The 72,089-nt window shown below is 36.9% G+C and overlaps 1 protein-coding gene across 1 annotated transcript; it reads left to right on the top strand.

The window, feature by feature from the left end:
* Positions 1 to 45,910: 45,910 nt before the first annotated feature.
* On the top strand, positions 45,911 to 47,464 carry LOC130629323 (uncharacterized). Its single transcript, XM_057442479.1, has 3 exons — positions 45,911 to 46,249; positions 46,423 to 46,612; positions 46,694 to 47,464. Exons 1-3 carry the CDS (start codon positions 45,911 to 45,913, stop codon positions 47,014 to 47,016), a joined length of 852 nt encoding a protein of 283 aa, XP_057298462.1. The 3' UTR covers positions 47,017 to 47,464.
* The last annotated feature ends 24,625 nt before the right edge of the window (positions 47,465 to 72,089 follow it).

The raw sequence follows: 72,089 nt of genomic DNA, 5'->3' as shown, positions 1-72,089 counted from the left end.
GGTTGGGTCACATATTCGTACCAACATGTGTTTAGCGATATTTTTCTGAGATAACTAGGTTGCATCGCTTTTAACAATGAAACGATTGACTGTGGGACTTAATTGAACTAACTTTGGACTGTGCCTTGATAAATGTAATAAATGAGGAAATTGGAATCCAAGAAATAACATTCTTCTTAATTTGACATGATTGCCGGAACTCAGAGATTACACTGGGCGCTGTGGTAGCGCTTCATTTAAAATTTAGATTAATAAGTCATTTTTAACTGTGGGACCAATCCTAGCTGTTATCGCGCGATGAAGATATAGCGACAGTTTCAAAAATTACATTTAGTTGAATTTCTAACGGTGCCAGTCCGTTTGAGTTTCAATGGTTGGGTCACATATTCTTACCAACAGGTGTTTAGCGATATTTTTCTGAGATTACTAGGTTGCATCGCTTTTAACAATGAAACGATTGACTGTGGGACTTAATTGAAGTAACTTTGGACTGTGCCTTGATAAATGTGATAAATGAGGAAATCGGAATTCAAGAAATAACATTCTTCTTAATTTGACATGATTGCCGGAACTCAGAGATTACACTGGGCGCTGTGGTAGCGCTTCATTTAAAATTTAGATTAATAAGTCATTTTTAACTGTGGGACCAATCCTATCCGTTATCGCGCGCTGAAGAAATAGCAATAGTTTCAAAAATTACATTTCATTGACTTTCCAACGGTGTCAGTCCCTTTCAGTTACAACGGTTTGGTCACAAATACGTACCAACATGCATTCAGCGATATTTTTCTGATATTACTAGGTTGCGTCGCTTTCAACTATGAATCGATTGACTGTGGGACTTAATTGAACTAACTTTGGACTGTCTCCTGATAAATGTGATAAAGGAGACAATTGGACACCAAGAAATAACATTCCTGTTAACTTGACATGATTGCCGAAACTCAGCGATTACACTGGGCTCTGTGGTAGCGCTTCATTTAAGAATTAAGATAAAAAAAGTCATTTTTTTATTGTGGGACCAATCCTAACCGTTATCGCGCGCTAAAGAAATAGCGACAGTTTCAAGAACTACATTTCATTGACTTTCTAACCGTGTCAGTCCGTTTGAGTTACAACGGTTGGGTCACATATTCGTACCAACATGTATTTAGCGATATTTTTCTGATATTACTAGGTTGCATCGCTTTTAACTATGAAGCGATTGACTGTGGGACTTAATTGAGCTAACTTTGGACTGTCATCTGTTAAATGTGAAAAATCAGACAATTGGACTCCAAGAAATAAAATTCTTCTAAATTTGACGTGATTGCGGGAACACAGCGATTACACTGGCCGCTGTGGTAGCGCTTCATTTAAAAATTAACCTAAAAAAAGTCATTTTTTTACTGTGGGACCTATCCTAGCCATTAGCGCGCGCTAAAGAAATAGCGACAGTTTCAAAAACTACATTTCATTGACTTTCTAACGGCGTCAGTCCGTTTGAGTTTCAACGGTGATGTCACATACTCGTACCAACATGTATTTAGCGATAATGTTTTGATATTACTAGGTTGCATCGCTTTTAACAATGAAACGATTGACTGTGGGACTTAATTGAACTAACTTTGGACTGTGACCTGATAAATGTGAGAAATGAGACAATTGGACTCCAAGAAATAACATTCTTCTTAATTTGACGTGATTGCCGGAACTTAGCGATTACACTGGCCGCTGTGGTAGCGCTTCATTTATGAGTTTAGATATATAAGTTATTTTTTTACTGTGGGACCAATCCTTGCCGCTAGCGCGCGCTGAAGAAATAGCAATAGTTTCAAAAACTACATTTCATTGACTTTCTAACGGTGTCAGTCACTTTCAGTTACAACGGTTTGGTCACAAATACGTACCAACATGTATTCAGCGATATTTTTCTGATATTACTAGGTTGCGTCGCTTTTAACTATGAAACGATTGACTGTGGCACTTAATTGAACTGATTATGGACTGTGACCTTATAAATGTGAAAGTGAGACAATTGGACTTCAAGAAATAACATTCTTCTTAATATGAAATGATTGCCGAAACTCAGCGATTACACTGGGCGCTGTGGTAGCGCTTCAATTAAAAATTAAGATAAAAAAGTCATTTTTACTGTGAGACCAATCCTAGCTGTTATCGCGCGCTAAAAAAATAGCGACAGTTTCAAAAACTACATTTCATTGAATTTCTAACGGTGCCAGTCCGTTTGAGTTTCAACGGTTGGGTCACATATTCGTAGCAACATGTGTTTAGCGATATTTTTCTGGGATTACTAGGTTGCATCGCCTTTAACAATTAAACGATTGACTGTGGGACTTAATTGGACTAACTTTGGACTGTGCCTTGATAAATGTGATAAATGAGGAAATTGGAATCCAAGAAATAAAATTCTTCTAAATTTGACGTGATTGCCGGAACACAGCGATTACACTGGCCGCTGTGGTAGCGCTTCATTTAAAAATTAAGCTAAAAAAAGTCATTTTTTTACTGTGGGACCTATCCTTGCCATTAGCGCGCGCTGAAGAAATAGCGACAGTTTCAAAAACTACATTTCATTGACTTTCTAACGGTGTCAGTCCGTTTTAGTTTCAACGGTGATGTCACATATTCGTACCAACATGTATTTAGCGATAATTTTTTGATATTACTAGGTTGCATCGCTTTTAACAATGAAACGATTGACTGTGGGACTTAATTGAACTAACTTTGGACTGTGACCTGATAAATGTGACAAATGAGACAATTGGACTCTAAGAAATAACATTCTTCTTAATTTGACTTGATTGCCGGAACTTAGCGATTACACTGGCCGCTGTGGTAGTGCTTCATTAATGAGTTTAGATATATAAGTAATTTTTTTACTGTGGGACCAATCCTAGCCGCTAGCGCGCGCTGAAGAAATAGCAATAGTTTCAAAAACTACATTTCATTGACTTTCTAACGGTGTCAGTCACTTTCAGTTACAACGGTTTGGTCACAAATACGTACCAACATGTATTCAGCGATATTTTTCTGATATTACTAGGTTGCGTCGCTTTTAACTATGAAACGATTGACTGTGGCACTTAATTGAACTGATTAAGGACTGTGACCTTATAAATGTGAAAGTGAGACAATTGGACTTCAAGAAATAACATTCTTCTTAATATGAAATGATTGCCGAAACTCAGCGATTACACTGGGCGCTGTGGTAGCGCTTCAATTAAAAATTAAGATAAAAAAGTCATTTTTACTGTGAGACCAATCCTAGCTGTTATCGCGCGCTAAAAAAATAGCGACAGTTTCAAAAACTACATTTCATTGAATTTCTAACGGTGCCAGTCCGTTTGAGTTTCAACGGTTGGGTCACATATTCGTACCAACATGTGTTTAGCGATATTTTTCTGGGATTACTAGGTTGCATCGCCTTTAACAATGAAACGATTGACTGTGGGACTTAATTGGACTAACTTTGGACTGTGCCTTGATAAGTGTGATAAATGAGGAAATTGGAATCCAAGAAATAAAATTCTTCTAAATTTGACGTGATTGCCGGAACACAGCGATTACACTGGCCGCTGTGGTAGCGCTTCATTTAAAAATTAAGCTAAAAAAAGTCATTTTTTTACTGTGGGACCTATCCTAGCCATTAGTGCGCGCTAAAGAAATAGCGACAGTTTCAAAAACTACATTTCATTGACTTTCTAACGGCGTCAGTCCGTTTGAGTTTCAACGGTGATGTCACATATTCGTACCAACATGTATTTAGCGATAATGTTTTGATATTACTAGGTTGCATCGCTTTTAACAATGAAACGATTGACTGTGGGACTTAATTGAACTAACTTTGGACTGTGACCTGATAAATGTGAGAAATGAGACAATTGGACTCCAAGAAATAACATTCTTCTTAATTTGACGTGATTGCCGGAACTTAGCGATTACACTGGCCGCTGTGGTAGCGCTTCATTTATGAGTTTAGATATATAAGTTATTTTTTTACTGTGGGACCAATCCTTGCCGCTAGCGCGCGCTGAAGAAATAGCAATAGTTTCAAAAACTACATTTCATTGACTTTCTAACGGTGTCAGTCACTTTCAGTTACAACGGTTTGGTCACAAATACGTACCAACATGTATTCAGCGATATTTTTCTGATATTACTAGGTTGCGTCGCTTTTAACTATGAAACGATTGACTGTGGCACTTAATTGAACTGATTATGGACTGTGACCTTATAAATGTGAAAGTGAGACAATTGGACTTCAAGAAATAACATTCTTCTTAATATGAAATGATTGCCGAAACTCAGCGATTACACTGGGCGCTGTGGTAGCGCTTCAATTAAAAATTAAGATAAAAAAGTCATTTTTACTGTGAGACCAATCCTAGCTGTTATCGCGCGCTAAAAAAATAGCGACAGTTTCAAAAACTACATTTCATTGAATTTCTAACGGTGCCAGTCCGTTTGAGTTTCAACGGTTGGGTCACATATTCGTAGCAACATGTGTTTAGCGATATTTTTCTGGGATTACTAGGTTGCATCGCCTTTAACAATTAAACGATTGACTGTGGGACTTAATTGGACTAACTTTGGACTGTGCCTTGATAAATGCGATAAATGAGGAAATTGGAATCCAAGAAATAAAATTCTTCTAAATTTGACGTGATTGCCGGAACACAGCGATTACACTGGCCGCTGTGGTAGCGCTTTATTTAAAAATTAAGCTAAAAAAAGTCATTATTTTACTGTGGGACCTATCCTAGCCATTAGCGCGCGCTGAAGAAATAGCGACAGTTTCAAAAACTACATTTCATTGACTTTCTAACGGTGTCAGTCCGTTTTAGTTTCAACGGTGATGTCACATATTCGTACCAACATGTATTTAGCGATAATTTTTTGATATTACTAGGTTGCATCGCTTTTAACAATGAAACGATTGACTGTGGGACTTAATTGAACTAACTTTGGACTGTGACCTGATAAATGTGACAAATGAGACAATTGGACTCCAAGAAATAACATTCTTCTTAATTTGACGTGATTGCCGGAACTTAGCGATTACACTGGCCGCTGTGGTAGTGCTTCATTAATGAGTTTAGATATATAAGTCATTTTTTTACTGTGGGACCAATCCTAGCCGCTAGCGCGCGCTGAAGAAATAGCAATAGTTTCAAAAACTACATTTCATTGACTTTCTAACGGTGTCAGTCACTTTCAGTTACAACGGTTTGGTCACAAATACGTACCAACATGTATTCAGCGATATTTTTCTGATATTACTAGGTTGCGTCGCTTTTAACTATGAAACGATTGACTGTGGCACTTAATTGAACTGATTATGGACTGTGACCTTATAAATGTGAAAGTGAGACAATTGGACTTCAAGAAATAACATTCTTCTTAATATGAAATGATTGCCGAAACTCAGCGATTACACTGGGCGCTGTGGTAGCGCTTCAATTAAAAATTAAGATAAAAAAGTCATTTTTACTGTGAGACCAATCCTAGCTGTTATCGCGCGCTAAAAAAATAGCGACAGTTTCAAAAACTACATTTCATTGAATTTCTAACGGTGCCAGTCCGTTTGAGTTTCAACGGTTGGGTCACATATTCGTACCAACATGTGTTTAGCGATATTTTTCTGGGATTACTAGGTTGCATCGCCTTTAACAATGAAACGATTGACTGTGGGACTTAATTGGACTAACTTTGGACTGTGCCTTGATAAGTGTGATAAATGAGGAAATTGGAATCCAAGAAATAAAATTCTTCTAAATTTGACGTGATTGCCGGAACACAGCGATTACACTGGCCGCTGTGGTAGCGCTTCATTTAAAAATTAAGCTAAAAAAAGTCATTTTTTTACTGTGGGACCTATCCTAGCCATTAGCGCGCGCTGAAGAAATAGCGACAGTTTCAAAAACTACATTTCATTGACTTTCTAACGGTGTCAGTCCGTTTTAGTTTCAACGGTGATGTCACATATTCGTACCAACATGTATTTAGCGATAATGTTTTGATATTACTAGGTTGCATCGCTTTTAACAATGAAACGATTGACTGTGGGACTTAATTGAACTAACTTTGGACTGTGACCAGATAAATGTGACAAATGAGACAATTGGACTCCAAGAAATAACATTCTTCTTAATTTGACGTGATTGCCGGAACTTAGCGATTACACTGGCCGCTGTGGTAGTGCTTCATTAATGAGTTTAGATATATAAGTCATTTTTTCACTGTGGGACCAATCCTAGCCGCTAGCGCGCGCTGAAGAAATAGCAATAGTTTCAAAAACTACATTTCATTGACTTTCTAACGGTGTCAGTCACTTTCAGTTACAACGGTTTGGTCACAAATACGTACCAACATGTATTCAGCGATATTTTTCTGATATTACTAGGTTGCGTCGCTTTTAACTATGAAACGATTGACTGTGGGACTTAATTGAACTGATTATGGACTGTGACCTTATAAATGTGAAAGTGAGACAATTGGATTCCAAGAAATAACATTCTTCTTAATTTGACATGATTGCCGGAACTCAGAGATTACACTGGGCGCTGTGGTAGCGCTTCATTTAAAAATTTAGATTAATAAGTCATTTTTAACTGTGGGACCAATCCTATCCGTTATCGCGCGCTGAAGAAATAGCAATAGATTCAAAAACTACATTTCATTGACTTTCTAACGGTGTCAGTCCCTTTCAGGTACAACGGTTTGGTCACAAATTCGTACCAACATGTATTCAGCGATATTTTTCTGATATTACTAGGTTGCGTCGCTTTTAACTATGAAACGATTGACTGTGGGATTTAATTGAACTAACTTTGGACGGTCTCCTGATAATTGTGAGAAATGAGAAAATTGGACTCCAAGAAATAACATTCTTCTTAATTTGACGTGATTGCCGGAACTTAGCGATTACACTGGCCGCTGTGGTAGCGCTTCATTTATGAGTTTAGATATATAAGTTATTTTTTTACTGTGGGACCAATCCTTGCCGCTAGCGCGCGCTGAAGAAATAGCAATAGTTTCAAAAACTACATTTCATTGACTTTCTAACGGTGTCAGTCACTTTCAGTTACAACGGTTTGGTCACAAATACGTACCAACATGTATTCAGCGATATTTTTCTGATATTACTAAGTTGCGTCGCTTTTAACTATGAAACGATTGACTGTGGCACTTAATTGAACTGATTATGGACTGTGACCTTATAAATGTGAAAGTGAGACAATTGGACTTCAAGAAATAACATTCTTCTTAATATGAAATGATTGCCGAAACTCAGCGATTACACTGGGCGCTGTGGTAGCGCTTCAATTAAAAATTAAGATAAAAAAGTCATTTTTACTGTGAGACCAATCCTAGCTGTTATCGCGCGCTAAAAAAATAGCGACAGTTTCAAAAACTACATTTCATTGAATTTCTAACGGTGCCAGTCCGTTTGAGTTTCAACGGTTGGGTCACATATTCGTACCAACATGTGTTTAGCGATATTTTTCTGGGATTACTAGGTTGCATCGCCCTTAACAATGAAACGATTGACTGTGGGACTTAGTTGGACTAACTTTGGACTGTGCCTTGATAAATGTGATAAATGAGGAAATTGGAATCCAAGAAATAAAATTCTTCTAAATTTGACGTGATTGCCGGAACACAGCGATTACACTGGCCGCTGTGGTAGCGCTTCATTTAAAAATTAAGCTAAAAAAAGTCATTTTTTTGCTCTGGGTCCTATCCTAGGCATTAGCGCGCGCTGAAGAAATAGCGACAGATTCAAAAACTACATTTCATTGACTTTCTAACGGTGTCAGTCCGTTTTAGTTTCAACGGTGATGTCACATATTCGTACCAACATGTATTTAGCGATAATGTTTTGATATTACTAGGTTGCATCGCTTTTAACAATGAAACGATTGACTGTGGGACTTAATTGAACTAACTTTGGACTGTGACCTGATAAATGTGACAAATGAGACAATTGGACTCCAAGAAATAACATTCTTCTTAATTTGACGTGATTGCCGGAACTTAGCGATTACACTGGCCGCTGTGGTAGTGCTTCATTAATGAGTTTAGATATATAAGTCATTATTTTACTGTGGGACCAATCCTAGCCGCTAGCGGGCGCTGAAGAAATAGCAATAGTTTCAAAAACTACATTTCATTGACTTTCTAACGGTGTCAGTCACTTTCAGTTACAACGGTTTGGTCACAAATACGTACCAACATGTATTCAGCGATATTTTTCTGATATTACTAGGTTGCGTCGCTTTTAACTATGAAACGATTGACTGTGGGACTTAATTGAACTGATTATGGACTGTGACCTTATAAATGTGAAAGTGAGACAATTGGACTCCAAGAAATAACATTCTTCTTAATATGAAATGATTGCCGAAACTCATCGATTACACTGAGCGCTGTGGTAGCGCTTCAATAAAAAATTAAGATAAAAAAGTCATTTTTTACTGTGAGACCAATCCTAGCTGTTATCCCGCGCTAAAGAAATAGCGACAGTTTCAAAAACTACCTTTCATTGACTTTCTAATGGTGTCAGTCCGTTTGAGTTTCAACGGTTGGGTCACATATTCGTACCAACATCTATTTACCGATATTTATCTGATATTACTAGGTTGCATCGCTTTTAACTATGAAACGATTGACTGTGGCACTTAATTGAACTGATTATGGACTGTGACCTTATAAATGTGAACGTGAGACAATTGGACTTCAAGAAATAACATTCTTCTTAATATGAAATGATTGCCGAAACTCAGCGATTACACTGGGCGCTGTGGTAGCGCTTCAATTAAAAATTAAGATAAAAAAGTCATTTTTACTGTGAGACCAATCCTAGCTGTTATCGCGCGCTAAAAAAATAGCGACAGTTTCAAAAACTACATTTCATTGAATTTCTAACGGTGCCAGTCCGTTTGAGTTTCAACGGTTGGGTCACATATTCGTAGCAACATGTGTTTAGCGATATTTTTCTGGGATTACTAGGTTGCATCGCCTTTAACAATGAAACGATTGACTGTGGGACTTAATTGGACTAACTTTGGACTGTGCCTTGATAAATGTGATAAATGAGGAAATTGGAATCCAAGAAATAAAATTCTTCTAAATTTGACGTGATTGCCGGAACACAGCGATTACACTGGCCGCTGTGGTAGCGCTTCATTTAAAAATTAAGCTAAAAAAAGTCATTTTTTTGCTCTGGGTCCTATCCTAGGCATTAGCGCGCGCTGAAGAAATAGCGACAGATTCAAAAACTACATTTCATTGACTTTCTAACGGTGTCAGTCCGTTTTAGTTTCAACGGTGATGTCACATATTCGTACCAACATGTATTTAGCGATAATGTTTTGATATTACTAGGTTGCATCGCTTTTAACAATGAAACGATTGACTGTGGGAATTAATTGAACTAACTTTGGACTGTGACCTGATAAATGTGACAAATGAGACAATTGGACTCCAAGAAATAACATTCTTCTTAATTTGACGTGATTGCCGGAACTTAGCGATTACACTGGCCGCTGTGGTAGTGCTTCATTAATGAGTTTAGATATAAAGTCATTATTTTACTGTGGGACCAATCCTAGCCGCTAGCGGGCGCTGAAGAAATAGCAATAGTTTCAAAAACTACATTTCATTGACTTTCTAACGGTGTCAGTCACTTTCAGTTACAACGGTTTGGTCACAAATACGTACCAACATGTATTCAGCGATATTTTTCTGATATTACTAGGTTGCGTCGCTTTTAACTATGAAACGATTGACTGTGGGACTTAATTGAACTGATTATGGACTGTGACCTTATAAATGTGAAAGTGAGACAATTGGACTCCAAGAAATAACATTCTTCTTAATATGAAATGATTGCCGAAACTCATCGATTACACTGAGCGCTGTGGTAGCGCTTCAATTAAAAATTAAGATAAAAAAGTCATTTTTTACTGTGAGACCAATCCTAGCTGTTATCCCGCGCTAAAGAAATAGCGACAGTTTCAAAAACTACCTTTCATTGACTTTCTAATGGTGTCAGTCCGTTTGAGTTTCAACGGTTGGGTCACATATTCGTACCAACATCTATTTACCGATATTTATCTGATATTACTAGGTTGCATCGCTTTTAACTATGAAACGATTGACTGTGGCACTTAATTGAACTGATTATGGACTGTGACCTTATAAATGTGAAAGTGAGACAATTGGACTTCAAGAAATAACATTCTTCTTAATATGAAATGATTGCCGAAACTCAGCGATTACACTGGGCGCTGTGGTAGCGCTTCAATTAAAAATTAAGATAAAAAAGTCATTTTTACTGTGAGACCAATCCTAGCTGTTATCGCGCGCTAAAAAAATAGCGACAGTTTCAAAAACTACATTTCATTGAATTTCTAACGGTGCCAGTCCGTTTGAGTTTCAACGGTTGGGTCACATATTCGTAGCAACATGTGTTTAGCGATATTTTTCTGGGATTACTAGGTTGCATCGCCTTTAACAATGAAACGATTGACTGTGGGACTTAATTGGACTAACTTTGGACTGTGACCTTATAAATGTGAAAGTGAGACAATTGGACTTCAAGAAATAACATTCTTCTTAATATGAAATGATTGCCGAAACTCAGCGATTACACTGGGCGCTGTGGTAGCGCTTCATTTATGAGTTTAGATATATAAGTTATTTTTTTACTGTGGGACCAATCCTTGCCGCTAGCGCGCGCTGAAGAAATAGCAATAGTTTCAAAAACTACATTTCATTGACTTTCTAACGGTGTCAGTCACTTTCTGTTACAACGGTTTGGTCACAAATACGTACCAACATGTATTCAGCGATATTTTTCTGATATTACTAGGTTGCGTCGCTTTTAACTATGAAACGATTGACTGTGGCACTTAATTGAACTGATTATGGACTGTGACCTTATAAATGTGAAAGTGAGACAATTGGACTTCAAGAAATAACATTCTTCTTAATATGAAATGATTGCCGAAACTCAGCGATTACACTGGGCGCTGTGGTAGCGCTTCAATTAAAAATTTAGATTAATAAGTCATTTTTAACTGTGGGACCAATCCTATCCGTTATCGCGCGCTGAAGAAATAGCAATAGTTTCAAAAACTACATTTCATTGACTTTCTAACGGTGTCAGTCCGTTTTAGTTTCAACGGTGATGTCACATATTCGTACCAACATGTATTTAGCGATAATGTTTTGATATTACTAGGTTGCATCGCTTTTAACAATGAAACGATTGACTGTGGGACTTAATTGAACTAACTTTGGACTGTGACCTGATAAATGTGACAAATGAGACAATTGGACTCCAAGAAATAACATTCTTCTTAATTTGACGTGATTGCCGAAACTTAGCGATTACACTGGCCGCTGTGGTAATGCTTCATTAATGAGTTTAGATATATAAGTCATTTTTTTACTGTGGGACCAATCCTAGCCGCTAGCGGGCGCTGAAGAAATAGCAATAGTTTCAGAAACTACATTTCATTGACTTTCTAACGGTGTCAGTCACTTTCAGTTACAACGGTTTGGTCACAAATACGTACCAACATGTATTCAGCGATATTTTTCTGATATTACTAGGTTGCGTCGCTTTTAACTATGAAACGATTGACTGTGGGACTTAATTGAACTGATTATGGACTGTGACCTTATAAATGTGAAAGTGAGACAATTGGACTCCAAGAAATAACATTCTTTTTAATATGAAATGATTGCCAAAACTCATCGATTACACTGAGCGCTGTGGTAGCGCTTCAATTAAAAATTAAGATAAAAAAGTCATTTTTTACTGTGAGACCAATCCTAGCTGTTATCCCGCGCTAAAGAAATAGCGACAGTTTCAAAAACTACCTTTCATTGACTTTCTAATGGTGTCAGTCCGTTTGAGTTTCAACGGTTGGGTCACATATTCGTACCAACATCTATTTACCGATATTTATCTGATATTACTAGGTTGCATCGCTTTTAACTATGAAACGATTGACTGTGGGATTTAACCGAACTAACTTTGGACTGTGACCTGATAAATGTGATAAATGAGGAAATTGGACTCCAAGAAATAACATTCTTCTTAATTTGACATGATTGCCGGAACTCAGAGATTACACTGGGCTCTGTGGTAGCGCTTCATTTAAAAATTTAGATTAATAAGTCATTTTTAACTGTGGGACCAATCCTATCCGTTATCGCGCGCTGAAGAAATAGCAATAGTTTCAAAAACTACATTTCATTGACTTTCTAACGGTGTCAGTCCCTTTTAGGTACAACGGTTTGGTCACAAATTCGTACCAACATGTATTCAGCGATATTTTTCTGATATTACTAGGTTGCGTCGCTTTTAACTATGAAACGATTGACTGTGGGATTTAATTGAACTAACTTTGGACGGTCTCCTGATAAATGTGATAAAGGAGACAATTGGACTCCAAGAAATAACATTCTTCTTAATTTAACGTGATTGCCGGAACTCAGCGATTACACTGGCCGCTGTGGTAGCGCTTCATTTATGAGTTTAGATAAATAAGTCATTTTTTTACTGTGGTACCAATCCTAGCCGCTAGCGCGCGCTGAAGAAATAGCAATAGTTTCAAAAACTACATTTCATTGACTTTCTAACGGTGTCAGTCACTTTCAGTTACAACGGTTTGGTCACAAATACGTACCAACATGTATTCAGCGATATTTTTCTGATATTACTAGGTTGCATCGCTTTTAACAATGAAACGATTGACTGTGGCACTTAATTGAACTAACTTTGGACTGTGACCTGATAAATGTGAGAAATGAGACAATTGGACTCCAAGAAATAACATTCTTCTTAATTTGACGTGATTGCCGGAACTTAGCGATTACACTGGCCGCTGTGGTAGCGCTTCATTTATGAGTTTAGATATATAAGTTATTTTTTTACTGTGGGACCAATCCTTGCCGCTAGCGCGCGCTGAAGAAATAGCAATAGTTTCAAAAACTACATTTCATTGACTTTCTAACGGTGTCAGTCACTTTCAGTTACAACGGTTTGGTCACAAATACGTACCAACATGTATTCAGCGATATTTTTCTGATATTACTAGGTTGCGTCGCTTTTAACTATGAAACGATTGACTGTGGCACTTAATTGAACTGATTATGGACTGTGACCTTATAAATGTGAAAGTGAGACAATTGGACTTCAAGAAATAACATTCTTCTTAATATGAAATGATTGCCGAAACTCAGCGATTACACTGGGCGCTGTGGTAGCGCTTCAATTAAAAATTAAGATAAAAAAGTCATTTTTACTGTGAGACCAATCCTAGCTGTTATCGCGCGCTAAAAAATTAGCGACAGTTTCAAAAAATACATTTCATTGAATTTCTAACGGTGCCAGTCCGTTTGAGTTTCAACGGTTGGGTCACATATTCGTACCAACATGTGTTTAGCGATATTTTTCTGGGATTACTAGGTTGCATCGCCTTTAACAATGAAACGATTGACTGTGGGACTTAATTGGACTAACTTTGGACTGTGCCTTGATAAATGTGATAAATGAGGAAGTTGGAATCCAAGAAATAAAATTCTTCTAAATTTGACGTGATTGCCGGAACACAGCGATTACACTGGCCGCTGTGGTAGCGCTTCATTTAAAAATTAAGCTAAAAAAAGTCATTTTTTTACTCTGGGTCCTATCCTAGGCATTAGGGCGCGCTGAAGAAATAGCGACAGTTTCAAAAACTACCTTTCATTGACTTTCTAATGGTGTCAGTCCGTTTGAGTTTCAACGGTTGGGTCACATATTCGTACCAACATCTATTTACCGATATTTATCTGATATTACTAGGTTGCATCGCTTTTAACTATGAAACGATTGACTGTGGGATTTAACCGAACTAACTTTGGACTGTGACCTGATAAATGTGATAAATGAGGAAATTGAACTCCAAGAAATAACATTCTTCTTAATTTGACATGATTGCCGGAACTCAGAGATTACACTGGGCTCTGTGGTAGCGCTTCATTTAAAAATTTAGATTAATAAGTCATTTTTAACTGTGGGACCAATCCTATCCGTTATCGCGCGCTGAAGAAATAGCAATAGTTTCAAAAACTACATTTCATTGACTTTCTAACGGTGTCAGTCCCTTTTAGGTACAACGGTTTGGTCACAAATTCGTACCAACATGTATTCAGCGATATTTTTCTGATATTACTAGGTTGCGTCGCTTTTAACTATGAAACGATTGACTGTGGGATTTAATTGAACTAACTTTGGACGGTCTCCTGATAAATGTGATAAAGGAGACAATTGGACTCCAAGAAATAACATTCTTGTTAACTTGACATGATTGCCGAAACTCGGCGATTACACTGGGCTCTGTGGTAGCGCGTCATTTAGGAATTAAGATAAAAAAAGTCATTTTTTTATTGTTGGAGTAATACTAGCCGTTATCGCGCGCTAAAGAAATAGCGACAGTTTCAAGAACTACATTTCATTGACTTTCTAACGGTGTCAGTCCGTTTAAGTTACAACGGTTGGATCACATATTCGTACCAACATGTATTTAGCGATATTTTTCTGATATTACTAGGTTGCATCGCTTTTAACTATGAAGTGATTGACTGTGGGACTTAATTGAGCTAACTTTGGACTGTCATCTGATAAATGTGAAAAATCAGACAATTGGACTCCAAGATATAACATTCTTCTAAATTTGACGTGATTGCCGGAACTCAGCGACTACACTGGCCGCTGTGGTAGCGCTTCATTTAAAAATTAAGCTAAAAAAAGTCATTTTTTTACTGTGGGACCTATCCTAGCCATTAGCGCGCGCTGAGGAAATAGCGACAGTTTCAAAAACTACATTTCATTGACTTTCTAACGGTGTCAGTCTGTTTGAGTTACAACGGTTGGATCACATATTCGTACCAACATGTATTTAGCGATATTTTTCTGATATTACTAGGTTGCATCGCTTTTAACTATGAAACGATTGACTGTGGGACTTAATTAAACTAACTTTGGACTCTGACCTGATAAATGTGATAAATGAGACAATTGGATACCAAGAAATAACATTCTTCTTAATTTGACTTGATTGCCGAAACTCAGCGATTACACTGGGCTCTGTGGTAGCGCTTCATTTAAAAATTAAGTGAAAAAAGTCATTTTTTTATTGTGGGACCAATCCTAGACGTTATCGCGCGCTGAGGAAATAGCGACAGTTTCAAAAACTACATTTCATTGACTTTCTAACGGTGTCAGTCACTTTCAGTTACAACGGTTTGGTCACAAATACGTACCAACATGTATTTAGCGATAATTTTTTGATATTACTAGGTTGCATCGCTTTTAAAAATGAAACGATTGACTGTGGCACTTAATTGAACTAACTTTGGACTGTGACCTGATAAATGTGAGAAATGAGGCAATTGGACTCCAAGAAATAACATTCTTCTTAATTTAACGTGATTGCCGGAACTCAGCGATTACACTGGCCGCTGTGGTAGCGCTTCATTTATGAGTTTAGATAAATAAGTCATTTTTTTACTGTGGTACCAATCCTAGCCGCTAGCGCGCGCTGAAGAAATAGCAATAGTTTCAAAAACTACATTTCATTGACTTTCTAACGGTGTCAGTCACTTTCAGTTACAACGGTTTGGTCACAAATACGTACCAACATGTATTCAGCGATATTTTTCTGATATTACTAGGTTGCATCGCTTTTAACAATGAAACGATTGACTGTGGCACTTAATTGAACTAACTTTGGACTGTGACCTGATAAATGTGAGAAATGAGACAATTGGACTCCAAGAAATAACATTCTTCTTAATTTGACGTGATTGCCGGAACTTAGCGATTACACTGGCCGCTGTGGTAGCGCTTCATTTATGAGTTTAGATATATAAGTTATTTTTTTACTGTGGGACCAATCCTTGCCGCTAGCGCGCGCTGAAGAAATAGCAATAGTTTTAAAAACTACATTTCATTGACTTTCTAACGGTGTCAGTCACTTTCAGTTACAACGGTTTGGTCACAAATACGTACCAACATGTATTCAGCGATATTTTTCTGATATTACTAGGTTGCGTCGCTTTTAACTATGAAACGATTGACTGTGGGACTTAATTGAACTGATTATGGACTGTGACCTTATAAATGTGAAAGTGAGACAATTGGACTTCAAGAAATAACATTCTTCTTAATATGAAATGATTGCCGAAACTCAGCGATTACACTGGGCGCTGTGGTAGCGCTTCAATTAAAAATTAAGATAAAAAAGTCATTTTTTACTGTGAGACCAATCCTAGCTGTTATCGCGCGCTAAAAAAATAGCGACAGTTTCAAAAACTACATTTCAATGAATTTCTAACGGTGCCAGTCCGTTTGAGTTTCAACGGTTGGGTCACATATTCGTGCCAACAGGTGTTTAGCGATATTTTTTTGGGATTACTAGGTTGCATCGCCTTTAACAATGAAACGATTGACTGTGGGACTTAATTGAACTAACTTTGGACTGTGACCTGATAAATGTGAGAAATGAGACAATTGGACTCCAAGAAATAACAATCTTCTTAATTTGACGTGATTGCCGGAACTTAGCGATTACACTGGCCGCTGTGGTAGTGCTTCATTTATGAGTTTAGATATATAAGTCATTTTTTTACTGTGGGACCAATCCTAGCCGCTAGCGCGCACTGAAGAATTAGCAATAGTTTCAAAAACTACATTTCATTGACTTTCTAACGGTGTCAGTCACTTTCAATTACAACGGTTTGGTCACAAATACGTACCAACATGTATTCAGCGATATTTTTCTGATATTACTAGGTTGCGTCGCTTTTAACTATGAAACGATTGACTGTGGGACTTAATTGAACTGATTATGGACTGTGACCTTATAAATGTGAAAGTGAGACAATTGCACTCCAAGAAATAACATTCTTCTTAATATGAAATGATTGCCGAAACTCAGCGATTACACTGAGCGCTGTGGTAGCGCTTCAATTAAAAATTAAGATAAAAAAGTCATTTTTTACTGTGAGACCAATCCTAGCTGTTATCCCGCGCTAAAGAAATAGCGACAGTTTCAAAAACTACATTTCATTGACTTTCTAATGGTGTCAGTCCGTTTGAGTTTCAACGGTTGGGTCACATATTCGTACCAACATGTATTTAGCGATATTTATCTGATATTACTAGGTTGCATCGCTTTTAACAGTGAAACGATTGACTGTGGGATTTAACTGAACTAACTTTGGACTGTGACCTGATAAATGTGATAAATGAGGAAATTGGACTGCAAGAAATAACATTCTTCTTAATTTGACATGATTGCCGGAACTCAGAGATTACACTGGGCGCTGTGGTAGCGCTTCATTTAAAAATTTAGATTAATAAGTCATTTTTAACTGTGGGACCAATCCTATCCGTTATCGCGCGCTGAAGAAATAGCAATAGTTTCAAAAACTACATTTCATTGACTTTCTAACGGTGTCAGTCCCTTTCAGGTACAACGGTTTGGTCACAAATTCGTACCAACATGTATTCAGCGATATTTTTCTGATATTACTAGGTTGCGTCGCTTTTAACTATGAAACGATTGACTGTGGGATTTAATTGAACTAACTTTGGACGGTCTCCTGATAAATGTGATAAAGGAGACAACTGGACTCCAAGAAATAACATTCTTGTTAACTTGACATGATTGCCGAAACTCAGCGATTACACTGGGCTCTGTGGTAGCGCTTCATTTAAGAATTAAGATAAAAAAAGTCATTTTTTTATTGTGGGACCAATCCTAGCCGTTATCGCGCGCTAAAGAAATAGCGTCAGTTTCAAGAACTACATTTCATTGACTTTCTAACGGTGTCAGTCCGTTTGAGTTACAACGGTTTGGTCACATATTCGTACCAACATGTATTTAGCGATATTTTTCTGATATTACTAGGTTGCATCGCTTTTAACTATGAAGTGATTGACTGTGGGACTTAATTGAGCTAACTTTGGACTGTCATCTGATAAATGTGAAAAATCAGACAATTGGACTCCAAGATATAACATTCTTCTAAATTTGACGTGATTGCCGGAACTCAGCGATTACACTGGCCGCTGTGGTAGCGCTTCATTTAAAAATTAAGCTAAAAAAAGTCATTTTTTTACTGTGGGACCTATGCTAGCCATTAGCGCGCGCTGAAGAAATAGCGACAGTTTCAAAAACTACATTTCATTGACTTTCTAACGGTGTCAGTCCGTTTGAGTTTCAAAGGTGATGTCACATATTCGTACCAACATGTATTTAGCGATAATTTTTTGATATTACTAGGTTGCATCGCTTTTAAAAATGAAACGATTGACTGTGGGACTTAATTGAGCTAACTATGGACTGTCACCTGATAAATGTGATAAATGAGACAATTGGACTCCAAGAAATAACATTCTTCTTAATTTGACGTGATTGCCGGAACTCAGCGATTACACTGGCTCTGTGGTAGCCCTTCATTTAAGAATTAAGATAAAAAAGTCAATTCTTTGTTGTGGGACCAATCCTAGCCGTTATCGCGCGCTGAAGAAATAGCGACAGTTTCAAAAACTACATTTCATTAACTTTCTAACGGTGTCAGTCTGTTTGAGTTACAACGGCTGGGTCACATATTCGTACCAACATGTATCTAGCGATATTTTTCTGATATTACTAGTTTGCATCGCTTTTAACAATGAAACGATTGACTGTGGGACTTAAGCGAACTAACTTTGGACTGTGACCTGATAAATGTGATAAATGAGACAATTGGACTCCAAGAAATAACATTCTTCTTAATTTGACGTGATTGCCGGAAATCAGCGATTATACTGGGCGTTGTGGTAGCGCTTCATTTAAAAATTTAGATAAATGAGTCGTTCTTTACTGTGGGACCAAACCTAGCTGTTATCCCGCGCTAAAGAAATAGCGACAGTTTCAAAAACTACTTTTCATTGACTTTCTAATGGTGTCAGTCCGTTTGAGTTTCAACGGTTGGGTCACATATTCGTACCAACATGTATTTAGCGATATTTTTCTGATATTACTAGGTTGCATCGCTTTTAACAGTGAAACGATTGACTGTGGGATTTAACTGAACTAACTTTGGACTGTGACCTGATAAATGTGATAAATGAGGAAATTGGACTCCAAGAAATATCATTCTTCTTAATTTGACATGATTGCCGGAACTCAGAGATTACACTGGGCGCTGTGGTAGCGCTTCATTTAAAAATTTAGATTAATAAGTCATTTTTAACTGTGGGACCAATCCTAGCCGTTATCGCGCGATGAAGAAATAGCGACAGTTTCAAAAACTACATTTCATTGAATTTCTAGCGGTGCCAGTCCGTTTGATTTTCAACGGTTGGGTCACATATTCGTACCAACATGTGTTTAGCGATATTTTTCTGGGATTACTAGGTTGCATCGCCTTTAACAATGAAACGATTGACTGTGGGACTTAATTGGACTAACTTCGGACTGTGCCTTGATAACTGTGATAAATGAGGAAATTGGAATCCAAGAAATAACATTCTTCTTAATTTGACATGGTTGCCGGAATTCAGAGATTACACTGGGCGCTGTGGTAGCGCTTTATTTAAAATTTAGATTAATAAGTCATTTTTAACTGTGGGACCAATCCTATCCGTTATGGCGCGCTGAAGAAATAGCAATAGTTTCAAAAACTACATTTCATTGACTTTCTAACGGTGTCAGTCCCTTTCAGGTACAACGGTTTGGTCACAAATTCGTACCAACATGCATTTAGCGATATTTTTCTGATATTACTAGTTTGCATCGCTTTTAACAATGAAACGATTGACTGTGGGACTTAAGCGAACTAACTTTGGACTGTGACCTGATAAATGTGATAAATGAGACAATTGGACTCCAAGAAATAACATTCTTCTTAATTTGACGTGATTGCCGGAAATCAGCGATTACACTGGGCGTTGTGGTAGCGCTTCATTTAAAAATTTAGATAAATGAGTCGTTCTTTACTGTGGGACCAAACCTATTCGATATCGCACGCTGAAGAAATAGCGACAGTTTCAAAAACTACATTTCATTGACTTTTTAACGGTGTCAGTCCGTTTGAGTTTCAACGGTTGGGTCACATATTCGTACCAACATGTATTTAGCGATATTTATCTGATATTACTAGGTTGCATCACTTTTAACAGTGAAACGATTGGCTGTGGGATTTAACTGAACTAACTTTGGACTGTGACCTGATAAATGTGATAAATGAGGAAATTGGACTCCAAGAAATAACATTCTTCTTAATTTGACATGATTGCCGGAACTCAGAGATTACACTGGGCGCTGTGGTAGCGCTTCATTTAAAAATTTAGATTAATAAGTCATTTTTAACTGTGGGACCAATCCTATCCGTTATCGCGCGCTGAAGAAATAGCAATAGTTTAAAAAACTACATTTCATTGACTTTCTAACGGTGTCAGTCCCTTTCAGGTACAACGGTTTGGTCACAAATTCGTACCAACATGTATTCAGCGATATTTTTCTGATATTACTAGGTTGCATCGCTTTTAACTATGAAACGATTGACTGTGGGATTTAATTGAACTAACTTTGGACTGTCTCCTGATAAATGTGATAAAGGAGACAATTGGACTCCAAGAAATAACATTCTTCTTAATTTGACGTGATTGCCGGAACTCAGCGATTACACTGGCTCTGTGGTAGCCCTTCATTTAAGAATTAAGATAAAAAAGTCATTTCTTTGTTGTGGGACCAATCCTAGCCGTTATCGCGCGCTGAAGAAATAGCGACAGTTTCAAAAACTACATTTCATTAACTTTCTAACGGTGTCAGTCTGTTTGAGTTACAACGGCTGGGTCACATATTCGTACCAACATGTATTTAGCGATATTTTTCTGATATTACTAGTTTGCATCGCTTTTAACAATGAAACGATTGACTGTGGGACTTAAGCGAACTAACTTTGGACTGTGACCTGATAAATGTGATAAATGAGACAATTGGACTCCAAGAAATAACATTCTTCTTAATTTGACGTGATTGCCGGAAATCAGCGATTACACTGGGCGTTGTGGTAGCGCTTCATTTAAAAATTTAGATAAATGAGTCGTTCTTTACTGTGGGACCAAACCTAGCTGTTATCCCGCGCTAAAGAAATAGCGACAGTTTCAAAAACTACTTTTCATTGACTTTCTAATGGTGTCAGTCCGTTTGAGTTTCAACGGTTGGGTCACATATTCGTACCAACATGTATTTAACGATATTTTTCTGATATTACTAGGTTGCATCGCTTTTAACAGTGAAACGATTGACTGTGGGATTTAACTGAACTAACTTTGGACTGTGACCTGATAAATGTGATAAATGAGGAAATTGGACTCCAAGAAATAACATTCTTCTTAATTTGACATGATTGCCGGAACTCAGAGATTACACTGGGCGCTGTGGTAGCGCTTCATTTAAAAATTTAGATTAATAAGTCATTTTTAACTGTGGGACCAATCCTAGCCGTTATCGCGCGATGAAGAAATAGCGACAGTTTCAAAAACTACATTTCATTGAATTTCTAGCGGTGCCAGTCCGTTTGATTTTCAACGGTTGGGTCACATATTCGTACCAACATGTGTTTAGCGATATTTTTCTGGGATTACTAGGTTGCATCGCCTTTAACAATGAAACGATTGACTGTGGGACTTAATTGGACTAACTTCGGACTGTGCCTTGATAAATGTGATAAATGAGGAAATTGGAATCCAAGAAATAACATTCTTCATAATTTGACATGGTTGCCGGAATTCAGAGATTACACTGGGCGCTGTGGTAGCGCTTCATTTAAAATTTAGATTAATAAGTCATTTTTAACTGTGGGACCAATCCTATCCGTTATCGCGCGCTGAAGAAATAGCAATAGTTTCAAAAACTACATTTCATTGACTTTCTAACGGTGTCAGTCCCTTTCAGGTACAACGGTTTGGTCACAAATTCGTACCAACATGCATTTAGCGATATTTTTCTGATATTACTAGTTTGCATCGCTTTTAACAATGAAACGATTGACTGTGGGACTTAAGCGAACTAACTTTGGACTGTGACCTGATAAATGTGATAAATGAGACAATTGGACTCCAAGAAATAACATTCTTCTTAATTTGACGTGATTGCCGGAAATCAGCGATTACACTGGGCGTTGTGGTAGCGCTTCATTTAAAAATTTAGATAAATGAGTCGTTCTTTACTGTGGGACCAAACCTATTCGATATCGCACACTGAAGAAATAGCGACAGTTTCAAAAACTACATTTCATTGACTTTTTAACGGTGTCAGTCCGTTTGAGTTTCAACGGTTGGGTCACATATTCGTACCAACATGTATTTAGCGATAATTTTTTGATATTACTAGGTTGCATCGCTTTTAACAATGAAACGATTGACTGTGGGACTTAACGGAACTAACTTTGGACTGTGACCTGATAAATGTGATAAATGAGACAATTGGACTCCAAAAAATAACATTCTTCTTAATTTGACGTGATTGCCGGAACTCAGCGATTACACTGGCCGCTGTGGTAGCGCATCATTTAAGAGTTTAGATAAATAAGTCATTTTTTTACTGTGGGACCAATCCTAGTCGCTAGCGCGCGCTGAAGAAATAGCAATAGTTTTAAGAACTACATTTCATTGACTTTCTAACGGTGTCAGTCCGTTTGAGTTACAAGGGTTGGGTCACAAATTCGTACCAACATGTATTTAGCGATATTTTTCTGATATTACTAGATTGCATCGCTTTTAACTATGAAACGATTGACTGTGGGACTTAATTGAGCTAACTTTGGACTGTCACCTGATAAATGTGATAAAGGAGACAATTGGACTCCAAGAAATAACATTCTTCTTAATTTGACGTGATTGCCGGAAATCAGCGATTACACTGGGCGTTGTGGTAGCGCTTCATTTAAAAATTTAGATAAATAAGCCGTTCTTTACTGTGGGACCAATCCTACCCGTTATTGCGCGGTGAAAAAATAGCGACAGTTTCAAAAATTACATTTCATTGACTTTCTAACGGTGTCAATCCGTTTGACTTACAACGGTTGGGTCACATATTCGTACCAACATGTATTTAGCGATATTTTTCTGATATTACTAGGTTGTATGGCTTTTAACAGTGAAACCATTGACTGTGGGACTTAATTGAACTGATTATGGACTGTGACCTTATAAATGTGAAAGTGAGACAATTGGACTCCAAGAAATAACATTCTTCTTAATTTGACATGATTGCCGGAACTCAGAGATTACACTGGGCGCTGTGGTAGCGCTTCATTTAAAAATTTAGATTAATAAGTCATTTTTAACTGTGGGACCAATCCTAGCCGTTATCGCGCGATGAAGAAATAGCGACAGTTTCAAAAACTACATTTCATTGAATTTCTAGCGGTGCCAGTCCGTTTGATTTTCAACGGTTGGGTCACATATTCGTACCAACATGTGTTTAGCGATATTTTTCTGGGATTACTAGGTTGCATCGCCTTTAACAATGAAACGATTGACTGTGGGACTTAATTGGACTAACTTCGGACTGTGCCTTGATAAATGTGATAAATGAGGAAATTGGAATCCAAGAAATAACATTCTTCATAATTTGACATGGTTGCCGGAATTCAGAGATTACACTGGGCGCTGTGGTAGCGCTTCATTTAAAATTTAGATTAATAAGTCATTTTTAACTGTGGGACCAATCCTATCCGTTATCGCGCGCTGAAGAAATAGCAATAGTTTCAAAAACTACATTTCATTGACTTTCTAACGGTGTCAGTCCCTTTCAGGTACAACGGTTTGGTCACAAATTCGTACCAACATGCATTTAGCGATATTTTTCTGATATTACTAGTTTGCATCGCTTTTAACAATGAAACGATTGACTGTGGGACTTAAGCGAACTAACTTTGGACTGTGACCTGATAAATGTGATAAATGAGACAATTGGACTCCAAGAAATAACATTCTTCTTAATTTGACGTGATTGCCGGAAATCAGCGATTACACTGGGCGTTGTGGTAGCGCTTCATTTAAAAATTTAGATAAATGAGTCGTTCTTTACTGTGGGACCAAACCTATTCGATATCGCACACTGAAGAAATAGCGACAGTTTCAAAAACTACATTTCATTGACTTTTTAACGGTGTCAGTCCGTTTGAGTTTCAACGGTTGGGTCACATATTCGTACCAACATGTATTTAGCGATAATTTTTTGATATTACTAGGTTGCATCGCTTTTAACAATGAAACGATTGACTGTGGGACTTAACGGAACTAACTTTGGACTGTGACCTGATAAATGTGATAAATGAGACAATTGGACTCCAAAAAATAACATTCTTCTTAATTTGACGTGATTGCCGGAACTCAGCGATTACACTGGCCGCTGTGGTAGCGCATCATTTAAGAGTTTAGATAAATAAGTCATTTTTTTACTGTGGGACCAATCCTAGTCGCTAGCGCGCGCTGAAGAAATAGCAATAGTTTTAAGAACTACATTTCATTGACTTTCTAACGGTGTCAGTCCGTTTGAGTTACAAGGGTTGGGTCACAAATTCGTACCAACATGTATTTAGCGATATTTTTCTGATATTACTAGATTGCATCGCTTTTAACTATGAAACGATTGACTGTGGGACTTAATTGAGCTAACTTTGGACTGTCACCTGATAAATGTGATAAAGGAGACAATTGGACTCCAAGAAATAACATTCTTCTTAATTTGACGTGATTGCCGGAAATCAGCGATTACACTGGGCGTTGTGGTAGCGCTTCATTTAAAAATTTAGATAAATAAGCCGTTCTTTACTGTGGGACCAATCCTACCCGTTATTGCGCGGTGAAAAAATAGCGACAGTTTCAAAAATTACATTTCATTGACTTTCTAACGGTGTCAATCCGTTTGACTTACAACGGTTGGGTCACATATTCGTACCAACATGTATTTAGCGATATTTTTCTGATATTACTAGGTTGTATGGCTTTTAACAGTGAAACCATTGACTGTGGGACTTAATTGAACTGATTATGGACTGTGACCTTATAAATGTGAAAGTGAGACAATTGGACTCCAAGAAATAACATTCTTCTTAATATGAAATGATTGCCGAAACTCAGCGATTACACTGGGCGCTGTGGTAGCGCTTCAATTAAAAATTAGGATAAAAAAGTCATTTTTTACTGTGGGACCAACCCTAGCTGTTATCGCGCGCTTAAGAAATAGCGACAATTTCAAAAACTACATTTCATTGACTTTCTAACGGTGTCAGTGCGTTTGAGTTTCAACGGTTGGGTCACATATTCGTACCAACATGTATTTAGCGATATTTATGTGATATTACTAGGTTGCATCGCTTTTAACAGTGAAACGATGGACTGTGGGACTTAATTGAGCTAACTTTGGACTGTCACCTGATAAATCTGATAAATGAGACAATTGGACTCCAAGAAATAACATTCTTCTTAATTTGACGTGATTGCCGGAACTCAGCGATTACACTGGCCGCTGTGGTAGCGCTTCATTTAAAAAATTAGATAAATAAGCCGTTCTTTACTGCGGCCCCAATCCTACCCGTTATCGTGCGGTGAAAAAATAGCGACAGTTTCAAAAACTACATTTCATTGACTTTCTAACGGTGTCAATCCGTTTGACTTACAACGGTTGGGTCACATTTTCGTACCAACATGTATTTAGCGATATTTTTCTGATATTACTAAGTTGTATGGCTTTTAACAGTGAAACCATTGACTGTGGGACTTAATTGAACTGATTATGGACTGTGACCTTATAAATGGAAAAGTGAGACAATTGGACTCCAAGAAATAACATTCTTCTTAATATGAAATGATTGCCGAAACTCAGAGATTACACTGGGCCCTGTGGTAGCGCTTCATTTAAAATTTAGATTAATAAGTCATTTTTAACTGTGGGACCAATCCTATCCGTTATCGCGCGCTGAAGAAATAGCAATAGTTTCAAAAACTACATTTCATTGACTTTCTAACGGTGTCAGTCCCTTTCAGTTACAATGGTTTGGTCACAAATACGTACCAACATGTATTCAGCGATATTTTTCTGATATTACTAGGTTGCGTCGCTTTCAACTATGAAACGATTGACTGTGGGACTTAATTGAACTAACTTTGGACTGTCTCCTGATAAATGTGATAAAGGAGACAATTGGACACCAAGAAATAACATTCTTGTTAACTTGACATGATTGCCGAAACTCAGCGATTACACTGGCCGCTGTGGTAGCGCTTCATTTAAGAATTAAGATAAAAAAAAGTCATTTTTTTATTGTGGGACCAATCCTAACCGTTATCGTGCGCTAAAGAAATAGCGACAGTTTCAAAAACTACATTTCATTGACTTTCTAACGGTGTCAGTCCGTTTGAGTTACAACGGTTGGGCACATATTCGTACCAACATGTATTTAGCGATATTTTTCTGATATTACTAGGTTGCATCGCTTTTAACTATGAAGCGATTGACTGTGGGACTTAATTGAGCTAACTTTGGACTGTCATCTGATAAATGTGAAAAATCAGACAATTGGACTCCAAGAAATAACATTCTTCTAAATTTGACGTGATTGCCGGAACACAGCAATTACACTGGCCGCTGTGGTAGCGCTTCATTTAAGAATTAAGATAAAAAAAAGTCATTTTTTTACTGTGGGGCCTATCCTAGCCATTAGCGCGCGCTGAAGAACTAGCAATAGTTTCAAAAACTACATTTCATTGACTTTTTAACGGTGTCAGTCCCTTTCAGTTACTACGGTTGGGTCACATATTCGTACCAACATGTATTTAGCGATATTTTTCTGATATTACTAGGTTGCGTCGCTTTTCACTATGAAACAATTGACTGTGGGACTTAATTGAACTAACTTTGGACTGTCTCCTGATAAATGTGATAAAGGACACAATTGGACTCCAAGAAATAACATTCTTCTTAATTTGACGTGATTGCCGGAAATCAGCGATTACACTGGGCGTTGTGGTAGCGCTTCATTTAAAAATTTAGATAAATGAGTCGTTCTTTAGTGTGGGACCAAACCTATTCGTTATCGCACGCTGAAGAAATAGCGACAGTTTCAAAAACTACATTTCATTGACTTTCTAACGGTGTCAGTCCGTTTGAGTTTCAACGGTGATGTCACATATTCGTACCAACATGTATTTAGCGATAATTTTTTGATATTACTAGGTTGCATCGCTTTTAACAATGAAACGATTGACTGTGGGACTTAATTGAACGCACTTTGGACTGTGACCTGATAAATGTGAGAAATGAGGTAATTGGACTCCAAGAAATAACATTCTTCTTAATTTGACGTGATTGCCGGAAATCAGCGATTACACTGGCGTTGTGGTAGCGCTTCATTTAAAAATTTAGATAAATGAGTCGTTCTTTAGTGTGGGACCAAACCTATTCGTTATCGCACGCTGAAGAAATAGCGACAGTTTCAAAAACTACATTTAATTGACTTTTTAGCGGTGTCAGTCCGTTTGAGTTTCAACGGTGATGTCACATATTCGTACCAACATGTATTTAGCGATAATTTTTTGATATTACTAGGTTGCATCGCTTTTAACAAAGAAACGATTGACTGTGGGACTTAATTGAACGAACTTTAGACTGTGACCTGATAAATGTGAGAAATGAGGCAATTGGACTCCAAGAAATAACATTCTTCTTAATTTAACGTGATTGCCGGAACTCAGCGATTACACTGGCCGCTGTGGTAGCGCTTCATTTATGAGTTTAGATAAATAATTCATTTTTTTACTGTGGGACCAATCCTAGCCGCTAGCGCGCGCTGAAGAAATAGCAATAGTTTCAAAAACTACATTTCATTGACTTTCTAACGGTGTCAGTCACTTTCAGTAACAACGGTTGGGTCACAAATTCGTACCAACATGTATTTGGCGATATTTTTCTGATATTACTAGATTGCATCGCTTTTAACTATGAAACGATTGACTGTGGGACTTAATTGAGCTAACTTTGGACTGTCACCTGATAAGTGTGATAAAGGAGACAATTGGACTCCAAGAAATAACATTCTTGTGAATTTGACATGATTGCCGGAACTCAGCGATTACACTGGCTCTGTGGTAGCCCTTCATTTAAGAATTAAGATAAAAAAGTCATTTCTTTATTGTGGGACCAATCCTAGCCGTTATCACGCGCTGAAGAAATAGCGACAGTTTCAAAAACTACATTTCATTGACTTTCTAACGGTGTCAGTCCGTTTTAGTTAAAACGGCTGGGTCACATATTCGTACCAACATGTATTTAGCGATATTTTTCTGATATTACTAGTTTGCATCGCTTTTAACAATGAAACAATTGACTGTGGGACTTAAGCGAACTAACTTTGGACTGTGACCTGATAAATGTGATAAATGGGACAATTGGACTCCAAGAAATAACATTCTTCTTAATTTGACGTGATTGCCGGAAATCAGCGATTACACTGGGCGTTGTGGTAGCGCTTCATTTAAAAATTTAGATAAATGAGTCGTTCTTTAGTGTGGGACCAAACCTATTCGTTATCGCACGCTGAAGAAATAGCGACAGTTTCAAAAACTACATTTCATTGACTTTGTAGCGGTGTCAGTCCGTTTGAGTTTCAACGGTTGGGTCACATATTCGTACCAACATGTATTTAGCGATAATTTTTTGATAATACTACTTTGCATCGCTTTTAACAATGAAACGATTGACTGTGGGACTTAACTGAACTAACTTTGGACTGTGACCTGATAAATGAGATAAATAAGACAATTGGACTCCAAGAAATAACATTCTTCTTAATTTGACGTGATTGCCGGAACTCAGCGATTACACTGGCCGCTGTGGTAGCGCTTCATTTAAGAGTTTAGATAAATAAGTCATTTTTTTACTGTGGGACCAATCCTAGTCGCTAGCGCGCGCTGAAGAAATAGCAATAGTTTCAAAAACTACATTTCATTGACTTTTTAACGGTGTCAGTCCCTTTCAGTTACTACGGTTGGGTCACATATTCGTACCAACATGTATTTAGCGATATTTTTCTGATATTACTAGGTTGCGTCGCTTTTCACTATGAAACAATTGACTGTGGGACTTAATTGAACTAACTTTGGACTGTCTCTTGATAAATGTGATAAAGGACACCATTGGACTCCAAGAAATAACATTCTTCTTAATTTGACGTGATTGCCGGAAATCAGCGATTACACTGAGCGTTGTGGTAGCGCTTCATTTAAAAACTTAGATAAATGAGTCGTTCTTTAGTGTGGGACCAAACCTATTCGTTATCGCACGCTGAAGAAATAGCGACAGTTTCAAAAACTACATTTCATTGACTTTCTAACGGTGTCAGTCCGTTTGAGTTTCAACGGTGATGTCACATATTCGTACCAACATGTATTTAGCGATAATTTTTTGATATTACTAGGTTGCATCGCTTTTAACAATGAAACGATTGACTGTGGGACTTAATTGAACGAACTTTGGACTGTGACCTGATAAATGTGAGAAATGAGGTAATTGGACTCCAAGAAATAACATTCTTCTTAATTTAACGTGATTGCCGGAACTCAGCGATTACACTGGCCGCTGTGGTAGCGCTTCATTTATGAGTTTAGATAAATAAGTCATTTTTTTACTGTGGGACCAATCCTAGCCGCCAGCGCGCTGAAGAAATAGCAATAGTTTCAAAAACTACATTTCATTGACTTTCTAACGGTGTCAGTCACTTTCAGTAACAACGGTTGGGTCACAAATTCGTACCAACATGTATTTGGCGATATTTTTCTGATATTACTAGATTGCATCGCTTTTAACTATGAAACGATTGACTGTGGGACTTAAGCGAACTAACTTTGGACTGTGACCTGATAAATGTAATAAATGAGACAATTGGACTCCAAGAAATAACATTCTTCTTAATTTGACGTGATTGCCGGAAATCAGCGATTACACTGGGCGTTGTGGTAGCGCTTCATTTAAAAATTTAGATAAATGAGTCGTTCTTTAGTGTGGGACCAAACCTATTCGTTATCGCACGCTGAAGAAATAGCGACAGTTTCAAAAACTACATTTCATTGACTTTTTAGCGGTGTCAGTCCGTTTGAGTTTCAACGGTGATGTCACATATTCGTACCAACATGTATTTAGCGATAATTTTTTGATATTACTAGGTTGCATCGCTTTTAACAAAGAAACGATTGACTGTGGGACTTAATTGAACGAACTTTGGACTGTGACCTGATAAATGTGAGAAATGAGGCAATTGGACTCCAAGAAATAACATTTTTCTTAATTTAACGTGATTGCCGGAGCTCAGCGATTACACTGGCCGCTGTGGTAGCGCTTCATTTATGAGTTTAGATAAATAATTCATTTTTTTACTGTGGGACCAATCCTAGCCGCTAGCGCGCGCTGAAGAAATAGCAATAGTTTCAAAAACTACATTTCATTGACTTTCTAACGGTGTCAGTCCGTTTGAGTTTCAACGGTGATGTCACATATTCGTACCAACATGTATTTAGCGATAATTTTTTGATATTACTAGGTTGCATCGCTTTTAACAATGAAACGATTGACTGTGGGACTTAATTGAACGAACTTTGGACTGTGACCTGATAAATGTGAGAAATGAGGTAATTGGACTCCAAGAAATAACATTCTTCTTAATTTAACGTGATTGCCGGAACTCAGCGATTACACTGGCCGCTGTGGTAGCGCTTCATTTATGAGTTTAGATAAATAAGTCATTTTTTTACTGTGGGACCAATCCTAGCCGCCAGCGCGCTGAAGAAATAGCAATAGTTTCAAAAACTACATTTCATTGACTTTCTAACGGTGTCAGTCACTTTCAGTAACAACGGTTGGGTCACAAATTCGTACCAACATGTATTTGGCGATATTTTTCTGATATTACTAGATTGCATCGCTTTTAACTATGAAACGATTGACTGTGGGACTTAAGCGAACTAACTTTGGACTGTGACCTGATAAATGTAATAAATGAGACAATTGGACTCCAAGAAATAACATTCTTCTTAATTTGACGTGATTGCCGGAAATCAGCGATTACACTGGGCGTTGTGGTAGCGCTTCATTTAAAAATTTAGATAAATGAGTCGTTCTTTAGTGTGGGACCAAACCTATTCGTTATCGCACGCTGAAGAAATAGCGACAGTTTCAAAAACTACATTTCATTGACTTTTTAGCGGTGTCAGTCCGTTTGAGTTTCAACGGTGATGTCACATATTCGTACCAACATGTATTTAGCGATAATTTTTTGATATTACTAGGTTGCATCGCTTTTAACAAAGAAACGATTGACTGTGGGACCTAATTGAACGAACTTTGGACTGTGACCTGATAAATGTGAGAAATGAGGCAATTGGACTCCAAGAAATAACATTTTTTTTAATTTAACGTGATTGCCGGAACTCAGCGATTACACTGGCCGCTGTGGTAGCGCTTCATTTATGAGTTTAGATAAATAATTCATTTTTTTACTGTGGGACCAATCCTAGCCGCTAGCGCGCGCTGAAGAAATAGCAATAGTTTCAAAAACTACATTTCATTGACTTTCTAACGGTGTCAGTCACTTTCAGTAACAACGGTTGGGTCACAAATTCGTACCAACATGTATTTGGCGATATTTTTCTGATATTACTAGATTGCATCGCTTTTAACTATGAAACGATTGACTGTGGGACTTAATTGAGCTAACCTTGGACTGTCACCTGATAAGTGTGATAAAGGAGACAATTAGACTCCAAGAAATAACATTCTTGTTAATTTGACATGATTGCCGGAACTCAGCGATTACACTGGCTCTGTGGTAGCCCTTCATTTAAGAATTAAGATAAAAAAGTCATTTCTTTATTGTGGGACCAATCCTAGCCGTTATCACGCGCTGAAGAAATAGCGACAGTTTCAAAAACTACATTTCATTGACTTTCTAACGGTGTCAGTCCGTTTGAGTTACAACGGCTGGGTCACATATTCGTACCAACATGTATTTAGCGATATTTTTCTGATATTACTAGTTTGCATCGCTTTTAACAATGAAACAATTGACTGTGGGACTTAAGCGAACTAACTTTGGACTGTGACCTGATAAATGTGATAAATGAGACAATTGGACTCCAAGAAATAACATTCTTCTTAATTTGACGTGATTGCCGGAAATCAGCGATTACACTGGGCGTTGTGGTAGCGCTTCATTTAAAAATTTAGATAAATGAGTCGTTCTTTAGTGTGGGACCAAACCTATTCGTTATCGCACGCTGAAGAAATAGCGACAGTTTCAAAAACTACATTTCATTGACTTTTTAGCGGTGTCAGTCCGTTTGAGTTTCAACGGTTGGGTCACATATTCGTACCAACATTTATTTAGCGATAATTTTTTGATAATACTACTTTGCATCGCTTTTAACAATGAAACGATTGACTGTGGAACTTAACTGAACTAACTTTGGACTGTGACCTGATAAATGTGATAAATAAGACAATTGGACTCCAAGAAATAACATTCTTCTTAATTTGACGTGATTGCCGGAACTCAGCGATTACACTGGCCGCTGTGGTAGCGCTTCATTTAAGAGTTTAGATAAATGAGTCGTTCTTTAGTGTGGGACCAAACCTATTCGTTATCGCACGCTGAAGAAATAGCGACAGTTTCAAAAACTACATTTCATTGACTTTTTAGCGGTGTCAGTCCGTTTGAGTTTCAACGGTTGGGTCACATATTCGTACCAACATTTATTTAGCGATAATTTTTTGATAATACTACTTTGCATCGCTTTTAACAATGAAACGATTGACTGTGGAACTTAACTGAACTAACTTTGGACTGTCTCCTGATAAATGTGATAAAGGACACAATTGGACTCCAAGAAATAACATTCCTGTTAACTTGACATGATTGCCGAAACTCAGCGATTGCACTAGGCTCTGTGGTAGCGCTTCATTTAAGAATTAAGATAAAAAAAGTCATTTTTTTATTGTGGGACCAATCCTAGCCGTTATTGCGCGCAAAAGAAATAGCGACAGTTTCAAGAACTACATTTCATTGACTTTCTAACGGTGTCAGTCCGTTTGAGTTACAACGGTTCGGTCACAAATTCGTACCAACATGTATTTAGCGATATTTTTCTGATATTACTAGATTGCATCGCTTTTAACTATGAAACGATTGGCTGTGGGACTTAATTGAGCTAACTTTGGACTGTCACCTGATAAATGTGATAAACATTCTTCTTAATTTGACGTGATTGCCGGAACTCAGCGATTACACTGGGCTCTGTGGTAGCGCTTCATTTAAGAAATAAGATAAAAAAGTCATTTCTTTATTGTGGGACCAATCCTAGCCATTATTGCGCGCTGAAGAAATAGCGACAGTTTCAAAAACTACATTTCATTGACTTTCTAACGGTGTCAGTCCGTTTGAGTTACAACGGTTGGGTCACATATTCGTACCAACATGTATTTGGCGATATTTTTTTAATATTACTAGGTTGCATCGCTTTTAACAATGAAACGATTGACTGTGGGACTTAACTGAACTAACTTTGGACTGTGACCTGATAAATGTGATAAATGAGACAATTGAACTCCAACAAATAACATTCTTGTTAACTTGACATGATTGCCCAAACTCAGCGATTGCACTAGGCTCTGTGGTAGCGCTTCATTTAAGAATTAAGATAAAAAAAGTCATTTTTTTATTGTGGGACCAATCCTAGCCGTTATTGCGCGCAAAAGAAATAGCGACAGTTTCAAGAACTACATTTCATTGACTTTCTAACGGTGTCAGTCCGTTTGAGTTACAACGGTTGGGTCACAAATTCGTACCAACATGTATTTAGCGATATTTTTCTGATATTACTAGATTGCATCGCTTTTAACTATGAAACGATTGACTGTGGGACTTAATTGAGCTAACTTTGGACTGTCACCTGATAAATGTGATAAACATTCTTCTTAATTTGACGTGATTGCCGGAACTCAGTGATTACACTGGGCTGTGTGGTAGCGCTTCATTTAAGAATTAAGATAAAAAAGTCATTTCTTTATTGTGGGACCAATCCTAGCCATTATCGCGCGCTGAAGAAATAGCGACAGTTTCAAAAACTACATTTCATTGACTTTCTAACGGTGTCAGTCCGTTTGAGTTACAACGGTTGGGTCACATATTCGTACCAACATGTATTTGGCGATATTTTTCTAATATTACTAGGTTGCATCGCTTTTAACAATGAAACGATTGACTGTGGGACTTAACTGAACTAACTTTGGACTGTGACCTGATAAATGTGATAAATGAGACAATTGGACTCCAAGAAACAACATTCTTCTTAATTTGACGTGATTGCCGGAAATCAGCGATTACACTGGGCGTTGTGGTAGCGCTTCATTTAAAAATTTAGATAAATAAGCCGTTCTTTACTGTGGGACCAATCCTACCCGTTATCGTGCGGTGAAAAAATAGCGACAGTTTCAAAAACTACATTTCATTGACTTTCTAACGGTGTCAATCCGTTTGACTTACAACGGTTGGGTCACATGTTCGTACCAACATGTATTTAGCGATGTTTTTCTGAGATTACTAGGTTTCATCGCTTTTAACAATGAAACGATTGACTGTGGGACTTAATTGGACTAACTTTGGACTGTGACTTGAAAAATGTGATAAATGAGGAAATTGGAATCCAAGAAATAACATTCTTCTTAATTTGACGTGATTGCCGGAAATCAGCGATTACACTGGGCGTTGTGGTAGCGCTTCATTTAAAAATTTAGATAAATAAGCCGTTCTTTACTGTGGGACCAACCCTACCCGTTATCGTGCGGTGAAAAAATAGCGACAGTTTCAAAAACTACATTTCATTGACTTTCTAACGGTGTCAATCCGTTTGACTTACAACGGTTGGGTCACATATTCGTACCAACATGTATTTAGCGATATTTTTCTGATATTACTAGGTTGTATGGCTTTTAACAGTGAAACCATTGACTGTGGGACTTAATTGAACTGATTATGGACTGTGACCTTATAAATGTGAAAGTGAGACAATTGGACTCCAAGAAATAACATTCTTCTTAATATGAAATGATTGCCGAAACTTAGCGATTACACTGGGCGCTGTGGTAGCGCTTCAATTAAAAATTAAGATAAAAAAGTCATTTTTTACTGTGGGACCAATCCTAGCTGTTATCGCGCGCTTAAGAAATAGCGACAATTTCAAAAACTACGTTTCATTGACTTTCTAACGGTGTCAGTGCGTTTGAGTTTCAACGGTTGGTTCACATATTCGTACCAACATGTATTTATCGATATTTATCTGATATTACTAGGTTGCATCGCTTTTAACAGTGAAACGATTGACTGTGGGATTTAATTGAACTAACTTTGGACTGTGACCTGATAAATGTGTAAAATGAGGAAATTGGACTCCAAGAAATAACGTTCTTCTTAATTTGACATGATTGCCGGAACTCAGAGATTACACTGGGCGCTGTGGTAGCGCTTCATTTAAAAATTTAGATTAATAAGTTATTTTTAACTGTGGGACCAATCCTAGCCGTTATCGTGCGATGAAGAAATAGCGACAGTTCAAAAACTAAATTTCATTGAATTTCTAACGGTGCCAGTCCGTTTGAGTTTCAACGGTTGGGTCACATATTCGTACCAACATGTGTTTAACGATATTTTTCTGAGATTACTAGGTTTCATCGCTTTTAACAATGAAACGATTGACTGTGGGACTTAATTGGACTAACTTTGGACTGTGCCTTGATAAATGTGATAAATGAGGAAATTGGAATCCAGGAAATAACATTCTTCTTAATATGAAATGATTGCCGAAACTCAGCGATTACACTGGGCTCTGTGGTAGCGCTTCATTTAAAATTTAGATTAATAAGTCATTTTTTACTGTGGGACCAATCCTAGCCGTTATCGCGCGATGAAGAAATAGCGACAGTTTCAAAAACTACATTTCATTGACTTTTTAACGGTGTCAGTCCGTTTGAGTTTCAACGGTTGGGTCACATATTCGTACCAACATGTATTTAGCGATATTTATCTGATATTACTAGTTTGCATCGCTTTTAACAGTGAAACGATTGACTGTGGGACTTAATTGAAATAAATTTGGACCGTGACCTGATCAATGTCATAAATGACACAAATGGACTCCAAGAAAATTCTTCTTAATTTGACATGATTGCCGGACATCAGCGATTAAACTGGGCGCTGTGGTAGCGCTTCACTTAAAAAAAATTAGATAAATAAGTCGTTCTTTACTGTGGGACCAATCCTGTTCGTTATCGCGCGCTGAAGAAATAGCGACAGTTTCAAAAACTACATTTCATTGACTTTCTAACGGTGTCAGTCCGTTTGTGTTTCAACGGTTGGGTGACATATTCGTACCAACATGTATTTAGCGATATTTATCTGATATTACTAGGTTGCATCGCTTTTAATAATGAAACGATTGACTGTGGGACTTAACTGAACTAACTTTGGACTGAGACCTGATAAATGTGATGAATGAGACAATTGGACTCCAAGAAATAACATTCTTCTTAATTTGACGTGATTGCCGGAAATCAGCGATTACACTGGGCGTTGTGGTATCGCTTCATTTAAAAATTTAGATAAATGAGTCGTTCTTTACTGTAAGACCAATCCTATTCGTTATCGCACGCTGAAGAAATAGCGACAGTTTCAAAAACTACATTTCATTGACTTTTTAACGGTGTCAGTCCGTTTGAGTTTCAACGGTTGGGTCACATATTCGTACCAACATGTATTTAGCGATATTTATCTGACATTACTAGGTTGCATCGCTTTTAACAATGAAACGATTGACTGTGGGACTTAACTGAACTAACTTTGGACTGTGACCTGATAAATGTGATAAATGAGACAATTGGCCTCCAAGAAATAACATTCTTCTTAATTTGATGTGATTGCCGGAAATCAGCGATTACACTGGGCGTTGTGGTATCGCTTCATTTAAAAATTTAGATAAATGAGTCGTTCTTTACTGTGGGACCAATCCTATTCGTTATCGCACGCTGAAGAAATAGCGACAATTTCAAAAACTACATTTCATTGACTTTCTAACGGTGTCAGTCCGTTTGAGTTACAACGGTTGGGTCACATATTCGTACCAACATGTATTTAGCGATATTTATCTGATATTACTAGGTTGTATGGCTTTTAACAGTGAAAACATTGACTGTGGGACTTAATTGAACTGATTATGGACTGTGACCTTATAAATGTGAAAGTGAGACAATTGGACTCCAAGAAATAACATTCTTCTTAATTTGACGTGATTGCCGGAAATCAGCGATTACACTGGGCGTTGTGGTAGCGCTTCATTTAAAAATTTAGATAAATAAGCCGTTCTTTACTGTGGGACCAATCCTACCCGTTATCGTGCAGTGAAAAAATAGCGACAGTTTCAAAAACTACATTTCATTGACTTTCTAACGGTGTCAATCCGTTTGACTTACAACGGTTGGGTCACATATTCGTACCAACATGTATTTAGCGATATTTGTCTGATATTACTAGGTTGTATGGCTTTTAACAGTGAAACCATTGACTGTGGGACTTAATTGAACTGATTATGGACTGTGACCTTATAAATGTGAAAGTGAGACAATTGGACTCCAAGAAATAACATTCTTCTTAATATGAAATGATTGCCGAAACTCAGCGATTACACTGGGCGCTGTGGTAGCGCTTCAATTAAAAATTAAGATAAAAAAGTCATTTTTTACTGTGGGACCAATCCTAGCTGTTATCGCGCGCTTAAGAAATAGCGACAATTTCAAAAACTACGTTTCATTGACTTTCTAACGGTGTCAGTGCGTTTGAGTTTCAACGGTTGGGTCACATATTCGTACCAACATGTATTTAGCGATATTTATCTGATATTACTAGGTTGCATCGCTTTTAATAATGAAACGATTGACTGTGGGACTTAACTGAACTAACGTTGGTCTGAGACCTGATAAATGTGATGAATGAGACAATTGGACTCCAAGAAATAACATTCTTCTTAATTTGACGTGATTGCCGGAAATCAGCGATTACACTGGGCGTTGTGGTATCGGTTCATTTAAAAATTTAGATAAATGAGTCGTTCTTTACTGTGGGACCAATCCTATTCGTTATCGCACGCTGAAGAAATAGCGACAGTTTCAAAAACTACATTTCATTGACTTTTTAACGGTGTCAGTCCGTTTGAGTTTCAACGGTTGGGTCACATATTCGTACCAACATGTATTTAGCGATATTTATCTGACATTACTAGGTTGCATCGCTTTTAACAATGAAACGATTGACTGTGGGACTTAACTGAACTAACTTTGGACTGTGACCTGATAAATGTAATAAATGAGACAATTGGCCTCCAAGAAATAACATTCTTCTTAATTTGATGTGATTGCCGGAAATCAGCGATTACACTGGGCGTTGTGGTATCGCTTCATTTAAAAATTTAGATAAATGAGTCGTTCTTTACTGTGGGACCAATCCTATTCGTTATTGCACGCTGAAGAAATAGCGACAGTTTCAAAAACTACATTTCATTGACTTTCTAACGGTGTCAGTCCGTTTGAGTTACAACGGTTGGGTCACATATTCGTACCAACATGTATTTAGCGATATTTATCTAATATTACTAGGTTGTATGGCTTTTAACAGTGAAAACATTGACTGTGGGACTTAATTGAACTCATTATGGACTGTGACCTTATAAATGTGAAAGTGAGACAATTGGACTCCAAGAAATAACATTCTTCTTAGTATGAAATGATTGCCGAAACTCAGCGATTACACTGGGCGCTGTGGTAGCGCTTCAATTAAAAATTAAGATAAAAAAGTCATTTTTTACTGTGGGACCAATCCTAGCTGTTATCGCGCGTTGAAGAAATAGCGACAGTTTCAAAAACTACATTTCATTGAATTTCTAACGGTGTCAGTCCGTTTGAGTTTCAACGGTTGGGTCACATATTCGTACCAACATGTATTTAGCGATATTTATCTGATATTACTAGGTTGCATGGCTTTTAACAATGAAACGATTGACTGTGGGACTTAACTGAACTAACTTTGGACTGTGACCTGATAAATGTGATCAATTAGACAATTGGACTCCAAGAAATAACATTCTTCTTAATTTGACGTGATTGCCGGAAATCAGCGATTACACTGGGCGTTGTGGTATCGCTTCATTTAAAAATTTAGATAAATGAGTCGTTCTTTACTATGGAACCAATCCTATTCGTTATCGCACGCTGAAGAAATAGCGACAGTTTCAAAAACTACATTTCATTGCCTTTTTAACGGTGTCAGTCCGTTTGAGTTTCAACAGTTGGGTCACATATTCGTACCAACATGTATTTAGCGATATTTATCTGACATTACTAGGTTGCATCGCTTTTAACAATGAAACGATTGCCTGTGGGACTTAACTGAAGTAACTTTGGACTGTGACCTGATAAATGTGATAAATGAGACAATTGGACTCCAAGAAATAACATTCTTCTTAATTTGACGTAATTGCCGGAACTCAGCGATTACACTGGCCGCTGTGGTAGCGCTTCATTTAAGAGTTTAGATAAATAAGTCATTTTTTTACTGTGGGACTAATCCTAGCCGCTAGCGCGCGCTGAAGAAATAGCAATAGTTTCAAAAACTACATTTCAATGACTTTCTAACGGTGTCAGTCCCTTTCAGTTACAACGGTTTGGTCACAAATACGTACCAACATGTGTTCAGCGATATTTTTCTGATATTGCTAGGTTGCGTCGCTTTTAACTATGAAACGATTGACTGTGGGACTTAATTGAACTAACTTTGGACTGTCTCCTGATAAATGTGATAAAAGAGATAATTGGACTCCAAGAAATAACATTCTTGTTAACTTGACATGATTGCCGAAACTCAGCGATTACACTGGTCACTGTGGTAGCGCTTCATTTAAGAATTAAGATAAAAAAAAGTCATTTTTTTTATTGTGGGACCAATCCTAGCCGTTATCGCGCGCTAAAGAAATAGCTACAGTTTCAAGAACTACATTTCATTGACTTTCTAACGGTGTCAATCCGTTTGACTTACAACGGTTGGGTCACATATTCGTACCAACATGTATTTAGCGATAATTTTCTGATATTACTAGGTTGTATGGCTTTTAACAGTGAAACCATTGACTGTGGGACTTAATTGAACTGATTATGGACTGTGATCTTATAAATGTGAAAGTGAGACAATTGGACTCCAAGAAATAACATTCTTCTTAATATAGTCGATAAAGCCCGTGGAAAAATCCACTAAAGCAGGATAAAAATTTTGATGTTAATGAGATATAAGAATTTAAAGATTTTGCTGACGTCAGCAATGGCCCGGTCAAAACCGATAAATTTTTTTTAGAAATTTGTATACCTGTTGCCTCTATCGTATAGATCTTGAAACGCTGATCAAGAAAATGTATAGGATTATGTACTTTTGACAAACGGTTGCAGAGATATTAGGGTTTAAAGGTTTTTTGATGACGTCATCAACCCACCCATTCCGAAACGGATTTGGGGACCCAGGTTTGGGAAACTTACCCAAATTGGTCCTAGGTGGTCCCTAGTTACCCACGCAGGAGATGACGTCAGTTATTTCCACCCGTTTCCAAGTTATTAAGCCTTAAATTTAAAAGTGCAATGCAATGGCTTCACTAATCTTAATATACTTTCCTTTGACGTCAATATTGCTTTAACGTCAAAGTTTGCTAGTTATTAAGCCTTAAATTTAAAAGTGCAATGCAATGGCTTCACTAATCTTAATATACTTTCCTTTGACGTCAATATTGCTTTAACGTCAAAGTTTGCTAATTTACAGAACAAATTTATAGGCGATGTTTTATAGACTTTATCAAAGAAATTTTATCCACTTTGCAAAAGTGACAGACAGACACACTTAGCGTATTATTATAAGAGATGAAATGATTGCCGAAACTCAGCGATTACACTGGGCGCTGTGGTAGCGCTTCAATTAAAAATTAAGATAAAAAAGTCATTTTTTACTGTGGGACCAATCCTAGCTGTTATCGCGCGCTTACGAAATAGCGACAATTTCAAAAACTACATTTCATTGACTTTTTAACGGTGTCAGTGCGTTTGAGTTTCAACGGTTGGGTCACATATTCGTACCAACATGTATTTAGCGATATTTATCTGATATTACTAGGTTGCATCGCTTTTAACAGTGAAACGATTGACTGTGGGATTTAATTGAACTAACTTTGGATTGTGACCTGATAAATGTGATAAATGAGGAAATTGGACTCCAAGAAATAACGTTCTTCTTAATTTGACATGATTGCCGGACATCAGCGATTACACTGGGCGTTGTGGTAGCGCTTCATTTAAAAATTTAGATAAATAAGCCGTTCTTTACTGTGGGACCAATCCTACCCGTTATCATGCGGTGAAAAAATAGCGACAGTTTCAAAAACTACATTTCATTGACTTTCTAACGGTGTCAATCCGTTTGACTTACAACGGTTGGGTCACATATTCGTACCAACATGTATTTAGCGATATTTTTCTGATATTACTAGGTTGTATGGCTTTTAACAGTGAAACCATTGACTGTGGGACTTAATTGAACTGATTATGGACTGTGACCTTATAAATGTGAAAGTGAGACAATTGGACTCCAAGAAATAACATTCTTCTTAATATGAAATGATTGCCGAAACTCAGCGATTACACTGGGCTCTGTGGTAGCGCTTCATTTAAAATTTAGATTAATAAGTCATTTTTTACTGTGGGACCAATCCTAGCCGTTATCGCGCGATGAAGAAATAGCGACAGTTTCAAAAACTACATTTCATTGACTTTTTAACGGTGTCAGTCCGTTTGAGTTTCAACGGTTGGGTCACATATTCGTACCAACATGTATTTAGCGATATTTATCTGCGATTGACTGTGGGACTTAATTGAACTGATTATGGACTGTGACCTTATAAATGTGAAAGTGAGACAATTGGACTCCAAGAAATAACATTCTTCTTAATATGAAATGCTTGCCGAAACTCAGCGATTACACTGGGAGCTGTTGTAGCGCTTCATTTAAAAGTTTAGATTAATAAGTCATTTTTAACTGTGGGACCAATCCTAGCCCTTATCACGCGATGAAGTAATAGCGACAGTTTCAAAAACTACATTTCATTGACTTTCTAACGGTGCCAGTCCGTTTGAGTTTCAACGGTTGGGTCGCATATTCGTACCAACATGTGTTTAGGGATTATTTTCTGAGATTACTAGGTTGCATCGCTTTTAACAATGAAACGATTGACTGTGGGACTTAATTGAACTGATTATGGACTATGACCTTATAAATGTAAAAGTGAGACAATTGGACTCCAAGAAATAACATTCTTCTTAATATGAAATGATTGCCGAAACTCAGCGATTACACTGGGCGCTGTGGTAGCGCTTCAATTAAAAATTAAGATAAAAAAGTCATTTTTTACTGTGGGACCAATCCTAGCTGTTATCGCGCGATTAAGAAATAGCGACAGTTTCAAAAACTACATTTCATTGACTTTCTAACGGTGTCAGTCCGTTTGAGTTTCAACGGTTGGGTCACATATTCGTACCAACATGTATTTAGCGATATTTATCTTATATTACTAGGTTGCATCGCTTTTAATAATGAAACGATTGACTGTGGGACTTAACTGAACTAACTTTGGACTGTGACCTGATAAATGTGATGAATGAGACAATTGGACTCCAAGAAATAACATTCTTCTTAATTTGACGTGATTGCCGGAAATCAGCGATTACACTGGGCTCTGTGGTAGCGCTTCATTTAAAATTTAGATTAATAAGTCATTTTTTACTGTGGGACCAATCCTAGCCGTTATCGCGCGATGAAGAAATAGCGACAGTTTAAAAAACTACATTTCATTGACTTTTTAACGGTGTCAGTCCGTTTGAGTTTCAACGGTTGGGTCACATATTCGTACCAACATGTATTTAGCGATATTTATCTGCGATTGACTGTGGGACTTAATTGAACTGATTATGGACTGTGACCTTATAAATGTGAAAGTGAGACATGTGGACTCCAAGAAAAAACATTCTTCTTAATATGAAATGATTGCCGAAACTCAGCGATTACACTGGGAGCTGTTGTAGCTCTTCATTTAAAAATTTAGATTAATAAGTCATTTTTAACTGTGGGACCAATCCTAGCCCTTATCACGCGATGAAGTAATAGCGACAGTTTCAAAAACTACATTTCATTGACTTTCTAACGGTGCCAGTCCGTTTGAGTTTCAACGGTTGGGTCGCATATTCGTACCAACATGTGTTTAGGGATTATTTTCTGAGATTACTAGGTTGCATCGCTTTTAACAATGAAACGATTGACTGTGGGACTTAATTGAACTGATTATGGACTATGACCTTATAAATGTAAAAGTGAGACAATTGGACTCCAAGAAATAACATTCTTCTTAATATGAAATGATTGCCGAAACTCAGCGATTACACTGGGCGCTGTGGTAGCGCTTCAATTAAAAATTAAGATAAAAAAGTCATTTTTTACTGTGGGACCAATCCTAGCTGTTATCGCGCGATTAAGAAATAGCGACAGTTTCAAAAACTACATTTCATTGACTTTCTAACGGTGTCATTCCGTTTGAGTTTCAACGGTTGGGTCACATATTCGTACCAACATGTATTTAGCGATATTTATCTGATATTACTAGGTTGCATTGCTTTTAACAATGAAACGATTGACTGTGGGACTTAACTGAACTAACTTTGGACTGTGACCTGATAAATGTGATAAATGAGACAATTGGACTCCAAGAAATATCATTCTTCATAATTTGACGTGATTGCCGGAAATCAGCGATTACACTGGGCGTTGTGGTATCGCTTCATTTAAAAATTTAGATAAATGAGTCGTTCTTTACTGTAAGACCAATCCTATTCGTTATCGCACGCTGAAGAAATAGCGACAGTTTCAAAAACTACATTTCATTGACTTTCTAACGGTGTCAGTCCGTTTGAGTTACAACGGTTGGGTCACATATTCGTACCAACATGTATTTAGCGATATTTATCTGATATTACTAGGTTGTATGGCTTTTAACAGTGAAACCATTGACTGTGGGACTTAATTGAACTGATTATGGACTGTGACCTTATAAATGTGAAAGTGAGACAATTGGACTCCAAGAAATAACATTCTTCTTAATATGAAATGATTGCCGAAACTCAGCGATTACACTGGGCGCTGTGGTAGCGCTTCAATTAAAAATTAAGATAAAAAAGTCATTTTTTACTGTGGGACCAATCCCACGGGTGATTCAAACGGCCGTACAATGGAATTTAAGCGCATTTGCCGGGAGTCTGGGGCGAGCTTCCAAAATTTTGTAACAAAGTTGCTGATAAAGGCACAACTTCTAATGTCGATAACAGAAATTTTACTCTCGCGTGGCCTTATGTAAATCTATTTAACTAGCATCTAAGGTCTTCAGATGCTGTGGAAAAAATCAAAAAACAATTTTGTTGTCGTTTCCAAGCGCAACAAACGTAAATAAGACGAGACGGTAAATGTCGAGTCAAAAAGTGACCTAGCTAACAGGTCGGCTATAACGTTATATAGAGTTTTTCACCTAATCAAACTTATATGTTACGAAAGCCCAAGGATTATACTTTCTATTTTTTAAAGTTCCATACTGCTTTCAGTTTTTTTCTGAAAAATATTTGTCATCAAAGTTGAACAAAATTCAAATTTTTAAAATGGTGGCACAGACAGGAAAAAAAGCTTATGGTCATGAAATGTGAAACTTTATGTTTGCAAAAAGCTTTTGACTAAGTTAAAAAATATAATTGGAAAGGCAACGATTAAACTGGTTACATAATATTATTTTTTAGAATAATTATAGCTATAGAATGGCAGAACATACAGATCTAACCAAACTTTGTCGCATATGTGGAAATATTTTGAATGGAAGAGTTTCCTATCTTGTAAAGGAAAACCTTTCTGGCCTTCAGTCAGCATTTCAGGAGGACTTTGAGCAAGATGTAAACAAAATACATCCACCAAAATTTTGTAATAAATGTTACTGCACAATGCAAAATTGTAATTTGCGGGGCACAAAAACATCAAAATGCCCAGTAAGATGGAAAGAAGGCAGTGCATCAAATTTCTCGAAAATTAAATCTAAAGGGGGACGGCCTATAAAATCTAAAAAAGGTGGAAGGCCGAAAAAAACCATTGAGCCAGAATTGATGACACCCAACGACATTTTAAAGCTAAGTCCGTCTAAGCCTGTACCGACAATTATTGAAAAATGCATGACACATTTGGTTGGTATCAAAATTAAACAGTCAAAACTACCGAATCAAACAATTCAATTTGCTACAAAAGGACCACAGGTATATAAATAAACATTTAGAATATACATATTTTTCTGCATTTACCTGAAAATTATTCATATTTCTACTATATATATATATATTATATATCTAACAAAACTAAAAATAAAAAACATTTCTTTATTTTAGCCAATAACGGTTACACCGATCAGCATGCCAAGAAAGTTATCAAATGAAAGTAGTAAAAGAAGCTTATCTGATCGGAGCAAAACAGCTAAAAATATAATCAACATGATTTCAGGAAATTCAAATGATGCATTTTTATTATTATTAATACTACTTCCAATCATATCTTGGGCTGCATTTCTTTATAACATATCTATATATATATGTATATATATATGTATATATTTAGCAATTTACAAAATGAGTCAAAAGAATTGGAGGAGTATGATAACCAGCAGGAACATATGAACTGGATGGTTATATCTAAACAAATTACCAAGGATGAGTTTGAAAAAAACTACAAACCAGAGTTGGATAACTTAGAATTTGAACTGAAGGAGAAACATAGAAGCATAAAAGCATTCAAAGAAAAGTACCAATTGGAAATTGGATCTGGTCCTTGCGTATCATCCCTAGACGATACACTGCAGGAGCTTGGTGTTGAGAGGCAGGCGTACCACGGAAAAAGCTTTATTGGCAACCATTGTCATAAAATGCTCAAGGTTAGATTTATTTTTGCAATTTATAAAAATTTTCGTTTACTTTATCTTGTTTCAATACAATGCTATACAATTTGTATTGAAACAAGATAAAGTAAACGAAAAATATGAAATTGTATTATGCATAAGTATAATTTCACAAATTGGTTTACAACAAACAGTAGACAATATTATAGGATGGCAACATAAAGTATTTATGTGATCGTATTCCTGAAATTGTACAGAATCAATGTGATGATCAAGTTTTATATCTGGAGTGTCAAGAAACATGCAAGAAGTTTGAACAACTGTTCAAGCTGTATGGTTCGTGTCACTCAATATTCAATTCTTCATGTATTATGACCCAAGAAATGTTATCAAATTTAGGTAAAATATGCAAGTTTGATTTTTATGAAATGCTTAAAAGTAGAAAAGTCAATTTATAAAATTTGTTTAACCAACTTTTAGAGACATCTATCAATCAGTTCATGTGTTATTTAAGAGTTAATTGGCCTTCAATATACATCAGTCCAAAGCTGCACACACTAGAAGACCATGTATTGGATTTTGTAAACAAGTGGAGAACGGGCTTAGGTTTTTATGGTGAACAAGGTGGAGAATCTATTCACCACGATTTGCATCGTATGAGAATAAATTATTCAAACATCAAAAACCCAGTTGACAGGCTCAAATACATTATGAAACAGCACCTTTTGACAACAAATCCAGAAGCTCAAGACTTGAAGCCAGCAGCTAAAAAGCGTAAATTTACAAAAGGCGAGGAAGAGTAGTGACAGAATTTTCTACTAGCTGTTAAGTGGATGTGACTGTATTTTGTCGCCTACCTAGCATGTATATATATAAATATTTTATGTTAACCAACCTTGTGTTAACCAGTTTCTAGCAAATTTATAACACAGTAATGCCACATTGGCTTAGTTAAACGATATTGAAGCTTTCATACGTATTTGATAGTTATCGTGAAACTGTGAAAAATATGCCAACTTCAAAAGTCATTTTCTGATTAAAAAAAACTGAAAGCACTTCAAAGTTGTATTTTTCTCTTAGGGCCATGTGTCCTTGATGTAAAATAACTTTTCTACAGCCCTAGAAAACTCTGAATAACAAGTTAATTACCTTGACGTTAGCAACGTAACGCAAATAAGCAAAAATCTTGATTTTTTCTTTCATCTACTTGAGTAGTCTTGTTCCTCGTACCTAGCTCCACTACAACAAAAATGTTTCGCTGAGCCTCTTCGTTGACTTATCACATGTTCGTTTACGGCTAAATTAGATCTATTGGAATATTAGATGGGAGGATAACAATAGATTTAAACTTGCTCTTGGTTTGTTTTGACTACGTAGTTTGATGCCGGCCGCCATTATTCCTCCACGGATGTCGTTAAAAACCCGCGCATGCGCTAACTCTTAGATTCCGCTTCGAACCACCCGTGATCCTAGCTGTTATCGCGCGTTAAAGAAATAGCGACAGTTTCAAAAACTACATTTCATTGACTTTCTAACAGTGTCAGTCCGTTTGAGATTCAACGGTTGGGTCACATATTCGTACCAACATGTATTTAGCGATATTTATCTGATATTACTAGGTTGCATCGCTTTTAACAATGAAACGATTGACTGTGGGACTTAACTGAACTAACTTTGGACTGTGACCTGATAAATGTGATGAATTAGACAATTGGACTCCAAGAAATAACATTCTTCTTAATTTGACGTGATTGCCGGAAATCAGCGATTACACTGGGCGTTGTGGTATGGCTTCATTTAAAAATTTAGATAAATGAGTCGTTCTTTACTGTGGGACCAATCCTATTCGTTATCACACGCTGAAGAAATAGCGACAGTTTCAAAAACTACATTTCATTGACTTTTTAACGGTGTCAGTCCGTTTGAGTTTCAACGGTTGGGTCACATATTCGTACCAACATGTATTTAGCGATATTTATCTGACATTACTAGGTTGCATCGCTTTTAACAATGAAACGATTGACTCTGTGACTTAACTGAACTAACTTTGGACTGTGACCTGATAAATGTGATAAATGAGACAATTGGACTCAAAGAAATATTCTTCTTCTTAATTTGACGTGATTGCCGGAAATCAGCGATTACACTGGCCGCTGTGGTAGCGCTTCATTTAAGAGTTTAGATAAATAAGTCATTTTTTTACTGTGGGACCAATCCTAGCCGCTAGCGCGCGCTGAAGAAATAGCAATAGTTTCAAAAACTACATTTCATTGACTTTCTAACGGTGTCAGTCCCTTTCAGTTACAACGGTTTGGTCACAAATACGTACCAACATGTATTCAGCGATATTTTTCTGATATTACTAGGTTGCGTCGCTTTTAACTATGAAACGATTGACTGTGGGACTTAATTGAACTAACTTTGGACTGTCTCCTGATAAATGTGATAAAGGAGATAATTGGACTCCAAGAAATAACATTCTTGTTAACTTGACATGATTACCGAAACTCAGCGATTACACTGGGCTCTGTGGTAGCGCTTCATTTAAGAATTAAGATAAAAAAAGTCATTTTTTTATTGTGGGACCAATCCTAGCCGTTATCGCGCGCTAAAGAAATAGCGACAGTTTCAAGAACTACATTTCAATGACTTTCTAGCGGTGTCAGTCCGTTTGAGTTACAACGGTTGGGTCACATATTCGTACCAACATGTATTTAGCGATATTTATCTGATATTACTAGGTTGTATGGCTTTTAACAGTGAAACAATTGACTGTGGGACTTAATTAAACTAACTTTGGACTGTCTCTTGATAAATGTGATAAAGGACACCATTGGACTCCAAGAAATAACATTCTTCTTAATTTGACGTGATTGCCGGAAATCAGCGATTACACTGGGCGTTGTGGTATGGCTTCATTTAAAAATTTAGATAAATGAGTCGTTCTTTACTGTGGGACCAATCCTATTCGTTATCACACGCTGAAGAAATAGCGACAGTTTCAAAAACTACATTTCATTGACTTTTTAACGGTGTCAGTCCGTTTGAGTTTCAACGGTTGGGTCACATATTCGTACCAACATGTATTTAGCGATATTTATCTGACATTACTAGGTTGCATCGCTTTTAACAATGAAACGATTGACTCTGTGACTTAACTGAACTAACTTTGGACTGTGACCTGATAAATGTGATAAATGAGACAATTGGACTCCAAGAAATAACATTCTTGTTAACTTGACATGATTACCGAAACTCAGCGATTACACTGGCCGCTGTGGTAGCGCTTCATTTAAGAATTAAGATAAAAAAAGTCATTTTTTTATTGTGGGACCAATCCTAGCCGTTATCGCGCGCTAAAGAAATAGCGACAGTTTGAAGAACTACATTTCAATGACTTTCTAGCGGTGTCAGTCCGTTTGAGTTACAACGGTTGGGTCACATATTCGTACCAACATGTATTTAGCGATATTTATCTGATATTACTAGGTTGTATGGCTTTTAACAGTGAAACCATTGACTGTGGGACTTAATTGAACTGATTATGGACTGTGACCTTATAAATGTGAAAGTGAGACAATTGGACTCCAAGAAATAACATTCTTCTTAATATGAAATGATTGCCGAAACTCAGCGATTACACTGGGCGCTGTTGTAGCGCTTCAAATAAAAATTAAGATAAAAAAGTCATTTTTTACTGTGGGACCAATCCTAGCTGTTATCGCGCGCTTAAGAAATAGCGACAGTTTCAAAAACTACATTTCATTGAGTTTCTAACGGTGTCAGTCCGTTTGAGTTTCAACGGTTGGGTCACATATTCGTACCAACATGTATTTAGCGATATTTATCTGATATTACTAGGTTGCATCGCTTTTAACAGTGAAACGATTGACTGTGGGATTTAATTGAACTAACTTTGGACTGTGACCTGATAAATGTGATAAATGACACAAATTTACTCCAAGAAATAACATTCTTCTTAATATGAAATGATTGCCGAAACTCAGCGATTACACTGGGAGCTGTGGTAGCGCTTCATTTAAACATTTAGAATATTAAGTCCTTTTTAACTGTGGGACCAATCCTAGCCGTTATTGTGCGATGAAGAAATAGCGACAGTTTCAAAAACTACATTTCATTGAATTTCTAACGGTGCCAGTCCGTTTGAGTTTCAACGGTTGGGTCACATATTCGTACCAACATGTATTCAGCGATATTTTTCTGATATTACTACGTTGCGTCGCTTTTAACTATGAAACGATTGACTGTCGGACTTAATTGAACTAACTTTGGACTGTCTCCTGATAAATGTGATAAAGGAGATAAATGGACTCCAAGAAATAACATTCTTGTTAACTTGACATGATTGCCGAAACTCAGCGATTACACTGGGCGCTGTGGTAGCGCTTCATTTAAAAAATTAGATAAATAAGCTGTTCTTTACTGTGGGACCAATCGTACCCGTTATCGTGCGGTGAAAAAATAGCGACAGTTTCAAAAACTACATTTCATTGACTTTCTAACGGTGTCAATCCGTTTGACTTACAACGGTTGGGTCACATATTCGTACCAACATGTATTTAGCGATATTTTTCTGATATTACTAGGTTGTATGGCTTTCAACAGTGAAACCATTGACTGTGGGACTTAATTGAACTGATTATGGACTGTGACCTTATAAATGTGAAAGTGAGACAATTGGACTCCAAGAAATAACATTCTTCTTAATATGAAATGATTGCCGAAACTCAGCGATTACACTGGGCGCTGTGGTACCGCTTCAATTAAAAATTAAGATAAAAAAGTCATTTTTTACTGTGGGACCAATCCTAGCTGTTATCGCGCGTTAAAGAAATAGTGACAGTTTCAAAAACTACATTTCATTGACTTTCTAACAGTGTCAGTCCGTTTGAAATTCAACGGTTGGGTCACATATTCGTACCAACATGTATTTAGCGATATTTATCTGATATTACTAGGTTGCATCGCTTTTAACAATGAAATGATTGACTGTGGGACTTAACTGAACTAACTTTGGACTGTGACCTGATAAATGTGATGAATTACACAATTGGACTCCAAGAAATAACATTCTTCTTAATTTGACGTGATTGCCGGAAATCAGCGATTACACTGGGCGTTGTGGTATGGCTTCATTTAAAAATTTAGATAAATGAGTCGTTCTTTACTGTGGGACCAATCCTATTCGTTATCACACGCTGAAGAAATAGCGACAGTTTCAAAAACTACATTTCATTGACTTTTTAACGGTGTCAGTCCGTGTGAGTTTCAACGGTTGGGTCACATATTCGTACCAACATGTATTTAGCGATATTTATCTGACATTACTAGGTTGGATCGCTTTTAACAATGAAACGATTGACTGTGGGACTTAACTGAACTAACTTTGGACTGTGACCTGATAAATGTGATAAATGAGACAATTGGACTCCAAGAAATATCATTCTTCTTAATTTGACGTGATTGCCGGAAATCAGCGATTACACTGGCCGCTGTGGTAGCGCTTCATTTAAGAGTTTAGATAAATAAGTCATTTTTTTACTGTGGGACCAATCCTAGCCGCTAGCGCGCGCTGAAGAAATAGCAATAGTTTCAAAAACTACATTTCATTGACTTTCTAACGGTGTCAGTCCCTTTCAGTTACAACGGTTTGGTCACAAATACGTACCAACATGTATTCAGCGATATTTTTCTGATATTACTAGGTTGCGTCGCTTTTAACTATGAAACGATTGACTGTGGGACTTAATTGAACTAACTTTGGACTGTCTCCTGATAAATGTGATAAAGGAGATAATTGGACTCAAAGAAATAACATTCTTGTTAACTTGACATGATTGCCGAAACTCAGCGATTACACTGGGCTCTGTGGTAGCGCTTCATTTAAGAATTAAGATAAAAAAAGTCATTTTTTTATTGTGGGACCAATCCTAGCCGTTATCGCGCGCTAAAGAAATAGCGACAGTTTCAAGAACTACATTTCAATGACTTTCTAGCGGTGTCAGTCCGTTTGAGTTACAACGGTTGGGTCACATCATCGTACCAACATGTATTTAGCGATATTTATCTGATATTACTAGGTTGTATGGCTTTTAACAGTGAAACCATTGACTGTGGGACTTAATTGAACTGATTATGGACTGTGACCTTATAAATGTGAAAGTGAGACAATTGGACTCCAAGAAATAACATTCTTCTTAATATGAAATGATTGCCGAAACTCAGCGATTACACTGGGCGCTGTGGTAGCGCTTCAATTAAAAATTAAGATAAAAAAGTCATTTTTTACTGTGGGACCAATCCTAGCTGTTATCGCGCGCTTAAGAAATAGCGACAGTTTCAAAAACTACATTTCATTGAGTTTCTAACGGTGTCAGTCCGTTTGAGTTTCAACGGTTGGGTCACATATTCGTACCAACATGTATTTAGCGATATTTATCTGATATTACTAGGTTGCATCGCTTTTAACAGTGAAACGATTGACTGTGGGATTTAATTAAACTAACTTTGGACTGTGACCTGATAAATGTGATAAATGACACAAATTTACTCCAAGAAATAACATTCTTCTTAATATGAAATGATTGCCGAAACTCAGCGATTACACTGGGAGCTGTGGTAGCGCTTCATTTAAAAATTTAGATTATTAAGTCCTTTTTAACTGTGGGACCAATCCTAGCCGTTATTGTGCGATGAAGAAATAGCGACAGTTTCAAAAACTACATTTCATTGAATTTCTAACGGTGCAAGTCCGTTTGAGTTTCAACGGTTGGGTCACATATTCGTACCAACATGCATTCAGCGATATTTTTCTGATATTACTACGTTGCGTCGCTTTTAACTATGAAACGATTGACTGTCGGACTTAATTGAACTAACTTTGGACTGTCTCCTGATAAATGTGATAAAGGAGATAAATGGACTCCAAGAAATAACATTCTTGTTAACTTGACGTGATTGCCAGAATTCAGCGATTACACTGGCCGCTGTGGTAGCGCTTCATTTAAGAGTTTAGATAAATAAGTCATTTTTTTACTGTGGGACCAATCCTAGCCGCTAGCGCGCTGAAGAAATAGCAATAGTTTCAAAAACTACATTTCATTGACTTTCTAACGGTGTCAGTCCCTTTCAGTTACAACGGTTTGGTCACAAATACGTACCAACATGTATTCAGCGATATTTTTCTGATATTACTACGTTGCGTCGCTTTTAACTATGAAACGATTGACTGTGGGATTTAATTGAACTAACTTTGGACTGTCTCCTGATAAATGTGATAAAGGAGATAATTGGACTCCAAGAAATAACATTCTTGTTAACTTGACATGATTGCCGAAACTCAGCGATTACACTGGGCGCTGTGGTAGCGCTTCATTTAAAAAATTAGATAAATAAGCTGTTCTTTACTGTGGGACCAATCCTACCCGTTATCGTGCGGTGAAAAAATAGCGACAGTTTCAAAAACTACATTTCATTGACTTTCTAACGGTGTCAATCCGTTTGACTTACAACGGTTGGGTCACATATTCGTACCAACATGTATTTAGCGATATTTTTCTGATATTACTAGGTTGTATGGCTTTCAACAGTGAAACCATTGACTGTGGGACTTAATTGAACTGATTATGGACTGTGACCTTATAAATGTGAAAGTGAGACAATTGGACTCCAAGAAATAACATTCTTCTTAATATGAAATGATTGCCGAAACTCAGCGATTACACTGGGCGCTGTGGTAGCGCTTCAATTAAAAATTAAGATAAAAAAGTCATTATTTACTGTGGGACCAATCCTAGCTGTTATCGCGCGCTTAAGAAATAGCGACAGTTTCAAAAACTACATTTCATTGAATTTCTAACGGTGCTAGTCCGTTTGAGTTTCAACGGTTGGGTCACATATTCGTACCAACATGCATTTAGCGATATTTATCTGATATTACTAGTTTGCATCGCTTTAAACAGTGAAACGATTGACTGTGGGACTTAATTGAACTAAATTTGGACCGTGACCTGATGAATGTGATAAATGATACAAATGGAATCCAAAAAAAAATTCTTCTTAATTTGACATGATTGCTGGAACTCAGCGATTACATAGGGCGCTGTGGTAGCGCTTCATTTAAAAAATTAAATAAATAAGTCGTTCTTTACTATGGGACCAATCCTACCCGTTATCGCGCGCTGAAAAAATAGCAACAGTTTCAAAAACTACACTTCATTGACTTTCTAATTGTGTCAATCCGTTTGACTTACAGCCGTTGGGTCACATATTCGTACCAACATGTATTTAGCGATATTTTTCTGATATTACTAGGTTGTATGGCTTTTAACAGTGAAACAATTGACTGTAGGACTTAATTGAACTGATTATGGACTGTGACCTTATAAATGTGAAAGTGAGACAATTGGACTGCAAGAAATAACATTCTTCTTAATATGAAATGATTGCCGAAACTCAGCGATTACACTGGGCGCTGTGGTAGCGCTTCAATTAAAAATTAAGATAAAAAAGTCATTATTTACTGTGGGACCAATCCTAGCTGTTATCTCGCGATGAAGAAATAGCGACAGTTTCAAACACTACATTTCATTGACTTTCTAACGGTGTCAATCCGTTTGAGTTACAACGGTTGGGTCGCATATTCGTACGAACATATATTTAGCAATATTTGTCTAATATTACTAGGTTGTATGGCTTTTATCAGCGAAACAATTGACTGTGGAACTTAATTGAACTGATTATGGACTGTGACCTTATTAATGTGAAAGTGAGACAATTGGACTCCAAGAAATAACATTCTTCTTAATATGAAATGAATGCCGAAACTCAGCGATTACACTGGGAGCTGTGGTAGCGCTTCATTTAAAAATTTAGATTAATAAGTCCTTTTTAACTGTGGGACCAATCCTAGCCGTTATCGCGCGATCAAGTAATAGCGACAGTTTCAAAAACTACATTTCATTGACATTCTAACGGTGCCAGTGCGTTTAAGTTTCAACGGTTGGGTCACATATTCGTACCAACATGTGTTTAGCGATATTTTTCTGAGATTACTAGGTTGCATCGCTTTCAACAATGAAACGATTGACTGTGGGACTTAATTGAACTGATTATGGACTGTGACCTTATAAATGTGAAAGTGAGACAATTGGACTCCAAGAAATAACATTCTTCTTAATATGAAATGATTGCCGAAACTCAGCGATTAAACTGGGCGCTGTGGAAGCGCTTCAATTAAAAATTAACATAAAAAAGTCATTTTGTACTGTGGGACTAATCCTAGCTGTTATGGCGCGCTTAAGAAATAGCGACAGTTTCAAAAACTACATTTCATTGACTTTCTAACGGTGTCAGTGCGTTTGAGTTTCAACGGTTGGGTCACATATTCGTACCAACATGTATTTAGCGATATTTATCTGATATTACTAGGTTGCATCGCTTTTAACAGTGAAACGATTGACTGTGGGATTTAATAGAACTAACTTTGGATTGTGACCTGATAAATGTGATAAATGAGGAAATTGGACTCCAAGAAATAACATTCTTCTTAATTTGACATGATTGCCGGAACTCAGCGATTACACTGGGCGCTGTGGTAGCGCTTCATTTAAAAATTTAGATTAATAAGCCATTTTTAACTGTGGGACCAATCCTAGCCGTTATCGTGCTATGACGAAATAGCGACAGTTTCAAAAACTACATTTCATTGACTTTCTAACGGTGTCAGTCCGTTTGAGTTATAACGGTTGGGTCACATATTCGTACCAACATGTATTTAGCAATATTTTTCTGATATTACTAGGTTGCATCCCTTTTAACAATGAAACGATTGACTGTGGGACTTAATTGAACTAACTTTGGACTGTCTCCTGATAAATGTGATAAAGGAGATAATTGGACTCCAAGAAATAACATTCTTGTTAACTTGACATGATTGCCGAAACTCAGCGATTACACTGGGCTCTGTGGTAGCGCTTCATTTAAGAATTAAGATAAAAAAAGTCATTTTTTTATTGTGGGACCAATCCTAGCCGTTATCGCGCGCTAAAGAATTAGCGACAGTTTCAAAAACTACATTTCATTGACTTTCTAACGGTGTCAGTCCGTTTGAGTTACAACGGTTGGGTCACATATTCGTATCAACATGTGTTTAGCGACATTTTTCTGATATTACTAGATTGCATCGCTTTTAACTATGAAACGATTGACTGTGGGACGTAATTGAGCAAACTTTGGACTGTCACCTGATAAATGTGATAAAGGAGACAATTGGACGCCAAGAAATAACATTCTTCTTAATTTGACGTGATTGCCGGAACTCAGCGATTACACTGGGCTCTGTGGTTGCACTTCATTTAAGAATTAAGATAAAAATGTCATTTCTTTATTGTGGGACCAATCCTAGCCGTTATCGCGCGCTGAAGAAATAGCGACAGTTTTAAAAACTACATTTCATTGACTTTCTAACGGTGTCAGTCCGTTTGAGTAACAACAGTTGGGTCACATGTTCGTACCAACATGTATTTAGCGATATTTTTCTGATATTACTAGGTTGCATCGCTTTTAACAATGAAACGGTTGACTGTGGGACTTAATTGAACTAACTTTGGACTGTCTCCTGATAAATGTGATAAAGGAGATAATTGGACTCCAAGAAATAACATTCTTGTTAACTTGACATGATTGCTGAAACTCAGCGATTACACTGGGCTCTGTGGTAGCGCTTCATTTAAGAATTAAGATAAAAAAAGTCATTTTTTTATTGTGGGACCAATCCTAGCCGTTATCGCGCGCTAAAGAATTAGCGACAGTTTCAAAAACTACATTTCATTGACTTTCTAACGGTGTCAGTTCGTTTGAGTTACAACGGTTGGGTCACAAATTCGTACCAACATGTATTTAGCGATATTTTTGTGATATTACTAGATTGCATCGCTTTTAACTACGAAACGATTGACTGTGGGACTTAATTGAGCTAACTTTGGACTGTCACCTGATAAATGTGATAAAGGAGACAATTGGACTCCAAGAAATAACATTCTTTTTAATTTGACGTGATTGCCGGAACTCGGAGATTACACTGGGCTCTGTGGTGGCGCTTCATTTAAGAATTAAGATAAAAAAAGGAATTTTTTTATTGTGGGACCAATCCTAGCCGTTATCGCGCGCTAAAGAAATAGCGACAGTTTCAAAAACTACATTTCATTGACTTTCTAACGGTGTCAGTCCATTTGAGTTACAACGGTTGGGTCACAAATTCGTACCAACATGTATTTAGCGATATCTTTCTGATATTACTAGATTACATCGCTTTTAACTATGAAACGATTGACTGTGGGACTTAATTGAGCTAACTTTGGACTGTCACCTGATAAATGTGATAAAGGAGACAATTGGACTCCAAGAAATAACATTCTTCTTAATTTGACATTATTGCCGGAACTCAGAGATTACACTGGGTGCTGTGGTAGCGCTTCATTTAAAAATTTAGATTAATAAGTCATTTTCAACTGTGGGACCAATCCTACCCGTTATCGTGCGGTGAAGAAATAGCGACAGTTTCAAAAACTACATTTCATTGACTTTCTAACGGTGTCAATCCGTTTGAGTTTCAACGGTTGGGTCACATATTCGTACCAACATGTATTTAGCGATATTTATCTGATATTACTAGGTTGCATCGCTTTTAAAAGTGAAACGATTGACTGTGGGACTTAACTGGACTAACTTTGGACTGTGACCTGATAAATGTGATAAATGAGACAATTGGACTCCAAGAAATAACATTCTTTTTAATTTGACATGATTGCCGGAAATCAGCGATTACACTGGGCGTTGTGGTATCGCTTCATTTAAAAATTTAGATAAATGAGTCGTTCTTTACTGTGGGACCAATCCTATTCGTTATTGCACGCTGAAGAAATAGCGACAGTTTCAAAAACTACATTTCATTGACTTTCTAACGGTGTCAGTCCATTTGAGTTACAACGGTTGGGTCACAAATTCGTACCAACATGTATTTAGCGATATCTTTCTGATATTACTAGATTACATCGCTTTTAACTATGAAACGATTGACTGTGGGACTTAATTGAGCTAACTTTGGACTGTCACCTGATAAATGTGATAAAGGAGACAATTGGACTCCAAGAAATAACATTCTTTTTAATTTGACGTGATTGCCGGAACTCGGAGATTACACTGGGCTCTGTGGTGGCGCTTCATTTAAGAATTAAGATAAAAAAAGGAATTTTTTTATTGTGGGACCAATCCTAGCCGTTATCGCGCGCTAAAGAAATAGCGACAGTTTCAAAAACTACATTTCATTGACTTTCTAACGGTGTCAGTCCATTTGAGTTACAACGTTTGGGTCACAAATTCGTACCAACATGTATTTAGCGATATCTTTCTGATATTACTAGATTACATCGCTTTTAACTATGAAACGATTGACTGTGGGACTTAATTGAGCTAACTTTGGACTGTCACCTGATAAATGTGATAAAGGAGACAATTGGACTCCAAGAAATAACATTCTTCTTAATTTGACATTATTGCCGGAACTCAGAGATTACACTGGGCGCTGTGGTAGCGCTTCATTTAAAAATTTAGATTAATAAGTCATTTTTAACTGTGGGACCAATCCTACCCGTTATCGTGCGGTGAAGAAATAGCGACAGTTTCAAAAACTACATTTCATTGACTTTCTAACGGTGTCAATCCGTTTGAGTTTCAACGGTTGGGTCACATATTCGTACCAACATGTATTTAGCGATATTTATCTGATATTACTAGGTTGCATCGCTTTTAAAAGTGAAACGATTGACTGTGGGACTTAACTGGACTAACTTTGGACTGTGACCTGATAAATGTGATAAATGAGACAATTGGACTCCAAGAAATAACATTCTTCTTAATTTGACATGATTGCCGGAAATCAGCGATTACACTGGGCGTTGTGGTATCGCTTCATTTAAAAATTTAGATAAATGAGTCGTTCTTTACTGTGGGACCAATCCTATTCGTTATTGCACGCTGAAGAAATAGCGACAGTTTCAAAAACTACATTTCATTGACTTTTTAACGGTGTCAGTCCGTTTGAGTTTCAACGGTTGGGTCACATATTCGTTCCAACATGTATTTAAAGATATTTACCTGATATTACTAGTTTGCATCGCTTTTAACAGTGAAACGATTGACTGTGGGACTTAATTGAACTAAATTTGGACCGTGACCTGATCAATGTGATAAATGACACAAATGGACTCCAAAAAAAAAATTCTTCTTAATTTGACATGATTGTCGGAAATCAGCGATTACACTGGGCGCTGTGGTAGCGCTTTATTTAAAAAATTAGATAAATAAGCCGTTCTTTACTGTGGGACCAATCCTAGCCGCTAGCGCGCGCTGAAGAAATAGCAATAGTTTCAAAAACTACATTTCATTGACTTTCTAACGGTGTCAGTCCCTTTCAGTTACAACGGTTTGGTCACAAATTCGTACCAACATGTTTTCAGCGATATTTTCCTAATATTACTAGGTTGCGTCGCTTTTAACTATGAAACCATTGACTGTGGGGCTTAATTGAACTAACCTTGGACTGTCTCCTAATAAATGTGATAAAGGAGATAATTGGACTCCAAGAAATAACATTCTTGTTAACTTGACATGATTGCCGAAACTCAGCGAAACTCAACACTGGGCTCTGTGGTAGCGCTTCATCTAAGAATTAATATAAAAAAAGTCATTTTTTTATTGTGGGACCAATCCTAGCCGTTATCGCGCGCTAAAGAAATAGCGACAGTTTCAAGAACTACATTTCATTGACTTTCTAACGGTGTCAGTCCGTTTGAGTAACAACAGTTGGGTCACATGTTCGTACCAACATGTATTTAGCGATATTTTTCTGATATTACTAGGTTGCATCGCTTTTAACAATGAAACGGTTGACTGTGGGACTTAATTGAACTAACTTTGGACTGTCTCCTGATAAATGTGATAAAGGAGACAATTGGACTCCAAGAAATAACATTCTTCTTAATTTGACGTGATTGCCGGAACTCGGAGATTACACTGGGCTCTGTGGTTGCACTTCATTTAAGAATTAAGATAAAAATGTCATTTCTTTATTGTGGGACCAATCCTAGCCGTTATCGCGCGCTGAAGAAATAGCGACAGTTTTAAAAACTACATTTCATTGACTTTCTAACGGTGTCAGTCCGTTTGAGTAACAACAGTTGGGTCACATGTTCGTACCAACATGTATTTAGCGATATTTTTCTGATATTACTAGGTTGCATCGCTTTTAACAATGAAACGGTTGACTGTGGGACTTAATTGAACTAACTTTGGACTGTCTCCTGATAAATGTGATAAAGGAGATAATTGGACTCCAAGAAATAACATTCTTGTTAACTTGACATGATTGCTGAAACTCAGCGATTACACTGGGCTCTGTGGTAGCGCTTCATTTAAGAATTAAGATAAAAAAAGTCATTTTTTTATTGTGGGACCAATCCTAGCCGTTATCGCGCGCTAAAGAATTAGCGACAGTTTCAAAAACTACATTTCATTGACTTTCTAACGGTGTCAGTCCGTTTGAGTTACAACGGTTGGGTCACAAATTCGTACCAACATGTATTTAGCGATATTTTTGTGATATTACTAGATTGCATCGCTTTTAACTACGAAACGATTGACTGTGGGACTTAATTGAGCTAACTTTGGACTGTCACCTGATAAATGTGATAAAGGAGACAATTGGACTCCAAGAAATAACATTCTTTTTAATTTGACGTGATTGCCGGAACTCGGAGATTACACTGGGCTCTGTGGTGGCGCTTCATTTAAGAATTAAGATAAAAAAAGGAATTTTTTTATTGTGGGACCAATCCTAGCCGTTATCGCGCGCTAAAGAAATAGCGACAGTTTCAAAAACTACATTTCATTGACTTTCTAACGGTGTCAGTCCATTTGAGTTACAACGGTTGGGTCACAAATTCGTACCAACATGTATTTAGCGATATCTTTCTGATATTACTAGATTACATCGCTTTTAACTATGAAACGATTGACTGTGGGACTTAATTGAGCTAACTTTGGACTGTCACCTGATAAATGTGATAAAGGAGACAATTGGACTCCAAGAAATAACATTCTTCTTAATTTGACATTATTGCCGGAACTCAGAGATTACACTGGGCGCTGTGGTAGCGCTTCATTTAAAAATTTAGATTAATAAGTCATTTTCAACTGTGGGACCAATCCTACCCGTTATCGTGCGGTGAAGAAATAGCGACAGTTTCAAAAACTACATTTCATTGACTTTCTAACGGTGTCAATCCGTTTGAGTTTCAACGGTTGGGTCACATATTCGTACCAACATGTATTTAGCGATATTTATCTGATATTACTAGGTTGCATCGCTTTTAAAAGTGAAACGATTGACTGTGGGACTTAACTGGACTAACTTTGGACTGTGACCTGATAAATGTGATAAATGAGACAATTGGACTCCAAGAAATAACATTCTTCTTAATTTGACATGATTGCCGGAAATCAGCGATTACACTGGGCGTTGTGGTATCGCTTCATTTAAAAATTTAGATAAATGAGTCGTTCTTTACTGTGGGACCAATCCTATTCGTTATTGCACGCTGAAGAAATAGCGACAGTTTCAAAAACTACATTTCATTGACTTTCTAACGGTGTCAGTCCATTTGAGTTACAACGGTTGGGTCACAAATTCGTACCAACATGTATTTAGCGATATCTTTCTGATATTACTAGATTACATCGCTTTTAACTATGAAACGATTGACTGTGGGACTTAATTGAGCTAACTTTGGACTGTCACCTGATAAATGTGATAAAGGAGACAATTGGACTCCAAGAAATAACATTCTTTTTAATTTGACGTGATTGCCGGAACTCGGAGATTACACTGGGCTCTGTGGTGGCGCTTCATTTAAGAATTAAGATAAAAAAAGGAATTTTTTTATTGTGGGACCAATCCTAGCCGTTATCGCGCGCTAAAGAAATAGCGACAGTTTCAAAAACTACATTTCATTGACTTTCTAACGGTGTCAGTCCATTTGAGTTACAACGGTTGGGTCACAAATTCGTACCAACATGTATTTAGCGATATCTTTCTGATATTACTAGATTACATCGCTTTTAACTATGAAACGATTGACTGTGGGACTTAATTGAGCTAACTTTGGACTGTCACCTGATAAATGTGATAAAGGAGACAATTGGACTCCAAGAAATAACATTCTTCTTAATTTGACATTATTGCCGGAACTCAGAGATTACACTGGGCGCTGTGGTAGCGCTTCATTTAAAAATTTAGATTAATAAGTCATTTTTAACTGTGGGACCAATCCTACCCGTTATCGTGCGGTGAAGAAATAGCGACAGTTTCAAAAACTACATTTCATTGACTTTCTAACGGTGTCAATCCGTTTGAGTTTCAACGGTTGGGTCACATATTCGTACCAACATGTATTTAGCGATATTTATCTGATATTACTAGGTTGCATCGCTTTTAAAAGTGAAACGATTGACTGTGGGACTTAACTGGACTAACTTTGGACTGTGACCTGATAAATGTGATAAATGAGACAATTGGACTCCAAGAAATAACATTCTTGTTAACTTGACATGATTGCCGAAACTCAGCGAAACTCAACACTGGGCTCTGTGGTAGCGCTTCATCTAAGAATTAATATAAAAAAAGTCATTTTTTTATTGTGGGACCAATCCTAGCCGTTATCGCGCGCTAAAGAAATAGCGACAGTTTCAAGAACTACATTTCATTGACTTTCTAACGGTGTCAGTCCGTTTGAGTTACAACGGTTGGGTCACATATTCGTACCAACATGTATTTAGCGATATTTTTCTGATATTACTAGATTGCATCGCTTTTAACTATGAAACGCTTGACTGTGGGACTTAATTGAGCTAACTTTAGATTGTGACCTGATAAATGTGATAAATGAGAGAATTGTACTCTAAGAAAAAACATTCTTTTTAATTTGACGTGATTGCCGGAAATCAGCGATTACACTGGGCGCTGTGGTAGCGCTTCATTTAAAAATTTAGATAAATAAGTCATTCTTTAATGTGGGACCAATCCTATCCGTTATCGCGCGCTGAAGAAATAGGGATAGCTTCAAAAACTACATTCATTGACTTTCTAACGATGTCAGTCCGTTTGAGTTTCAACGGTTGGGTCACATATTCGTACCAACATGTATTTAGCGATATTTATCTGATATTACTAGTTTGCATCGCTTTTAACTACGAAACGATTGACTGTGGGACTTAATTGAGCTAACTTTGGACTGTCACCTGATAAATGTGATAAAGGAGACAATTGGACTCCAAGAAATAACATTCTTCTTAATTTGACGTGATTGCCGGAACTCGGAGATTACACTGGGCTCTGTGGTGGCGCTTCATTTAAGAATTAAGATAAAAAAAGGAATTTTTTTATTGTGGGACCAATCCTAGCCGTTATCGCGCGCTAAAGAAATAGCGACAGTTTCAAAAACTACATTTCATTGACTTTCTAACGGTGTCAGTCCATTTGAGTTACAACGGTTGGGTCACAAATTCGTACCAACATGTATTTAGCGATATCTTTCTGATATTTCTAGATTACATCGCTTTTAACTATGAAACGATTGACTGTGGGACTTAATTGAGCTAACTTTGGACTGTCACCTGATAAATGTGATAAAGGAGACAATTGGACTCCAAGAAATAACATTCTTCTTAATTTGACGTGATTGCCGGAACTCAGAGATTACACTGGGCGCTGTGGTAGCGCTTCATTTAAAAACTAGCTGTTTCCCGTGAAAGAATCCACTGTATTCCATTTAATTTATGTAGCAGATATATGTCCATCAAAAAACAAACAATGCAGCAGTGCGCATCTTACATCTGCATTATTATATAAATGACCAAAAAAATTAAAGATTTTCAACCACTGCAGTATATATGTGACATTTAAAATCTAAATCTACTAAAATTACTTGCTCTGACCATCTGACAAATGCGAAAATTATTCGGAAAAAAGTTTTTAAAAGCATTTCAACATACATCTCACCCATAAAATTTAAACCACTCAAAACGCCACATATATACAAAAAAGCTGATCAATGTCAAACACAAATCTCTCTCATTGTATATGTTAAAATCAGTTAGTTTATTGCAAACCCTACCAAAGGTTGACACAAAATGCGAAAAATAAACAATAAATTTTGCCTAAGTAGAAATTTTTATCTAAGGTGTTACAAAGGGATTGCAAGGTTAAATTATATTGCAATAAAACGTTTTTTGATATAATGCATATGGTCCTTCCTCACCAAACTTTAGACAAAATGCCAACAAAAAACGGTGTTTAAATTTAAAATTAATAAAGTCCTTTTAGCAATTTGCATGGTGTTTTACCATCAATAAAGCAAACAAAATTTCAAATCTCACATAGTATTCTGTCACAAATTTTCATAAAATATATATATAAGTCATAATGAGTCATGTTAAACAACAGCAATCAATCTGTTTATATATAAGTTCATTTTATGTCAATTTTTGCACCAATTTTGCAACACAAAATACAAATTCTAAATAATACTAAAATCTCTTATTTTGGTCTTTCGCATACCGACGGTCTCCCACAAAAGTTTAATCAAAATGTAAAAAATGAGAGGTAACGACAAAATCAAAGTTTGCAAAATTCAATTATTTCGGTACATATATCTACTGCATATGCCCTCTAAAACAATATTTTAAGCTAAAATGCCTAAGAAAGACAGTTTGCAACAAAAATCAGTTATTTCGATAATATTGCATACACTCTTTCCTCACAAAAGCTTCACAAACTGTAAAAAAAGAATGGCTGTAGGGAGTGCTTCTGATTCAACAAAAAAAGTTTTTTTGACATATTGCATCTAGCCCTTACCCATTAAATCTTACACAAAATTTCCAAAACTATATACGATTTAGAACACATCAAATTTAAATCGAGAAGGATCAGTCATTTCGATATACCGCACCGAGTCCTCCCCAGTAAGAATTTATACAAAATATAGAAAAACAAAGCTTGCAAGGTGTAAAATTGAATTCTTCTTCTGTGCATATATATATAGTCCTTTCTCGCAAAATTAACATAAAATGTCAAAAAGGTTCAGATATAACATCTAACACAACAAAAATCAGTTCTATCAGTATATGTCATGCCATTGTCTTCCACCAAATGTTCCCCTTAAAGTTTCACAGACACAGCCTGTAAATTAAAAACAACTAAGATCAGGTATTTTGGTCTATTTCATACCATTCTGTTCCAAATAACTTATAAAATGTAAAAATTGAGTGGTAAAACAGAAATTTGCAAAATTCCATTTTTTTATATGCATGTATATTATATGCCTTCTACAGCAATAAGTTAATTTAAAATGTCAAAAAGAAGAAAAAAATAGCTTACAAAGAGTATAAAATTGAAATCAACAAAGTAGCTCTTTTGGTGTATTAAATATAAGCCATACGCACAAAAGTTTACACTAAATGTAAGAAAATGGTTGTGTTTAGTAATTCTAAATTAAGAAAAGTCAGTTCTTTTAGCATGCTGATTAAGGTTTTTGCCCACAAATTCTTACATGAAAATGTCAAAACCACAATTTGAAACAAATTAAATTTACATTTTAAAAATAAGTAATTTCTGAACTTTATTTTCAGAATATTTGGAGGAAAAGAACTTCGCAAACAAAAAAAAAACAGAAAAATGTTTAAAATCTTCAGGGTTAATAACGTTTGATGGGTTTTGTGGGAATATATATACTGGGAATCTTTAGTTTAAAGCTAGCATTAGCTAGCTACAGCAGCTAATAGCTAGTCACTTAAATATAAACTGGAGACTTAGCTAGGTATAAAGAACATGGCTACATATATATATATATATATATATATTCCTAGCTAGCTAGCTAGTTGTTGGTGGTGGTTGGCTTTTTATGATGCTAGCTATAAAACATGTCTGGCAACAATAATATAATCAAAACTGAAAATAAAACATGAAAAAACCTTACAGAACATTGCTATGATTAATTTATAAAACCATGCTCTTCTTCAAATGTTTTTTTAAAGATTTATTTTGAATGAAAGAGTAGAGAATACTCAAAAAGAACAGCCATCTTTTTCGTAAACACAACTTCCGTTTTATGCTGGGAACTTCATTTAACAGTCCGTATGCTTTGTGAATATCTAATACCGTTTTATATGTAGCGATACCTATATATATATGCTAACATAGAGTTTTTTGGCATAAGGGTATATATATTTATATCGTTATTAGCAGCGGGTTATATATTTACAGCTTATGTGCGATTTCTATGAAGTACATCCCTAATCTTTTTAGTTAAATTTTAGCGTACAACCACGTCATAAGAAAGTGACCCGTGATTTCGGTGTCGTGGACTCACAGTTTTACTCACGCAAGGGAATTAATATATAAGATTTAGATTAATAAATCATTTTTAACTGTGGGACCAATCCTAGCCGTTATCGTGCGATCAAGAAATAGCGACAGTTTCAAAAACTACATTTCATTGACTTTCTAACGGTGTCAGTGCGTTTGAGTTTCAACGGTTGGGTCACATATTCGTACCAACATGTATTTAGCGATCTTTATCTGATATTACTAGGTTGCATCGCTTTTAACAGTGAAACGATTGACTGTGGGATTTAATTGAACTCACTTTGGACTGTGACCTGATAAATGTGATAAATGAGGAAATTGGACTCCAAGAAATAACATTCTTCTTAATTTGACATGATTGCCGGAACTCAGAGATTACACTGGGCGCTGTGGTAGCGCTTCATTTAAAAATTTAGATTAATAAGTCATTTTTAACTGTGGGACCAATCCTACCCGTTATCGTGCGGTGAAGAAATAGCGACAGTTTCAAAAACTACATTTCATTGACTTTCTAACGGTGTCAATCCGTTTGAGTTTCAACGGTTGGGTCACATATTCGTACCAACATGTATTTAGCGATATTTATCTGATATTACTAGGTTGCATCGCTTTTAAAAGTGAAACGATTGACTGTGGGACTTAACTGGACTAACTTTGGACTGTGACCTGATAAATGTGATAAATGAGACAATTGGACTCCAAGAAATAACATTCTTCTTAATTTGACATGATTGCCGGAAATCAGCGATTACACTGGGCGTTGTGGTATCGCTTCATTTAAAAATTTAGATAAATGAGTCGTTCTTTACTGTGGGACCAATCCTATTCGTTATTGCACGCTGAAGAAATAGCGACAGTTTCAAAAACTACATTTCATTGACTTTTTAACGGTGTCAGTCCGTTTGAGTTTCAACGGTTGGGTCACATATTCGTTCCAACATGTATTTAACGATATTTACCTGATATTACTAGTTTGCATCGCTTTTAACAGTGAAACGAATGACTGTGGGACTTAATTGAACTAAATTTGGACCGTGACCTGATCAATGTGATAAATGACACAAATGGACTCCAAAAAAAAAATTCTTCTTAATTTGACATGATTGTCGGAAATCAGCGATTACACTGGGCGCTGTGGTAGCGCTTTATTTAAAAAATTAGATAAATAAGCCGTTCTTTACTGTGGGACCAATCCTAGCCGCTAGCGCGCGCTGAAGAAATAGCAATAGTTTCAAAAACTACATTTCATTGACTTTCTAACGGTGTCAGTCCCTTTCAGTTACAACGGTTTGGTCACAAATTCGTACCAACATGTTTTCAGCGATATTTTCCTAATATTACTAGGTTGCGTCGCTTTTAACTATGAAACCATTGACTGTGGGGCTTAATTGTACTAACCTTGGACTGTCTCCTAATAAATGTGATAAAGGAGATAATTGGACTCCAAGAAATAACATTCTTGTTAACTTGACATGATTGCCGAAACTCAGCGAAACTCAACACTGGGCTCTGTGGTAGCGCTTCATCTAAGAATTAATATAAAAAAAGTCATTTTTTTATTGTGGGACCAATCCTAGCCGTTATCGCGCGCTAAAGAAATAGCGACAGTTTCAAGAACTACATTTCATTGACTTTCTAACGGTGTCAGTCCGTTTGAGTTACAACGGTTGGGTCACATATTCGTACCAACATGTATTTAGCGATATTTTTCTGATATTACTAGATTGCATCGCTTTTAACTATGAAACGCTTGACTGTGGGACTTAATTGAGCTAACTTTGGACTGTGACCTGATAAATGTGATAAATGAGACAATTGTACTCTAAGAAAGAACATTCTTTTTAATTTGACGTGATTGCCGGAAATCAGCGTTTACACTGGGCGCTGTGGTAGCGCTTCATTTAAAAATTTAGATAAATAAGTCATTCTTTAATGTGGGACCAATCCTATCCGTTATCGCGCGCTGAAGAAATAGGGATAGCTTCAAAAACTACATTCATTGACTTTCTAACGATGTCAGTCCGTTTGAGTTTCAACGGTTGGGTCACATATTCGTACCAACATGTATTTAGCGATATTTATCTGATATTACTAGTTTGCATCGCTTTTAACAGTGAAACGATTGACTGTGGGACTTAATTGAACTTAATTTGGACCGTGACCTTATCAATGTGATAAATGACAAAAATGGAATCCAAAAAAAAATTCTTCTTAATTTGACATGATTGCCGGAACTCAGCGATTACACTGGTCGCTGTGGTAGCCGTTCACTTAAAAAAATTAGATAAATAAGTCGTTCTTTACTGTGGGACCAATCCTGTCTGTTATCGCACGCTGAAGAAATACCGACAGTTTCAAAAACTACATTTCATTGACTTTCTAACGGTGTCAATCCGTTTGAGTTACAACGGTTGGGTCGCATATTCGTACCAACATATATTTAGCGATATTTTTCTGATATTACTAGGTTGTATGGCTTTTATCAGCGAAACGATTGACTGTGGGACTTAATTGAACTGATTAGGGACTGTGACCTTATAAATGTGAAAGTGAGACAATTGGACTCCAAGAAATAACATTCTTCTTAATATTAATTGATTGCCGAAACTCAGCGATTACACTGGGAGCTGTGGTAGCGTTTCATTTAAAAATTTAGATTAATAAGTCCTTTTTAACTGTGGGACCAATCCTAGCCGTTATTGCGCGATGAAGTAATAGCGACAGTTTCAAAAACTACATTTCATTGACTTTCTAACGGTGCCAGTCAGTTTGAGTTTCAACGGTTGGGTCACATATTTGTACCAACATGTGTTTAGCGATATTTTTCTGAGATTACTAGGTTGCATCGCTTTCAACAATGAAACGATTGACTGTGGGACTTAATTGAACTGATTATGGACTGTGACCTTATAAATGTGAAAGTGAGACAATTGGACTCCAAGAAATAACATTCTTCTTAATATGAAATGATTGCCGAAACTTAGCGATTACACTGGGCGCTGTGGAAGCGCTTCAATTAAAAATTAAGATAACAAAGTCATTTTTTACTGTGGGACCAATCCTAGCTGTTATCGCGCGCTTAAGAAATAACGACAGTTTCAAAAACTACATTTCATTGACTTTCTAACGGTGTCAGTGCGTTTGAGTTTGAACGGTTGGGTCACATATTCGTACCAACATGTATTTAGCGATATTTATCTGATATTACTAGGTTGCATCGCTTTTAACAGTGAAACGATTGACTGTGGGATTTAATTGAACTAACTTTGGATTGTGACCTGATAAATGTGACAAATGAGGAAATTGGACTCCAAGAAATAACATTCTTCTTAATTTGACATGATTGCCGAAACTCAGCGATTACACTGGGAGCTGTGGTAGCGCTTCATTTAAAAATTTAGATTAATAAGTCCTTTTTATCTGTGGGACCAATCCTAGCCGTTATCGCGCGATGAAGTAATAGCGACAGTTTCAAAAACTACATTTCATTGACTTTCTAACGGTGCCAGTCCGTTTGAGTTTCAACGGTTGGGTCACATATTTGTACCAACATGTGTTTGGCGATATTTTTCTGAGATTACTAGGTTGCATCGCTTTCAACAATGAAACGATTGACTGTGGGACTTAATTGAACTGATTATGGACTGTGACCTTATAAATGTGAAAGTGAGACAATTGGACTCCAAGAAATAACATTCTTCTTAATATGAAATGATTGCCGAACCTTAGCGATTACACTGGGCGCTGTTGAAGCGCTTCAATTAAAAATTAAGATAAAAAAGTCATTTTTTACTGTGGGACCAATCCTAGCTGTTATCGCGCGCTTAAGAAATAACGACAGTTTCAAAAACTACATTTCATTGACTTTCTAGCGGTGTCAGTGCGTTTGAGTTTCAACAATTGGTTCACATATTCGTACCAACATGTATTTAGCGATATTTATCTGATATTACTAGGTTGCATCGCTTTTAACAGTGAAACGATTGACAGTGGGATTTAATTGAACTAACTTTGGATTGTGACATGATAAATGTGATAAATGAGGAAATTGGACTCCAAGAAATAACATTCTTCTTAATTTGACATGATTGCCGGAACTCAGAGATTACACTGGTCGCTGTGGTAGCGCTTCATTTAAAAATTTAGATTAATAAGTCATTTTTAACTGTGGGACCAATCCTAGCCGTTATCGTGCGATGAAGAAACAGCGACAGTTTCAAAAACTACATTTCATTGAATTTCTAACGGTGCCAGTCCGTTTGAGTTTCAACGGTTGGGTCACATATTCGTATCAACATGTGTTTAGCGACATTTTTCTAATATTACTAGATTGCATCGCTTTTAACTATGAAACGATTGACTGTGGGGCTTAATTGAGCTAACTTTGGACTGTCACCTGATAAATGTGATAAAAGAGACAATTAGACTCCAAGAAATAACAGTCTTCTTAATTTGACGTGATTGCCGGAACTCAGCGATTACACTGGGCTCTGTGGTAGCGCTTCATTCAAGAATTAAGATAAAAAAGTCATTTCTTTATTGTGGGACCAATCCTAGCCGTTATTGCGCGCTGAAGAAATAGCGACAGTTTCAAAAACTACATTTCATTGACTTTCTAACGGTGTCAGTCCGTTTGAGTTACAACGGTTGGGTCACATATTCGTACCAACATGTATTTAGCGATATTTTTTTGATATTACTAGGTTGCATCGCTTTTAACAATGAAACGATTGACTGTGGGACTTAATTGAACTAACTTTGGACTGTCTCCTGATAAATGTGATAAAGGAGATAATTGGACTCCAAGAAATAACATTCTTGTTAACTTGACATGATTGCCGAAACTCAGCGATTACACTGGGCTCTGTGGTAGCGCTTCATTTAAGAATTAGGATAAAAAAAGTCATTTTTTTGTTGTGGGACCAATCCTAGCCGTTATCGCGCGCTAAAGAAATAGCGACAGTTTCAAAAACTACATTTCATTGACTTTCTAACGGTGTCAGTCCGTTTGAGTTACAACGGTTGGGTCAAAAATTCGTACCAACATGTATTTAGCGATATTTTTCTGATATTACAAGATTTCATCGCTTTTAACTATGAAACGATTAACTGTGGGACTTAATTGAGCTGATTATGGACTGTGACCTTATAAATGTGAAAGTGAGACAATTGGACTCCAAGAAATAACATTCTTCTTAATATGAAATGATTGCCGAACCTTAGCGATTACACTGGGCGCTGTTGAAGCGCTTCAATTAAAAATTAAGATAAAAAAGTCATTTTTTACTGTGGGACCAATCCTAGCTGTTATCGCGTGCTTAAGAAATAACGACAGTTTCAAAAACTACATTTCATTGACTTTCTAACGGTGTCAGT

This window comes from Hydractinia symbiolongicarpus, unplaced genomic scaffold (assembly GCF_029227915.1).
Source record: "Hydractinia symbiolongicarpus strain clone_291-10 unplaced genomic scaffold, HSymV2.1 HiC_scaffold_16, whole genome shotgun sequence".
Lineage (NCBI taxonomy): Eukaryota > Metazoa > Cnidaria > Hydrozoa > Anthoathecata > Hydractiniidae > Hydractinia > Hydractinia symbiolongicarpus.
This window is presented reverse-complemented; position numbering and strand designations above follow the sequence as displayed.

Excerpts from the sequence above, each read along its gene's own strand:
- LOC130629323 (XM_057442479.1), top strand. The coding sequence starts at position 45,911 with ATGTATATATATATGTATATATTTAGCAATTTACAAAATGAGTCAAAA. Across the intron at positions 46,250-46,422 it reads ATTGTCATAAAATGCTCAAG|GATGGCAACATAAAGTATTT; the intron begins GTTAGATTTATT and ends ACAATATTATAG. Across the intron at positions 46,613-46,693 it reads AGAAATGTTATCAAATTTAG|AGACATCTATCAATCAGTTC; the intron begins GTAAAATATGCA and ends ACCAACTTTTAG.